This window comes from Camellia sinensis, chromosome 3 (genome assembly GCF_055761805.1).
Source record: "Camellia sinensis isolate YWXY chromosome 3, ASM5576180v1, whole genome shotgun sequence".
NCBI classification, from domain to species: Eukaryota; Viridiplantae; Streptophyta; class Magnoliopsida; order Ericales; family Theaceae; genus Camellia; species Camellia sinensis.
Window position 1 is genome coordinate 167,649,208 of NC_138963.1, and position 72,089 is coordinate 167,721,296.

Consider the following 72,089-nt stretch of genomic DNA (forward strand, 5'->3'; position numbering starts at 1 on the left):
CGATGTGATCGGTGCTGCCACTCCAAAAGGGTCGAATGGGCATGAGTTCATCCTAGTCGCAATAGATTATTTCACGAAGTGGGTTGAGGCCCAATCTTATGCGGTGTTGAATGCGTCGCACGTTGCAAAGTTTATTAGGAACAACATCATCTGTCGCTATAGGGTCCTGAACGAGATCATTTCAGATAACAGTTCCCACTTCAAGAAAGAAGTGATTGACTTGTTGGAGAAATATAACGTGGCTTTTCATAAGTCGTCCACATACCAACCACAAACCAATGGAGTAGTTGAGGCCGCCAACAAAAACATCAAACACATACTGCAGAAGATGGTGGAAACCTACCGGGACTGGCCAGATAAGCTGCCGTTCGCTCTGTGGGGCTACCAGACTTCAATTAGAACTTCTACTGAGGCGACTCCGTACTCATTGGTTTATGGGATGGGGGCAGTTCTACCTATTGAAATTGAGGTTCTGTCTTTGAGAGTGCTGGCTGAGTGTCAGATAGTTGAGGCAGATTGGCAGCAGAGCAGATTTGAAGAACTCATGCTCTTTGATGAGAGAAGACTGAAAGCACTGTACCATGTTCAAAGTTATCAGCGCAGAATTGCCAGGGTTTTCAACAAGAAAGTTAAGTCCAGGAATCTAAAAGAAGGAGATTTGGTGCTCAAGGATAACCGAGCTCCCATCCATGACCCTAGGGGCAAGTTCAGGCCCAATTGGACTGGTCCCTACATCATCAAGTCCATCTGGTCAGGTGGAGCTGTGGTTCTGATGGACCTAGATGGCCTAGAGTTCTCATAACCGATCAACATGGACAAGTTGAAGAAATATTACCCCTAAGAGGCTTGCTAGGCCGAAAACCCGAAAGGGCGACCTAGGCAAAAGTTAGAGCATAGAAAATTAGAAAATATAAAAACTAAGCTAGCAAGGTTGAAAACCTACAAAGGGTGGCTTTGGGGAGAGTGAAAATACTCGAGTGAACCCAAGCCTGAACTATGTAAGGATTGATTCCTATCTTTGGGATACGTAGGCAACTTCATCCTGAAGTTCAGCCATAAACTTTCCCCGATCAACTTTGTCCATTTGATCACCTTAGCCATCTTTGTCTATTCAGCATTCAAGAGTTCGGTTATGATCTTCAGTGCAGCGCTTTTCAGACTAGGGGCAACTTTCCGTTGCCATGAAGTGCTGCGGTACTATTCAGACTAGGGGCAACTGTCCAGTTGCTAGGATTTGAGGTTGTGCATCTCAGGGACAAATTTCAGGCATGTCCAGTTCTGATCCATATCGAAAATGACTTTGAAAAGTTTTGATAAAAGTTGACTATGTTCAAATTAATCTTTTTACAACTTAGACCATTTTTGGACCAAAGCGGAAAATTTTCAGTACCCACAACCTTCAATTTCATTGATTTCAATACAGAGTTTTCCTGCTCTTGCATACAAATTGAAGTTGCTTTTTTATTATTACATTCATAAATAAAACTTGAAAGTTCTAATAGAGCAATAAATCCAGGGCATAGATGAGTCAGGTGCTCCTGCGCCCCCTCCCAGAGCTGGTCGAAGCCTATGATGCCAAGCTGGGTCCAATCTGTGCCTCTTTATTGAGCAAATCTATGCACTTATCAGACAAAATGCAACTGAAAGTGGGAGCGGGGGCTAGCTGTGCACCTTGGACCGGGAATGTAGCCGGGTACTCTATCCCCTCTGGTGGACAAGTTTGATCATAATCGAACTGGCGCCGGATCCGGAATGGAAAATAGAAGACACAAAGTGTCATGCCAATCAATTGAATCCTAGGTTGACGGGTCATGCTGTAGCTCATCACCGGTAGGTTGAGCCAAGGGCACCGCCAAGCAATGCGGTCTGCGGACAAGCTGCACATCCAATCAAACCACCATCCCTCATCAAGGGCATCAACTAGGCGTTGCCGAAGGAAGTAGCCGCGAGCTGAGTATGCTGGGCAAGAGTCCACAACCTGCAACTTGTCCATCAACCACACCTGGGAAGGGATGAAAAACGAGAGAATAAAGAATAAAGAGATGTACGATGTGAGAAAAGTGAGAAAAGGGTTTTGTGAGAAAAATCGAGCTTGAGGGCCGAGTAACGTAAGCCATACAAATGTGAGATTGGTTAGGAAACATTACTTGCAGCAGTAGTGGACTCCCCACAAATTTGGTTGTCTCTCGGCAATAAAAGGCATCCAAGCCCATCAACGTCTCAGCCAGAGTCATGGCAATGCAGCCCTTGCCCTCCTTCAAGCCTTGGGCAACCTCAATCAACCGGACGTTAGATCCTCCGGAGCCCGAGGCAAACAAGAAATGGGATAGCGTGCACAAACAAAGAGCATGTCGTCGGAAGCCTTGCCAATGATGGTCACTGCGGTCACCGGCATCAGAAAACTGGCAAATTAAACTCAGAACATCCAACGCCCTGTCACAAATCAAAGAGCGAGTGTCGGGTATTGAAAGCCCACACATTTGTCCTAAGGCTTGGGTGTGGCCGAAGCGAAGTTGGGGCAAGATTTCCTCGTCGCACTTAGACTCCATTAAAGCTTGGAAATCTTCGAAGGTAGGACATACCTCTTGCCCGCTAAAGCTAAAAACATGTGTTATCGGATTGCAAAACCTTGCCACGACGTGAAGAAACAAAAAGTGCAACGGAGTGCGACTCAGAGTAAATAGTGCATTTATGCCGAAACCCTGGAAGTTCAGCTTTTCCGAGCCATCCAAGTTGGCAATCCGTGCTGTGAGATTTTGGGCAAGAAACTCTTCCATTTGGAGCAAATCAGTGTGAAATTGAGAAAAACTACGAAGCTGAAGCCTTTTGTAGGGGATAAGGTTGAGTGGAGGACAGATGTTAGCATTCTGCTGGTCTCTGTCATTTATGGCCGGCCAGCCAAATATAGCACCGACCGACCACCAATTTTGGCCGATTGATCAGATCTGCTGGCTGATGGCCATTTCATGAGGCCGAAGGATTTCCCTGGTGGCCGGTGGTCTTCCTTCTTGTCCCCTAAGCTGTTTATATGATTGAACATGCTGAGAATTTGGGGAATGCCACCACTTCCAATGCCCTCCGATGATGATTTTTGCGACGTCACGCCTATTTGCTTATCGAGTTGTTGTAAATGTGCTTATCAAGTTGTATTTCACTCTCTTTAAGTCTTTGATTTGCTTATCGAGTTGTTCTCGCACTTGGTTAGCTCATCGAGTTCTTTGTTGTTACTTATCGAGTTATTTTGTCTTTGGTCAGCTCACTACCTGATTATTACGATGCAAGCGCTTAATTTTCAAACGAATGTCAATTTCATTCACATTGTTATGTGATGCCACGCGATGCGATGCATAGAACGTACAAATGTAACACCTTTTTGAACAAAATGGCTGTTTCATTTCCATCATGAATTTTTGCAAAGAGTACACAGTTTTGAAAAAAAAAGAAAAGTAAAAACTTGCCTGAGGTAGTGCAATGTGCTTGAACTACCAGTAAAAAGAAAAGTAAAGCAAAAGGGAGAGCAAGGTAGCAGAGTGTTTGGATTAACACCGGTGGCCTCCGCTTATGATAGATGCACCTCCCGCGCCTTTGTTTGGGTCAATTATACGGTTTGGCACCTTCATTACTCGAGATAGTGCAAGAAAGTGCACTTTGGAATGTTAACTGGTCTTCGTGTCGACCTCGAGCCATGTCTCCTGTGTGTGATGTTCGGTGCGTGCAAGAAGCATCCTTTCCCGTATCCTTTTGTACTTTACGGAGTCCGCAAATCGCTTTAAACATGTTGTATTACATTGCTTTGGTATGACTAGGATTAGCACGCTCGTTACGCGTCCTGTTTTCAACAAATGTCTCATCTTGATTTGGTTGCATCTTAACAGATGCGAGTAGCATGCCTTCACTATACTTACGCTGTACATGCATTCGAATTCCTGCTATACACATTGCTTGCATTATTGCATGCTTTACTTACATGTGTATATGTATTCTCAGGTGGTTACACATTGTATACGTTTTGCGTGCACATTACTTACATGTGTTCATACCTTGCTCATCATACACATTGCATGCGTTGTCGCGTTATGCTTTACTTACATGTGTTCAAGTTCATTTTATACACATTGCATGCGTTGTCGCGTTATGCCTTACTTACATGTGTTCAAATTCCTCATCATACACATTGCATGCGTTGTCGCGTTATGCTTTACTTACATGTGTTCAAGTTCCTTTTTACTTACATGTGTTCAAGTTCCTTTTTATACACATTGCATTCGTTGTCGCGTTATGCTTTACTTACATGTGTTCAAGTTCTTTTTATACACATTGCATGCATACGTGCATTACTTTACTTACATGTGGTCAAGTTTTTTTATACACATTGCATGCGTTGTCGCGTTATGCTTTACTTACATGTGTTCTAGTTCTTTTTATACACATTGAATGCATACGTGCATTGCTTTACTTACACGTGTTCAAGTTTTTCTTATACACATTGCATGCGTTATCGCATTAGGCTTTACTTACATGTGTTCAAGTTCTTCTTATACACATTGCATGCGTTGTCGCGTTATGCTTTACTTACATGTGTTCAAGTTTCTATACACATTGCATGCGTTGTCGCGTTATGCTTTACTTACATGTGTTCAAGTTTCTATACACATTGCATGCATTGTCACGTTATGCCTTACTTACATGTGTTCAAGTTTCTATACACATTGCATGCGTACGCGCATTGCTTTACTTACATGTGTTCAAATTCCTCATCATACACATTGTATACGTTGTCGCGTATACTTTACTTACATGTGTCTACATCTTCACACATTGTGCATGTTGTCACGTGTTCTTTACTTACATGTGTTTGTGCCTCCATAACATTGTTATGCTTCTCACTCTGCTTGCGTTGTCACGCACTTTCAATTGCATTGCTATGCATACTGCTAACGATATCATACCTGTTAAGTTTTATTACTCTTTCAGGCCCGATATTGTATGTACGGTTCATTTGAAGCTGGTGCAACCAGACGAACCGCACAGGTATTGTATTCTCTGCGTGAAACATAGCGAGAATTACATAATTCTCTTACATCCTTTCTACATTATAATTTAGTTGGATTTGTGTTTGATTGCTTAAAACTGTTGCATGATATGCTTCGTTACAGCTTTCTTTGCATGATCATAAGTTATGTTTGGCTTCTTGCATTGTCAGTTGCATTTTTCCCCTGCCCTCGGGCGCATATCTTATCGGTAGCTTGTATGTTTGTCTAAGTCTTCGGCCTTGTCAAAAATGGGTTGTCTCTGGGCTTTGACACACACTCCCGTCATTGTTATGACTTTCGAGTTCTGTCAAAGAGGGGCAACTGTAGACACCCCATTTTTGACCGTCCTCAAGACTTGGACGTCATCGCTTGAACACTCGGTGATCATCCATGTTCGTGTTTGTTTTGAGTTCCCGGAGGTCTTGGCTACGCGCCTTGTCTCAGGATCTCTCGACTTGCTTGTTCTGTGCTTGGTTTTACACCAAGGACTTGTTTATTTTTGCACTTAAGGGTAGAGAGTAGCTTGCTAGCTACCCCTGATACCCACCGGCCATGGTTTGAGGCCACCAGCCGTGTTTTGAGGCTACCGGCCATTAGTGAAATAGTCCATTGGCCGGTCGACATTTTGTGTGGCCGGCCGACCACCTGTTTGGCCGATGGCCTCCTTTTCTGGCCTGTACCACCTTTTTGCCTTTTTCAGGCATGGTGCATGCCAGCTGTGCCAGCTGGAATGCACAGACCCTACCCCCACACACGTGTGTGGCTGTTTTGGCCCCTTTGCACCCTTTTTGATCCAAACTTCTTCTAGAAGATTGCACCCTTTGCTCAAGCTTCTTGAGGAAGCTTGACCCTTTGTCTTAACTTCCTCAAGAAGCTTGGACCTTTGGGATAGCTTCTCTTAGAAGCTTGGTCCCTTTGACCCTTTCACTTAGCTTCTCTAAGAAGCTTCAAGCCTTTGCCTTGTCTATATAAGGAGACCAACCCTCTCCTTGTTTGAGGTTCAGCAAAACCAGAGCAAAATACATATATATATATATATCTGATATACATCTTCTCTCTCTCTATATCTCCCTCTCTCTCTCTTCATTTGTGTGTGTTTGAGGGCTTAAAAGGGTGATTTGTTCTTACTTTTGCACTAAAACACACACCATTACACCATACTTCGACTTTGGGAGGGGTTGAGGGTTTATTCTTGAGGTTTTGAGCTGGTTTTGATCAGAAGAAGGTGGCTGGACTTGCTGTTCTTGAGGTGTTCTTCAAGGATCACACTTTTGCTTTAGATTCTCCAATCTTGTACTAGCTTTTGACCTGCTTTGCATATTGATTTGAGCTTCGTGTATAACTGAAAAAAGTCTTGTATTTCATGCTTAAGAAACTTCATTGAGGTCATTTTGTTGTTTGGGGTCGATCTCCCCCTCTTAGGCCTTGTTTGGCCCTTTTTGTACTCTCTTTGTTAAGCTTTGGGGACTTTTGTGTATTGGCCTTCTCACCACTAAAATCCAGTGGATTTTCAGTGGTAAAGAAGAGGTTTTGAGGTCTTTCATAGGGGAGGGACACCCCTTTCCCTTTGTCTCTCTTTTGTCCTTATTTTTGGCTCATAAGGGTAGCATGCATGATTAGTTGTTCTTGGCTTCATTTCAGAGTTTTTTGGGCGTTGTTGGGTCATATTATGCCTCTGTTTTTGGTCGGATTAATGGCCCCTTTCATGTTTAATATACTTGCTTTGCATTCCTCTCTTTGGCCTAGAAGTGCATCATGCATTTAACCTACCATGCTTTCATGTTTTGGCCTAACTTTGTGAAGTTCTTAGCCATATCTTACCATGCTTGAGGCCTGTTGGGTGCTATTTTGATCATATTTGCCATGTTTGGTATAGCCTCTTTGCATTTTGGCTTGTGAGCCTTGAGGGTGTGAGCCATGAGCATGCTTGAGTTGGGTTGTTTCAGTGGTTTGGAGTCATTTCCCATGCTATTTCAGTCCATAACCCATGCTCGTATGATTGCATTTATCATCCCTTTCATGCCTTGAAGAGTTGTTTTGTTGTGCCTTGAAATGAGCATTGTGCTTGCTTAAGTGTTTAAGTCTTTGGGGCTGCCATATCAATGGATTTTGGGGGCTCATTTTGCATGTTGAAACTCTGTTTTTGGTTGTTTAATTCGTACCATGTGTGGTCATGATAGTGGTGGTAGAATGCTTTTTTTTTTGTGCCTTAGTCTTAGGCTCATTGATGTGCATGTTTGTATGAACATTTGTCCACCATTTACACCATCTTTGGCTACTGTTTTAGGGTGTGGCTGAGGCCGCCCATTTCAGTCTAAGTCCATTCTCGTACATAGTTGTATGTTTGACTTGTTGCCTCTCGTTGCATGCTTGCATTGTACCATGTTTGCATCACATGTTAAATTGCATTGTATTGCTTCTTGCATAATTAGCACATTGCATGCTTGCATAATAGATTGCATTGCATTTGGCATGTTTTGCATCTTAGCCTCATGTTGCATTCTTGAGCCATGTTTGTATACATGCATTGCATTGCTTGGTTTGGGGTGTCAAACCAAGCATGAGGATTTAGAGTATTCGTACTCCAAGTGACGTAACACATCTCAATCCTCGGTCGCCGACGCCCTTGATCTCAATATGATAGGGTGTTGGCATTCATCTCTTTTGTTGCATGCATTTTACATTGAATGGCATGCATCAAAATGCATAATTAATGGCCCGAGGGCCGAGGGTCATGCTCCCTTGAGTCCATTGCATGATGGGGAGTGTAGCAATGCTCACATTTGCTTAAAAATTCCATGCCATACACTGCTTGCCCTCTGCTGCTGTCAACTGCAGGATTCTGCAGGAAGAAATAGCCGGCCGGCTACTTGGAGTGCCGACTGACCAAATACAATTAACCGGTGGCTCAACCAATGGTCGATGACCATTCCCTTTGGCCGGTGGTTTTCCCACTTGGTCGGTGATGCTCCGCAGTATTCAGAGAAGCATCCTTGGGACTTGTGTAAATTTTTAGAGGAGCAGGGTAGTGTAAACAGAGGCAACAGTGCTATGGCAGCGAGTTTCCGAGCGGGACGAGTCAAGCATGCTTCATTCGCGCATTCCGTGGCAGAGCTGCGGCAGTCTCTTTAGCTTCACATTTGAATTATTTTTGTGATTAATTTGTTGATTAATTAAGAGGGTCTATAATAATTAATTAGCTAGGATAGTTGATTCATTATTTTGGACCCTCCGAGCGGGGGCAATTGTGTAATAAGTGTGTGTGAGTGTGTGTATGTCTTCTAACCCACTTCTTTCTTCCCTTTTATTTACTAGCTTTTGATGGTTAGTATTAGGACATATTTAAATTAGCATATCTTATGTTATGCATGCGTGCATTCATACATTTGTCTTGCATGCACCGGGCTTGGCGCATCATACTAACTGCATTCGTGTTTCAATTCCAAATTGAATACGTGTTAGTTGTAGCATTTCACATGTCATTTTAGAATAGTCGAGCCTATTGTATTCGCATTCTTACATGTGTTGCATTAGGCATTTCTGTATACTTAGGATCATGCATGGATTTCTAACATAGCTTTTGTTTTGGCTTGGAGTACTTGGTAAGCTTTTACACTTTAGCATCCTTGCATGCGTGTGAGTGTTGCCATGACAGCATGATTACCATGAGGATATTTGTTTATGTGATATAACTGTTTGAATGCCTGTGGATGGAGATTGAATTACCTGAATTAGAATAATGCATTAAAACCGTGAGTTTTAAGCCCACTTGATAGTGGCAAAAACCATCTTTTCTAAAGCCCACTTGAGGGTGGCAAAACCTGCATTTAGGCCTACTTATGAGTAGCAAACTGCTTTAAAAAACAAATATGAAATGTTTTGTTCTAACTCAGGCGATTCAGTCTATACTTGTATGCTGTGCGCATCACATAGTACATCTAGGCTAATAACCGGAATAAGAACGCATAATGTTTTCAAAACAAGATATCATGATTAGTAGAGGCCGATCTTCGGATCGGGCGAGAGGGGGTGCTCATAGCTGACCTTCCCTAATCGTACGCAAGTTCCCGAGCCGAGGCAACTCTGGTGATGACAGACACGTGGCCTTAGGCAAACGAGTCAGGGTTTCCTAAATTCTCCCAGAATAAAATATTTAGGTGGTGACTCTGTATCTGGCAAAGCAGTCCATGTTTGGCACTTCTTTACAAAAATCTTTTTTTTCAAAACGATTTGTTGGATTTGGACTCTTTGGTTCAGATTAAGAACCGTGACAATTAGAGTCCGAACTGTAGTGAGCCCAAAATGAACAGAACGGGACTCATCTTCCTGGGGCGTTCGGGGACGTCTACACTTAGATATTGATTGGGTCTACGAGTTTCTAAGCACTTGATCACTGCTATTTCTAACTGAAACTCTGGCAATGTCGCAAGACGGTCACTATCTAGAAAGGCAGTTCGTTTGTGTTTATGTGATTAGGTGCATATGTGGAGTAAATTAGTTATTGTCCACTGTATTAGGACGTGAGTGAATTAGTTTCGGTACATTTGTTAATGTGCTAATCTGTTGTGTTACCTTTATGATGTCAGGATGTGGATGTAGTGGTGGTAGGTGTGGTAGGCCTAGGTGACAAGAAGTGCCATTATCGGATGATATTCTGGTGCAAGAGGAGGGGGTTGGCCAAGCCAACATGGTTGAGCCAGCAGGTTAGCAAGCCATAGGCATTTTGGACAGTGAAATGGCTGGAGCTTTGAGGGAATCCATGGACATTCTCAGGGCTGAGAATCAAGTCCAGGTCCATGTTGCTGACACATGGTCGTCTTTCTTGAAGAGGGAGTTCTTCTGGTCAAATCCGGATGAGTTTTTGGGAGATCCGAAAGAGCCACTAAACATGGATGAGTGGCTTGAGCATATGTTAAAGATGTTCGAGATGCTTGGCATCGAGGACGATGGTTTGAGGGTGACCTTAGCATCCTTCCAGCTGAAGGGAGATGTGGGTCAATAGTGGAAGTGTGTGCGAGGGCGCATTGGAATGACTTGGGAGGCCTTTGTCAAAGTCTTCCAAGATAAGTTTTTGCCTCACACAACTAGGGAGAAGTTGAGAGATCAATTTTTGAAGCTCAAGTAACTGAATACACCTGTAGCCAAGTTTAAAGCTGCTTTTACTAGCCTCTTTAGATTTTCATCGGAACTTGTGGCGATAGAGGAACATCATTTTATTGAGTTCGAGAAAAGTTTGAGGACTGGGCTCCTTTTCAAGGTGGTCAGGTCTATGATTAGGTTGCCTTGTGGAGGCGGCGGCTCATCTTAAGACCATGATCCAGGTGGAGGATGAGCAAATAAGGGGCTTCAAGTAGAGGAGTCAAGAGGTCCAAGGGGAGACTCGTGACAACAATGGCAAAGGGGTTCCATCCCATAGCAGTCCCAAGTAGTACAGTTCAAATCCACTTTTTTTGTACTGAGTTCTAGTTTAGGGAAAGGTAGTCAGGGTGAGATCACTTGTTTTAAGTGTGGTCAGTTGGGCCACAAGTCTTCAGTAAGCCCGCAGAGCGGAGGAGGACAACATTCGGCATCATCTTCGTTTCGTCCTTAGAGCCAGAGTTAAGGGAGAGGGTAGCCACCTACCTGTTATCAGTGTGGGCAGTCAGGGCACTTGAGAAGGTTTTTCACTCAGGCAGGTGGCACATCTACTACATTTGGTTCGAGGCAGACACTGAGCTATTAGCCTACCCTCTCAGCATAGGGCTCGAGGGCCACTCAGGGAGTCTCTTCGACTCAATTAGTGTATCAGTGCTATGCTCTGAGGGGTGAGCAGGTAGAGCATAGACCCATAAGGCATGTGTATGTTGTTACCCCGCTAGATCAGTTGCCAGAACCTTTTGGTATAAGAGGTAACTTTTTGTTGTTCAATTCTATTGCCAATGTGTTGATTGATACTGGTGCATCTCATTCCTTTATTTCATCTGCATTCACATTAGTTTTGGGGTTAGAAGTGACTCAGCTGGTATCTCTGCTTAGGGTAGAGTCACTGGTTGGGGGTAAGGTTGTTTTGGATCGGAGATGTCGCGATTGTGAGATAGAGGTTGTCAGTCGCCGACTTCTTTTTACTTTTGTATTATTAGACAAGTCGAGTTTCGATGTCATTTTAGGCATGGATTGGTTATCTTTGTATTGTGCTGTTATAGATTGTTACCGTTAGAGGGTTATGGTGTGCACCTCGAGTGGTGACAATTTTTATTTTCGAGGGGACCAAGCTGATAGAGTTTTATTGCCAGTATATGACCCATGTGGTCGGGGCGAGCTTAATTGTCTTTTTGCAACTTTCTTGGGTAGTGAGAGTGATGTGGTCCTAGTTGAATTGCCTAGGGTGGTTTGTAAATACTCAAATGTCTTTTCCGAATATCTTACTAATTTGCCATCCCACCGAGAGATTGAGTTCTCCATTGACTTAGTGCCCGGTACGACACTGATTTTCATGGCACCGTATAGATTTGCACCTGTTGAGTTGTATGAGTTGAAGATTCAACTCCAAGAATTGTTAGATAAGAGCTTCATTTTCCCTAGTACATTGCCTTGGGGAGCATCGACTTTATTTGCTAAGAAGAAGGATGGCACATTGCGACTGTGCATCGATTACTAGAAATTGAATCGGGTAATTGTCAAGAACAAGTACCCATTACCACGTATATATGATTTGTTTGACCAGTTGAAGGGGTTTTGTTGCTTTTCTAAGATCAACTTGAGATCGGGTTATCATCAATTGAGGGTGAATGAGGAGGATGTTCAAAAAATGGTATTTTCGTACGCGGTATGGCCACTATGAGTTCTTAGTGATGCCTTTTGGGCTAACCAATGCACTGGCCTCGTTTTTGGATTTGATGATTCAAATCTTTCGTGAGTTCTTAGACCATTTCGTGGTTGTCTTTGTTGACAGCATCTTAATCTACTCAACCTTCAAGAAGGAACACAAAAGAACACTTGCGGATTGTACTTGAGTTGTTTAGAGCACACTGTCTATATACAAGTTTAGTAAGTCTGAGTTTTGGCTAAAAGAAGTTAAGTTCTTAGGCTATGTGGTATCTGGGGAAGGGGTAACTGTAGATTCTTCTAAGATAGAGGTAGTGCAAGATTGGAACAACCTAAGAATGCTTTTGAGATTTGGGGTTTCTTGGGCTTAGCTGGGTATTATCGATGTTTTGTGAAAGACTTCTCTAGATTGACCTCACTATTAACTAGATTAACGATGACAGGGGTTAAATTTACATGGAGTGAGACTTGTGAAAAGTTGTTTCAAGAGCTTAAGGTTAGACTCACCACTGCTCTAGTATTGATTATTCCAGAGAGGAGTTTGGGTTATTCAGTTTATTGTAATTTGTCTTGAGAAGGTTTGGGTTATGCATTGATGCAAGGGGGGAAAGTGGCAGTGTACAGTTCACAACAGTTGAAAACACATGAGAAAAATTATTCTACTACTCACGACCTAGAGCTAACAACGGTGATTTTTGCCTTACAAATCTAGAGACATTATTTATATGGTGAGAGATTTGAAGTGTTTTCCGATCACAAAAGTTTGAAATACCTATTTTCATAGAAGGATCTGAATTTGAGACAGAGGAGGTGGATAGAGTTTATGGACGATTATGATTTCGAGTGACACTATCATCTGAGGAAAGCCAATGTAGTGGCTGACGTCTTGAGTATGAAATTCGTAAGTAGTGTAGCTAGTATTGCCATCTTGGAATGAGAGATGTTGGATGCTATTGGCGAGTTTCACTTGCTTCTTGACGAGTCCACTAAGTTGGCCGTTTTGTTTACTATAGTTGCACAACCTACACTAGTGAGCCAAGTTATAGAAGCACAGCGGAGTGATCACGAAGTAGAGGCCATTTGAGGGAGATATCAAGTGGAAAAGTAGAGAAGGGTTTGAATGTGTATTTTGACTCGAGTGTGAGGTTTTTAGGTCGTCTTTTTGTGCTAGAATCTTTTAGGAAGGAGGCACTCTGAGAGTTTCACCATTCATGCCTTGTGGTACACTCGAGAGGCACAAAGATGTACTATGACCTTAGCCGCCAGTTTTGGTGGAGGGGGATGAAGAGAGACGTAGCCTTATTTGTTTTGAGATACCTTACTTGTAAATAAGTGAAGGCCAAGCATCAATGACTAGCGGGTTTGTTGTAACTCTTACTTATAGCCGAGTGAAAATGGGAGCATGTCACGATGACTTTTTTTGTGGGTCTTCTGAGGGCTCAACGGGTTAATGATGCCATGTGAGTGATAGTCAGCTGGTTAATTAAATATGCACACTTTGTACCTATGTGCATGATTGACTTGGTAGATTGTCTTGCCGACCTTTATGTTAAGGACATAATTTGATTTCATGGGGTCCTTGTGATTATCATTTCAGATAGAGATCTGCGTTTCACAGCTCGGTTGTGGTAGAGTCTACAAAATGCCTTGGGCACTAGATTGACGTTTAGCACGTCTTATCATCCTCAGACTGACGGGTAGTTTGAGTGAACCATTTAGATCTTGGAGGACATGCTTCGAGGTTGTGTTCTTGATTTTAAGGGGTCGTCGAAGAGGGATCTACCTTTGGTGGAGCTTGCCTATAATAACAGCTTTTAGGTAACCATGTAGATCTCCAATGTATTGGGCTAAGGTGGGTGACGCACATATGTTAGGTCTTGAATTAGTCCGAGAAACAACGGAGAAGATCACACTTATTTGTAAGAGGTTGGTTTCAGCTCAGAGTCGCCAGAAGAGCTATGTAGACCGTAGGAGGAGACTTTTATCTTTTGAGGTAGAAGATCATGTATTCCTGAAAATATCACCGAGATGGGGTATAATGAGATTTGGGAAGAATTGGAAGTTGTCTCCTAGATTTATTCGCCTTTTGAGATTTTAGAGGTTGTCTCCTAGAAGTTGTCTCCTAGAATTGGAAGTTGTCTCCTAACTTTTTGCAAAACAAAAAAAAAAAAAAACGCATCCAAACAAAATATCACAACCAACCCTATAATCATTTCACTTTTTCTCTCACAAACATCACATCCAACCACAAAAAAACCCAATTATCTTCCCAAACACAATTTTTTTTTTCTCCAATAATATCTTATAACTAAAAAAACCTACAAAAAAACTCACTTCCCAAACACCCACATTGTATATGTTTTGGAAAGTTAAATTGTAATATTTGATGTTGAAAAACTCTGTTTATCCTTGTTACAAGTATGAATGATCCATGATTTGATTTACAACTGGTGATTGTTGGTTTGAGTTTAATTTCGGGGACAAAATTCCCTAAGGGGGAGAGATTATAACGGTTCCGGTTTAGGCCCAACCCATTTCTTACTTTTTAATAAGGGAATCCATGTCTTTAACTATTGTTCATCTCATTTTTTTTATAGCATTCATCGTTTATGTCACGCCCCACTTTTTATTACTCGAAGTATTACCAATTTCATTTACTTAATTCCTTTCAGAGATAACATGCGGAAATAAACTCGTATATTCAATTCGTAGAAGTGAATAACATTGCTCTCATTCGTATGCAAGTAAATACAACATGAGTGTAATAAATAAATTGCCCTTGGGCTTACATCATTAACGAATCAAGAAGAAGGGTGCAACCCTTTTACACATATGGCATTCTGCCAATACAAGAGAGGCCCTGTGGCCAACAAATAAGAAGATCCAAATCTTGCAGCACATTCAGCTCAATACCTGAAAAAGATTCAACAATGTGGGATGAACATATAGTCCAGTAGGGATCTCAACATGGCCCTCAACAATAACAACTTACAGATAGCTATGATCATGAATACCCAATCTCATACTAGAATAGTAATGTGACAATTTATACAAAATATACATAAGTATGAACTTTTCTTGAAAACAACCATTTCAATCAACGCCATAGGCGATTCAATTTTCTTTTCTTTTCATTAACCCCCGTTCCTAATCTTTCATAACATTAACAATACCTAAGGAAATAAATTCACTAAGCCCACCACTCTCTTCTATTTTCCAAACATGCACAGATATGCCTTTTCAAAACATATATCTCTTTAAACTATCCGTTCGCCTTCATACTTTCCAAAAGACAAAAAATAACATTTCGACTTCTTCCCGATACAATCAAATCTATATATGCACCGTTATAAAAAGGGAGATAACAACTCACCAACATGTATAAGATAAACCAATGAGGCAACTCGGCCTTCCAAAACCATAACCAACACAATCCATGATATTCCCAGACACACTGAAACATCAACAACAAAACTTTGCTCTACTAGCTATATGTGTAGTAAGCCAAAGACACACCTCTTACAACACATGCCAGTTTACCAGGCGCTAGCTGGAAGGGTATGGTGCCTTAGATTCTCAGCGCAGTCAGTTCTCCAGGCGCTAGCTGGAAGGTCACGGTACCTCTGATTCTTAGCGCAAGGTATAACACCACCAACCAAAACATAACAGGGCATAACTAACATGTATAACACATATACATAAACCATCAAGATACAAGCAATGTGTTAAAGTATATGAACACATAACTACCTCCTCCCGAGCAAGTATACATATATAATGTATCTCAACACTTCATCACATACGATGTTCCTTCAACAATGATATAATGCATACACGACAATTCAACACAACCATGTCATCCTCCACCGATGACCAAGGACGAAACCTCTAGATGCAAGTATTTGTACATCTATTAGAGACTCAATTACTATGAGACCACAAACCCAACAATAAAATTAACATGGTAGTTAAAGATACAACCCCCCCAACGTGTGTGTATTTAACACTCAAGAAACAACAATCCAATTTTTATACTTATATCAAAGATACTTTTCTCATTTCATAAAAAAAATTCCATTTCCTTTCGTTTTCACCAAAACCAACTCCATCCCTTTTGTTTCCACAAAACCAATTCCATTCCTTTTGTTTTACAAAACCAATTTCATTGATAATAAAGCCATAACTCACATTAGTCCACTACATTCATTCCAAAACCACTCCAAAGCCAAAGTTAACCCCTTAGGCATTAACACCTTCACCCAACTCACATTAACAATAGAGATTTACAACATAGGTTAAATACCCTCCATTTTAATTTACCAAATCAAAATATAATTTAGGGTTTTTTCTTTTTTCAACTATAACATGCTAATTTACACTTCAATTAGCCCAAAGTGACCATCAATGATAAAATAACCATTTTTAAACAACCAATACTAGGTTCCTTCTCATTATTTCAAACAAATCCAACGCGGATATGATTTTCATGCAATACAAAACTACCACATGTCTATCTATAGACGAAGTATTGAAAAAGAACAAGGAAATCCCTACCTCAAATGTAGAACCCAAGGAGAAGAAGAGCTAAACTCGAAAGTGCTCCAAATACCAAATTTCTCGGATCAAAATGTAGCCCTCAATGATCAACACACTTTTTGTAAAGGCCAAAGGGTAGGAGAATACTCTAACTAGATCAATCCCTAGAGAGAAGGTGGTTTCTAGAGAGAGGAGCTCTCAAAATATCTTTTTAGAAAGTAAGAGAGAGGGAGAGAATGTAAAAAGTGATTTTAAAATGCCCAGCTGCCAACTGATATACGACATTCCTGCTCGAGCCGAGAACACAATGCTCGAGCGTCAAGAACAAAAAACTAGGTACGCTCGAGCGCAAGAAGGCCCGCTCGAGCGTCAAGACACAAGAATAAAGTACATCCGCTCGAGCTCGAAAACCAATCCACTTGAGCGTAGATTTCCCCTTCCCAGAACTTACACCAAAAAGTACTACCCGCTCGAGCACCAGAGTACCCGCTCGAGCGCGACCGCTCGAGCGTAAAGAAACCCACTCGAGCATAAAAATCACACCTGCAGAAGTTTTGCAGGGACACGAAATACTGGGAGTGTGCAATATCTGCTCGAGCGCAACAAGGCCTGTTTGAGCGGAACGACCAAAAACCTGGCAACAAGATTTTAGACCAAGGTTCAACCCATCTGTTCGAAACATGCCCAACACATCCTAAAACTCAAACAAATGGAATCAAAGGACGACAACAAGATAGATACAACAACCAACTCCACGGAACTGAGTCCGGAATACAACTGAACAGAAAAGGGACAACCGGGGTCACTATACAACACAACCCCAAACTCTAAAACAAAGAGTAAGGGATAGAAATGAGGATAAGACAACAACAGATCTACGGAACCAAGTCCGGATTACAGTTCAACAACAGCAGAAAAAATCGGGATTGCTATAACCTCCTCCCCTTAAAGAATTTCGTCCCCGAAATTAAGGATATGCCAAAACACAAGGCCAACTGATCGCACAATACCAACACCCGAGTACTAGGAGTGGAACTATTCTCCCTACAGACCTTCGATTCACTCTTACCGAGGAAGAGACTAACCAAGGGAACATGTTCCAAACGACAACACTGTAGGCACAAAAGCTACAACAAAACCAAACCTTCCCCGAAATAGTTTACCAACATCTGACTAGCGCGTCAAGCTAAGTCACTACTTAACAACCATAATTTCCGAAAAAAGGGTAAGCAAAGCAAATCTTTTGCATTAATATAAGGAAAACATTTTCTTGTTCATGAGACATTTCTCAAAGGTAGCCAAATTTTCAATGTTGACATTCCGAAATAAACCTTGCATTTTCTATGCAAAAATCAAAAGTTTTGTAAACATTTTTCACAAATACGGTGTTATCCAAAACATATAATCATCCACAGTTTACTTGCCAAAAAGATTTATTTGGAATTCCTCAAAACCCTTGAATTAAATCAATTTCTCAACAACGCCTTTAGGTGGCCCAACCACTAGTAAAATTTTGTTTTCCATTTCTTTCCAAAGAAAAACACTATCAACAACCATCACTCACACAATGAGGCCAAAACCAACACAAAACATAACATTTCTATAATGATAGTTAATAGAAATAACGGCAGTGCTATCAACACACAAGGTGTAAGAAATTCATGATTTTACAATTTCATTCCACCTTCCTTTACTTAACCAATTTAAAATCATATACATGGCTCAGAACCTAGCCAACAATTAAAGGAGACCACATCTCACATCAACAATACCTCCTTAATATACAAATGATACACATTTTGGTGCTGTATTAATGTAACATAGAAACACTTCTATGCTCCACAATTGACAACAATATACATTTTAGTGCTATATCAAATCAAACAAATCCGGTTTAGAAATCATCTTCTCCCACACAATACAATGTATATAAGCAATTATCATATACACGTTCAATCAATCAATACAAAACTTGATGTATTATTCCAACCGTCAGATGCATTAACATAACATGTTCGATTAGTTTCAGTTTTCCCTAATCAACATACAGATACTATTCCTGCTAACCCGAGATACAAATCTCACATTCTCTCGAACATTCTCACATAACTTATCAATAAAACACAACTCTTGAAACCATCCCATCAGTCATATTCACCCACGTGTTCTTGATCTCAACAACCAATCTCTAACAGTGAACGAGGCCCACAGGCCGTCACCAGACTATCTGAACATACGGTACCAAGTATGCAACAACATCAGGATCATTGATCCCATTAACAACTTCTCAATAGAAAAAGAGGATTCGAGATTCCAAACATACTCCCCAATACATGAGGGTTAAACAAACAACAATATGCATACATATGCGATACACAAAAAAAAAAAAAAATAGGGCCTCAGCATCCAACAATACACCGGTCAATAACAAAATCATTCACATGATACACCACCGACCAATAACACAAAAATCCCCCTCCAGGGTAATACCATAGGGCTAACTAATAAGTCGCCCCTCTCGAGGCTCCCGTAGCCTGGCCTGCCCGTTTCTGGTATTGATAGCGCCCTTGACTGGACGGGTACAACTGAGTCTGACTGGGTCTTGAGCCACCCGAAGAATTTACACGCAAAGGACAAAAACGTCTACCATGGCCCAACTGACCACAAACAAAACAACCACCAGACCCCCTACTCTGAGACTGGTTTGAAACCTACACCTCTCCGGACCTCCCAACAGATGAGTCCGAAACCCCTGGCAAAGGAAAGGAATTAGCCCCTGACTGAGCATGTTTCCGCCTCCACCCCTTACTGAGCCTAGAGCGCTTAGGAATCATAGGACTTACCGAGATGGTCTCTTCCCTATCCCGACCATCACCCACAACCATGGCCTCCACATGGGCCGCTGCCTCGACTAAATTATAATAATCCTTCCAAAAGGATCCAGCTACCTTCTCCCGAATATCGAAACACAACTGCCTTTTAAACTCATAACAACGACGCTCCTCTGTTGCCACCAACTCTGGAGCAAACCTCGACAAACTAGTAAACCGCACCTCAAACTGTGCCACAGGAGTATCATCCTGACGCAACTCCAAAAACTGATCCCTCAACCTTTCCCGAGCAGAAGGAGGGAAATACTTGGCCCAAAAGGCCTTGGTAAAAGCAACACACGTGCTACCTACGGTATTCTTAGCATACTTCCACCAATAACTCGCATCGCCCTTCAATTGAAAAGTCGCCAAAGAAACCCTCAACTCCTCCTCTTCGACTCTGAGCATATCAAGAGTCTTGGTAATCTGCTCCAACCAACTCTCTGCCTCCAATGGTTTAGCCTCCCCCACGAACTCTGGTGGGCCAGAGCGGGAAAACTCCTTAGTAAGCTTGAGAGCATGCCCGCTGCCGCCCTCCGTGCGAGCTAGGGCGTCTTGCACTGCTCTCACAATCTCACGTGCGACATCTTTGCCGACAGCCGATGCTGCAACGACGGGTGCTAAAGGAATTACTGTGCCCCTACCGACACTCCTACTACTCAACCGTCCTCTACTTCCTCGTGTAGACATCCTATAAAGCACAAAAGCAAATACCACGCTTAGTACACAACACAATAGCCTTCTCCGAGGCACACACCACTACTATTAAGTCACATGACTCACTCAGTCACAAAATATACTTCTCTATTGCAGATAATCATCTAAACATGTAAACACATAATCGAATCAAGTCCACAAAGATAGCCACTCATCCCGGAACTCTCAAGGAATTCCTATCAGAAACCACGTTGATCAGGCGTGTTTCCAAAAGAACTTCAAAGCAAGTTCACCGGCTATGAATACTATCCGAGAGACTAAATCCCATGCTCACGAAAATGCAACACATAAGTCCTAACTTTCATGATATCTATATGCAACGTCCTCACTATACGTAGTAAACCCACCGTGGTAAAAACTACTTCCCACGAGCCCAAAGTATTCAAACCCGGCTTGCTCTGATACCAAGTTGTCATCCCCTACTTTTTATTACTCGAAGTATTACCCATTTCATTTACTTAATTCCATTTCAGAGATAACATGCGGAAATAAACTCGTATATTCAATTCGTAGAAGTGAATAACATTGCTCTCATTCGTACGCAAGTAAATACAGCATGAGTGTAATAAATAAATTGCCCTTGGGCTTACATCATTAACGAATCAAGAAGAAGGGTGCAACCCTTTTACACATATGGCATTCCGCCAATACAAGAGAGGCCCCGTGGCCAACAAATAAGAGGATCCAAATCTTGCAGCACATTCAGCTCAATACTTGAAAAAGATTTAACAATATGGGATGAACATATAGTCCAGTAGGGATCTCAACATGGCCCTCAACAATAACAACTTACAGATAGCTATGATCATGAATACCCAATCTCATACTAGAATAGTAATGTGACAGTTTATACAAAATATACATAAGTATGAACTTTTCTTGAAAACAACTATTTCAATCAACGCCATAGGCGATTCAATTTTCTTTTCTTTTCATTAACCCCCGTTCCCAATCTTTCATAACATTAACAATACCTTAGGAAATAAATTCACTAAGCCCACCACTCTCTTCCATTTTCCAAACATGCACAGATATGCCTTTTCAAAACATATATCTCTTTAAACTATCCGTTCGCCTTCATACTTTCCAAAAGACAAAAAATAACATTTCGAATTTTTCCCGATACAATCAAATCTATATATGCACCGTTATAAAAAGGGAGATAACAACTCACCAACATGCATAAGATAAACCAATGAGGCAACTCGGCCTTCCAAAACCGTAACCAACACAATCCATGATATTCCCAGACAAACTGAAACATCAACAACAAAACTTTGCTCTACTAGCTATATGCGTAGTAAGCCAAAGACACACCTCTTACAACACATGCCAGTTTACCAGGCGCTAGCTGGAAGGGTATGGTGCCTTAGATTCTCAGCGCAGTCAGTTCTCCAGGCGCTAGCTGGAAGGTCACGGTACCTCTGATTCTTAGCGCAAGGTATAACACCACCAACCAAAACATAACAGGGCATAACTAACATGTATAACACATATACATAAACCATCAAGATACAAGCAATGTGTTAAAGTATACGAACACACAACTACCTCCTCCCGAGCAAGTATACATATATAATGTATCTTAACACTTCATCACATACGATGTTCCTTCAACAATGATATAATGCATACACGACAATTCAACACAACCATGTCATCCTCCACCGAGGACCAAGGACAAAACCTCTAGATGCAAGTATTTGTACATCTATTAGAGACTCAATTACTATGAGACCACAAACCCAACAATAACATTAACACGGTAGTTAAAGATACAACCCCCCCACATGTGTGTATTTAACACTCAAGAAACAACAATCCAATTTTTATACTTATATCAAAGATACTTTTCTCATTTCATAAAACAAATTCCATTCCCTTTCGTTTTCACGAAAACCAACTCTAGATCCAACCTGATAATGTTTTGAATCCGAGTTTCATTTGTCTTATTTAGATATTCATACCGTGTTTCTCCTATTTTTCATTGAGTTGGTTGTTGGAGTGTTTTGATTGTGTTTGGAACAGGTTGGTTGCTAGTTGGTCGCTAGTTGGTCCAAATTGTTGTTGTCCAGAATTTGGCCTCTTTGCTTGAGCGAAGCTTCTTGTGTTCGAGCAAGCTTTGTGAGCTCTCAGTACTTTTGCAGGCTTGCAGAGATACTGGGGAGGTAATGTTCTTCGCTCAAGTGAGACTTTTTGTGCTCGAGCATGTAGACACCTCATTTTTGATCGTCCTCAAGACTTGGACGTCATCGTTTGTACACTCGATGATTGTGACTATTTGTGCTCATTTTGGTGCCCGAAGTCCTCGGCGAAATGCCCTGTCTTTGAGCCTTCAAACCCCATCCATTTTGTGCCCTGTTTTGGACCAAAATCTTCAAGCATGCAACTCTTGGTGGCTGGCGGCCACCAATTGATCCTGCCGGCCACCAATTGAGGCTGTCGGCCACCCAAGTGGCCTGTCGGCCAACACTGGTAGCCGGTCGGCCACATTAGTGGCCTGTCGGCCATTGATGCCTTTTTGTAGATATTTTCTTGATAACTGTTCCAGTTGTTGGCACAATGGATTTGATCACCATACACGTGTATGGACTGATATAACTCAGCTTAAGGCTTTTTTTTTTATAAATATGGGACCTTCTCCCCCATTTTGAGAGGTTAGAAATTTTGGAGCAAAATTCTCCCTCTTGCAATTTTGTATACATTTGCTCACAAATCCTATACTTTTGCATACACTTCCTTGACCAAAGTTGCTTCTCATTGGACTGAGGTTACATGAGACCCTCTTTGAGCTCTAGAAGGTGGTTGTGGCTTGTTTTGTTGCCTAATTTGTTCCTTGGCTTCAAGAGGTATAACACTAGCTTTGTTAGCTTGTTTTACATACTTGCTTTGCCATCTTCTTCTATTGTTTTTGGGTAGTTTTGGGACTGATGTTGAACTGTAAAAAACTCTGTTTTTGTGGCCTAAAGGTTGTGGTTTGAGGCCATTTTTAGTTAGGGGGTGGTTCACCCTTTTTACTTCTTTGTTTGTAAAGTTTGTATCTTTGTTCACCACTTTCAAACCAATTTTTTGGGCCTTCAAACCAAGTTTGGAGGGGTTAGCCTCCTCTCCTTGTGTCTTGTTTGCATGCCTAGTTAGCTTCATATGTTAGCATATTTTTCTAGCTTAACTTAGCTCTAGTCCAGCATGTTTTAGCCTCTGAAATAGCCTACTTTAGCTCTGTTTTGGGCTGGTTAGTTCATTTGAGTCTTGTTTTGCATGGTTGTAGTGTAATAGTCTTCACAAGTTGGTGTTTTAGGGTCTTAGACACGTCTTGTTTGAGTTGATAGCATCTTTTGGTGTTGTTTTTCACTCCATTTCAACACCATAAACTCTGCAACCTCCCTCTTTGCTTCACTCTTTCATTTGCTTTTGAGAGTTGTTTCAAACTTGGGATCCTTTAAGCTTGAGATTGAGGTCATGCTTAATGGTTTAATCCTTTTTGAGGGTTCATGATCAACGACTCGATCTCTCTCTTGTCTTACATTATCCCTTGGTTGATACTTCTTTCATCTCAGAGGACACTCACCAATGGACAAATTGATTAAAGAATGATTTGGTAACTAAAATGTGTAAACAAAATTGACAAGTAAAAGTGACAAGATAAGCATTCCTTTGTGTTGCATTGCATATGTTCAAATCAGACGTTAATTTGAACACAAGGGAAATGGGACATTTCATACTCAAAAGTGATAAAATGTGCCACTCTCCTAGGTCTCCGTTGGCCTTGATCATGCATGATTGGGTGATGGAATTTGAGTCTTGTTTTTTATTCATTGAACTTGTACAAATTGGTCCCTTAGCCATCATGCATGGAAATTGCTTGATTGATGGTTTGAGGGCCAAATGTATCACTGTTTTGAGCTTATTTTGATAAGGAAAGGTACACAGTACATACAACCTGTGAGAATACCCTCTTTTTGCCTTGTTTGCTCTCTGTTACAACATGGGATTGTGCATCACCAGTGGCCGGCCGACCACTGTTATTGGCCGGCAAGCCATTACTGTTAGACGACAACCTTTCAATGGTGGCTGGTCGGCCACCACTTCTGGCCTGCCGGCCGTTAATGAATTTTGGGCAGTATGCTTATAAGGCATGGCAGAGTTGACCTGGAGAAGGAAATAGTGCAAAAGTTATGCAAACAGAGGCTTTTAAGGATAGACAGCGAATGTTCTTCGGGTGAAAATGGCCGAGCATGCATGCATCTCTCGTTTCCTGAGGCCATTTAGTTAATTTGCTTAGTTAATTAGTTGTAGCTAATTCATGCAAATGTTGTAATTATTTAAGTAGATTAGTTAATTAGCTCATGTTGTGTAATTAATTAATTAAATAGCTTAGTCTAATTCATTAATTAGTTAAGTGTGTTGTAATAATTAATTAGCTTAGAATAGTTAGTTAATTTATTTCAAGTGTTGTAATAATTAGTTAAGTAGTGTAGGTTAGCTAGTTTCATTCGGACCCTCCTTCACGAGGGCATAATGTCGCAATAAGTGTGCGTGCATGCGTATATGTCTTCCAACCCCACCTCTTTCTCCCTTTAATTTACCCACTTTTGATGGTTAGATTAGGGACATGTTTCAATTAGCATATCTTATGATTGTATCCATTCATTTGTATTGCATGCACCGAGGCTCGGCTCATCATTCAAATTGCATTGCCATTTTAATGTCTTATTTGAATACGTGTTTAAACTGCATGTTATCAAATTGCTTCATATGCCATATTAGTAGCCAAGCCTATTAAATTGCATATTGCATGTGTTGCATTAGGCATCTTGTTTAGTTAGGAATCATGCATAGTTTTCTAACTCATATCTTCTTGGCTTGGAGTACTAGGTGAGTTTTACGCTTTAGCATATTTGCATAAGTGTGAATGTTGCCATGATTAGAATGCTTGCCATGAGGCTAAGTACTTACTTGCTAAACTGCATGAATGCCTGTGGATGAAGGTCTATTGTTTGAATTTGAACGATTCAACAAATGTAAGTTTTAAGCCCACTTTGTTGAGTGGCAAATCATGTTTTAAGCCCACTTGAGGTGGCAAATTCAAACTATTTTCACAAACAAACATGAGTTGAATTGTTCCAAATTGAGGAAACTAGTCTATACTTGCTTGTGCGCATAATAACCGGAACAAGAGCACATAATGTACATAAAAATCATATCATGATTAGTAGAGACCGATCTTTGATCGGGCAAGCGGGGGTGCTCAATTCATGACCTTCCCCTCTTGTACCTAAGTTCCCGAGCCGAGACAACTTTGGTGATGATGGACACGTGGCCTTTGGCACGAGTCATAGGTTTCCTAAATTTCTCCAAAAATAAAATATTTAGGTGGCGACTCTGTATCTAGCAAAGCAGTCCAATTTTGGCATTTTTTGATTCAAAATTAATTTTCCAAAACGATTTGCCAGATTTGGACTCTTTGGTGATTATCATTTTCACATTGCATTTGGGAGATTAGATTCAGAACTGCGAGGGTTCGAACTGTAGGGCTTTCTTTTCAAGCTTCCGAAAGGGGGCGTTAAAAAAACTGAGCTACAGAGCGATAATTTTTTGTGTGTAAAACTTCTGAGAGCGTGTATTTTGCGCCTGAACGGAACAACTTATCGTGTCTAGTCGCTTGAGTAACAACTCTTGCGCCTAAGTGAACTGTGCGTATATTAATTCGTAAACGGGTCATTTTATATCACTTTTTCATCTCTCTCTTTCTCTCTGTAAAACATTTCAAAATCATTAGTTGAGGCTCTCTCTCTCTAAAACTCACATTCTCTTTACAAATACACCAAGATCTACCCATTTCTCCACTCTACTCCCTTTGTTAAAAAGGTAGAGCTCACTTAGAGTTTCGTTTTCATCCGAATAGAGTTGGGTTTCGACTTCATTCGAGTTTCATCCATGTGTATCTTGTCTTCTAGCTTTGAGTTTGGGATTCTCTACACTCTTTTATGATTTTTAACTTAGCTATTTGTTTTTATAAAACAATCTTGTGATTTTGGAGGATTTTGAACAAACATAGGGTTTTGGTTTAAAATCAAAAGAGGGGTTTTCAAATGAATGTATTGAAAATGGTTGTGGGGTTGGAAATGAGGTCAATTTGCGATCAAACTATTGATTTTGATACTTGGAATGGATTTTGGAAGAAAAAGGAGTTTTTATCCTAAATGGCTCAAATATTTATTTTGTATGAATAAATGGAATTGATGTTGAAAATGTGAAACTGGTTCGATATTGATATAGATGGTGGAGTTTGATATGTATTATCACTCACCTTGAAATTTGGGAAGTTTATCTATTTTGGAGATTTTATATCTGTTTAGAAATATCTATTTTGGGCTATCGGTGGAGGATAGTTATGATTATTATAGAAATTGCATGAGGATTAGGTGAATTGAAACTAATTTCTCATCCATGTGCGTTGAACATTGTTACTCATTTAATACATTGCAAATGTATAGGAATTTGAGAAAAAATGGGTGAACGTTGGAAAGAAGTGTGTATCACCAAATTAAGTTGGCCTGTGTGTCTAGGGTGTCGATTCTTGCTGACAAAATATCTGTAAAATGGCAATAGTAGTGCTTCTATAGGCTACGTTTACATGGGTGCCATTTGACAGTTTCTTGCGGATGAAATATCTGTATAAGGTTGTACCGGTTTGAGATTTCCTCCTTGTTTTCTATTGTAAAGGACACGAATTGAGAATTATGATATGAATTGATCATGGCATGGTCTTTAGGAAAGAAACGTAAAATGTTTTGACATGGGCATTACATGTGGATAAAACCTTATATCTTTGTTAAGACTCATCTATTGTGTTGGATTATTTCTATTGGGTTTTGGCTCACCCTATATGGGAAAACCATTTTCAGGTGTTGGTGAGATGCCCACGGTAGTAGCTCAGGAGGATTGGAGCAAAGGCTTCATTTTGTTTACTTGTTATTATTTTGTGCAAGCCTAGGGCTTTATATGTATTGGATTTGAATCCATTTTAATGTAACCAAGTATAGTCTTGGAAAGCTGTACCCTTTAGGGCATTTCTACTATCTGTTTAACTTATATTTCATAGTTTTGTTGTTAACACATGCTATAGATTCAAGGGTTGGATTTATGAATGTATATTCGTATGTGTCACCCTTTTGTACAACTAAATCTTATGTAATACAAGGACCCTGTACTCTGATTTATATTGTTATTTACTTATTGTCATGGATGGTTTTTTGTATTTGTTTCAGGGTGTTACATTTTTTATTGTTTCTAGTTGAGTTTGATTATTTGAGAGTTATGGTTGTGTTTGAAATAGGTTTGGAGTTAGTTTTTGAAAAGAGTTGTTGCCCAGATTTTTGTCTGTTCGCTTGAGTGGTCTTTCTTGCGCTTGAGCAGTCTTTTATAGTTTACAAAACTTCTGGAAGTGTGGTATCTGTGCTTAAGTAGTTTTTGTTACTCAAGCGGTCTTTTGTAGGTCTGAACTTCTGGAAGGAGATTATTCTACACTTGAGCGGTGTTTTTGGTCTCTCGAGCGGTGTCACTTATTGTGTCTGATGCTCGAGCAGTGTTTTGGTCGTTCAAGTGATTTGCGTATATATCAGTATGAGAAAAGGATATTGAGTCACTTTTTCATTCGTCTCTACTCTCAACTTATTGATTTCTACACCCTAGCCCTTTGGAGAACAAGGTAGAGGGCTTCATTTTAATCGGAGGAGTTATTGTTTTTGACTCCACCCAACCTCAACTCTTGTTCTCTTTTGTTGTTTACATTGAGGTAGGGATTTTTTCAACTTATAGTATGATTTTTACCTTAGTTATTTGTCTATTGGTAGAATATAGTGATTTGGGGATTTTAGTTTAAACCTAGGGTTGATTTTGAATTGAAAAGAGGGGTTTTCTAAATGATTTCTTGAGAAAGGTTATGGGGATGTATTATTGGTTGAGATATGTTAAAAGGGTCAATTTTTGTACCTAAAATTGATTTTTTAAAAGTAAAGGGGGTTTGTTCTAAAATCATGGACATTGGTTATGAAAGAGAATGAAAATGATTTTATGTTTTGTGAAAAATGGAATAATGTATATGTTGATGATGATGGTAGAGTTAAATATGAATATCACTCCCATTTTGAAAATGATGAGATTATATCTTTTGTTGAAAATTATCTGTTGTATAGAAATATCTGTTTTGGGCTATCGGTGGAAGATAGCTTTGATTGTTGTAGAAATTACATGAGGAATAGTTGAATTGAAACTAATCAGTCATATATCTTACATTGATCATTGTTGTATACTTAAACATTGAAATGTTTCGTTTTGAGAAAAATGAGTGAATACCTTGATAAATTTGGCTAGAGAGTGTGGTTGTGGTTGTTATATTGGCCTGTGCCCTTGGTGAAAGTCTAGAAACTCATGCAGTTAGGTGCCGATCCTTTTGGTTAGTACCGGTAAAATGGCTTTAGTAATGCTTGTATAGCCTATTGGCAGACATGTACCTAAAGATTTCCAGTGTTTTGCATCCATTGCCCTATTTTCTTTTATAAAACGATTATTTTCATGAGTTGATATATAATCAAGAATTGCATTGTCTTGAGATGAAAAATATAAAAATGTTTGACAAATGGCATGCATGTGCATTCACCTTATGACTTCGTTAAGATTCATATATTGTGTTAAAGTATCTCTACTGGGCTTTGGCTTACCTTATGTGGAAAACAACTTTTAGGTGCTGATAATATGCCTCTACCAAGGACATAGAGCTTGGGAGGACTTGGAGCTAAGGGCTTCCTTTTGTAATTTGATGTGATTATTTTTATACAAGCCTTGGACTTTAATTGTATTGAGTTGAACTCATTTTGATGTAGCTAAGCATTGCCTTGAAAAGATATAGCCATTAGAGCATATAATTACTTGAATTTTTCTTTTATTTTAATTCGTGTATCCATGTTATATGTATAGATTCAGGATTTAGGATTTATGAATATATATCTCATATGTCATCTTTTTTATTATCAAGTTTATAAATGAAATATAAGATATGATGTTCTTGATCATATAACGATTTTGGTTTAAACCCAACCTGTTTATTTTCTTGTATCCTAGTTTTCTTACCTTGATGATTGTTTATGTCTTTTTCCATCTTGTTCCTTGTTGAGTTTGGCTATTGGAGTGTCTTGGTTAGGTTTGAAACAGGTTGGGAGTTAGTCTTTTCAAAACCGTGTTGCCCAGATTTTTGCTTGTTCACTCGAGTAAACTTTCTTGTGCTCAAGCGAGCTTTGAGGACTTTCAGTACTTTTGCAAGTCTACAAAACTACTAGGATTATGGCATTCTTCACTAGAGCGGTGTTTCTTGCGTTCAAGCAGTCTTTTGGAACTCTTAGTACTTGTGCAGGCCTACAAAAGTACTGGGAGGGTGGTGTTCTTCGCTTGAGCGGTCACCTTGTTCACTCGAGCGATCTCACTTGTTGTGTCTAGTTGCTCGAGCGACCATTCGTGTGCTTGAGCGGCCTACACGTATATCAGGTTGTAAAGATCAATTTTTAAATCATTTTTTCACTTTTATCTCTCTCTAAATCTTAGATATTCTCTCTCTCTCTCTAGTTCTTGAACATTTGGCCCAAATACACCTTGATCTAGTGATTTCTTCACCCTAGATCCTTTGTTAAAAAGGTATAGCACGCCGAGGGCTTTGTTTTAATCGGAGAAGTTCGTGTTTGCGGCTCTGTTGAGTTCTACCTCTCCTCCTTTTGAATCTTCTTCTTTGAGGTAAGGATTATTTTGACATTTTTTTTTATGATTTTTAACTTAGTTATTTGTCTTTTAAAAAGAATAATGTGATTTGGCGATTTTTGGTTAAAATCTAGGGTTTTGGCTTGAAATCAAAAGAGGGTTTTCAAAATGAGTTCTTGTATATGATTGTGGCCTTGTAAAAATGGTTGGGTTGTGATAAATTGTGGATTTTATGCATGGAGATTGATTTTTAATAGAAAATGGGGTTTTTGTCCTAGATTGTGGGAATTTGATTTTTGTAAAGAAAATGTGGAATTGATATTGGTTTTCTTTTTGGAATTGACACAACAATGATGATGGTGGTGGAGTCATATATGATGGTGGTGGAGTCAGACATGAATTATCACTCCTAATTAAAAATGTGGAAAGTTTATCTGTGTTGAAATTTAATTATCTGTTTAGAGTTATCTGTTTTGGGCTATCGGTGGAGGATAGATATGATTGTTGTAGAAATTACATGAGAATTAGGTGAATTGAAACTAATTTTCTCATCCATTGCACTGAGCATTGTAACACATTTAACACATTGAAAATGGTTATCGTTTTGAGAAAAAGAGGTGAATACCTTGGTGAATTTGGGTAGGAGTGTAGTTGTGGTATTATGTTGGCCTGTGTGTCCTTAGTAAAAGTCTAGAAAACAGCGTGGATATGTGTTGAGTCTTCCGGTTATTACCAGTAAAAATGACAAATTGGTAGTGCTTGTAGAAACGTCCTATAGATTCCCAGTGTTGTATCCATCGCCTGTTTTCTGTTGTAAAGAAATAATTTCATGAATTGTGATATAAACTTGGCATGGCATGGTTTTGGAAAGAGATATAAAATGTTTTGCCACGAGCATTGCTATGTATTCCCCTTATAACTCTATTAAAATTCATACATTATGTTAGAGTATCTTTACTGGGCTTTGGTTCACCCTATGTGGAAAACCATTTTCAGGTGCTGATGATATGCCTTCGCTAAGGCAATAGCTTGGGAGGACTTGGAGCCTAGAGTTTCTATTTTTGGTTGTTGTTGTATTTATTTTGTACAAGTCTAGGGCTTTATTTGTATTGAGTTTAAACTCACTTTTGTTGTAACCAAGTACCATCTTGGAAAATTATAGCCAATAGGGCACTACCATGTCTGTTTACTCTTATTTCATATCTTTTACTGATGACACATACTATAGATTTAGGGTTAGGACTTGTGAATGTATTACTGCATGTGTTACATTTTGTAAAAAGACGAAACCTTATAAATGAGAGAAGATTATATTCACACATCTGTTGTTATTTAATATCTGTTGTAGGATGATCTTATAGTAATATTTTTTAGGCGTTACAGATCAAATGTAAGGAATGTTATGAGATGGGTTATTGTTATTATTTCGAGGCGTTACAAAAAATCAATTTGTCAAACCAAAATAAATACAATTCTCAAAATTGATTCTAGTTTGAAGCCAATTATGGAATCGAATATGTAGACAACACATTCCATTGAGTGTAGTCCTAAAATTAACAGTGATGCTAAGTAGTCCAACTTTTTAGTGACCCAACCTTGTCCAATTGATGTGGCGACGTTGTGGATTTTTTTATTTATTTATAGGATACTAAACCTAGTTATTGTTGATAATATATGATTTCTTGAGATATTTTATCAACTCTTCTTCTAGTAAATTTTATATCTTTAGCAACACTAGTATTTTGTAAATTTTGTTAAAAAACTATGACATTGTTGATAGTTTGCAATTAGTATTAGTAATTGATTACGATCTAATAATAGATCTTGAACATATAAGTAGTGATAAAAACTCAAAAAAGGAAAAACTTATTATTTCTTATAAGATGTTTTGATTTTAGGTCTACTATGTTTCCAAAATAAGAATAATGTCTAAAGACTTTGACTGTTACCTAAACGTAGTTGGCATAGGGCTCTGACGTTGGGAAGTTTCTAGTTTATAGAGGTCGCTAATCTCAACATTTCCTTCTTTAGATCAGGCTCATCACATATCTGTTTCGTTTCTCACCCCAAACCATAACTTCAAAAGCTGCTCTTTGATTATGTCGGAGACCTATTATCAATATCTTGAACACACTCTTTTCTAAAAATAAAATTTCTTTTTATTTATTGAACAAAAATTTACAAAGAAAGGGGTGCTTGTAAACTGTTAGATTGCTAGAGTATTGTTTGCTCTAAAAATGCGTGAGAACCAGACTTCTTTCTTAGTTTCAAGTTTACTCTCAGTAATCTTTGTCCTTTCTTGCTTTCCTTTAAGGCCTTTAGATAGGCACCTTGTGGATTTCAAGTTTGGACTTCAACCTAATCTATAAACATAACATATTTTACATATTATATTTTATTGTTACTAGAAGACAAGCAAAAGACAAGCAAACAGGTGGTGTGGTCACATGATGATCACATATTATTTATGAACAAGAGACACTTGGTGGTATAGTCACATGGAGGTGTAACCTTCAGCCTATGATTTTGCCAAACTGCCCATGATTTTGTCAATCCATAACATTCTCTAGATTTCATACTCCCTCATCACCCATGACATCACGAAGATCATTATTTTCATCATATTCTTTAAACATTTCATCCCATCCTTCTAGATGTTGCTCCATTAGATATTTTTCCAAAAAATTACATTATCTTTTTGATAAATATGTTCGAGAATCTACCTATTCCAAGTAATCGTATATTGATTCATAAGGCAATCCTAGAATAATAATTTTTTTCTGCCAAAGATGGTGTTACTACAAAGGTGGTCCTTCTATAATGGACTAATTTAAACCCAACCCTTGCTACTTCTATAGTTTCATGAAATATTATGAAAAACCCTCTTGCCCATGCTTTTGTTGGATCTATTATAACAGGTACTTCCCAATCTTTAAACCAATCACATTTGTAGGGGATCACGTCATTTTTGTCTTTGACTTTTACTAGGTAATGAACTACATTTAAACATTCATCCTTTATCTCCATTGGGACAGTTGTAAATGTGATGGGTGTCATGTTTGGATATTCTTTATAGACTTCATAGATTCTCTTGAATATGAATTGTTGGAATTTGGTGAGCTGAGAGAATATGGTACTCCATGGGTGAGATGGAGTGTCGAATGTATTGACTATTCCCAATTTTCACAGTTGAACTAGAGAATCTTTTGGGCTGATGACCTTGTATGGATCGAATGAAACCTTTAACATTCTATAACTGTATAAGGCTATCCGTCCGTTGAAGTAGCACCACTGAGTTTTCAGATAGGTGACACTTTCTTCATACCATTTCAAAAATAATTTAACGAAAGTACATTTTCTTGTTTTATCTTGGATGTCATAGGGGAGTTGAAGAAACAAATATAATACTTCTAATCCTTAAAAGGTTTTGGCAACTAAATAGGTTGTCCTAATGAGCTCGTTCACGGAATGGCTGTTCTCTACTGCCTGCATTTTTTTGATAATTTCAGTGCTGTCTTGTGTCACCAAATCCGGCACTTCTTGAGTCTCTGCCAGGAATGTTTCCTTCTCTGGCGATGTGAGTCTTGTGGATGTGGATGACATCTGCAAGTTCTTGAGTTAGAGTATCTGCTAAACTATTTTTATTACCATTAATATGTTCTATTTCAAAGGTAAATTGTTTTAACTAGAGTTGCCATCGTAAAAGACTCTCGTATGCCTACATGTTAGATAAATTTTTATTTACAAAACCTAGTAAGCCTTTGCAATAAGTTCTTCTTAAAAAAAGGTTTTGGAGCTAAAAATATTAAAAAAATTTCTATTCTTTTTATATGGCTAATAATTCTCTTTCCATGGTGGGATAATTACATTTACCTTGATTAAAATTTCCACTACAATACCTACATAATTGATTTTTTTATTTTTATTTTAAATTTTTAATACCGCACTCCAATGATTGTTACTTGCATCCATTTCTAGTAGTGGCTCATCATTTTCATTAGGAAGAGTTAGGGTAGGCAAATCTTTACATTTTTCTTTTAAGAATTTTACTAAAGTAGAGTTGACTAAGTTTTAAGTCTAAATCTTATCTTATTTTATTTTATTTTATTTTTTTTAAAGATTTTCTTATTTTGACTAAGTCTTTTATAAAATATGAGGCATAAGTTAAACATCCTAATAAGCTTTCAAATTGTTTTTGATTCGTGATTTTATCAGGAAATTTATTATTTTTTTTTCGAGAACATGACTTTGCATTTTCATTGACGCTGTCTTGATTTCAAGTCCTAAAAATTCTATTTCCTTTTGTACATACACATATTTTTTTTCACTTAACACTATTCCACGTTCTTCACATTTTTCTGTTATTATTTTGATATTTATTCTATGTTGTTCTATAGTTTTAGAGAAAAGTAAAATGTCATCTATATATACAAGACAAATATTATTTAGTTGCTTAAAGACGCTATCCATTTTCCTTTAAAATATTTGAGGTGCATTTTTTTTTATAACCCAAATGGCATTACCAGCCATTCATAATGTCCTTGTGACACACTAAAGGCTGTTAGTGGTTTACTTTCTTTATCCATTTTGATTTGGCAGTATCCACTTTTATAGTCCATTTTGGAGAACCAGGAGGCACACTGTATTTTGTTAAAAAAGACTTACTTATTTAGAATAAAATAACCATTTATTTTCTTATTATCATTTAATTTTTTTTGTAATTTATTATTCTAGCTTTTCCTCTTTTAATCTCGACATGGTGTCTAACTATAAAAGCTAGACTACTATGTGGACTATTACTATCTCTGATTAGACCTTTTCATTTGAGATCTTGTTTCTCTTTTATGAATTCTTCTATATCATTATAAGTATATTTTACTCTAATTATTTTATTAAGATTAATTATGTCTAATTTATATTTTTATCTTTGTGCCAAAATTTTAAGGGATTGTCACTATATAGATTTTTACATCTTTCGTGTTGTTCTTTTTGAATTTCTTCATGAATACTTAATGCCATTTCGCGCTTGGTTGGAGAAATTACCTCCTCACTACGCTTGTTGGGGATGAAGTCAATGTTGTGATGTGTAACAGTGGTTTTTAGTTTTAAGACTTCAACTGGTTTATTATTATTTGTAAAGATAACAGAGTGTAACGTTTGAGTACAAGGGTTATATAATCTTTGCAAGTTATTTCCTATGATTACATTATGTGATGATTGATCGGTTGCCCAAAGTTTATGAATGATAAAGGTGATGAAATTAATTTCTATAATTAAGTTTTGTATGGCGTCATTATGTACAATCATACTATTATTAGTTATTCGAACTATTAATGGTGGATTTTTCCTTTTCCACATATACTCGGGAAAGAGTTTTCTTTTCCCAAAGCATACCGAGCATCCACTATCTAAGTAAACACATAGTTTGTAAGTATTAAATCCTTCTATGCGTATTTTTATAGGTATATATGTATGATTTAACATTAGTATATGATATTGACATTTTATTTTCTTCATTCTTTTTGTTGTATCTTTTTACAAATGTGTCATATTCTTTTTGTGCCTCTTCTTCATCGTCTTTTGTCCAAGCCATAAGATCTTCCTCATTTTCATATACTGGCATACTTGTAGTTCTATATCCTATTATTCTTTTACTAACTGAATTCCTACCGAATTGTATACTAGAATTATTTATAGAGTGTCTTCTTGATGATATACTTACATTATCCATTTTATTATTATTTTTTATCATGTTAGGAGTTTTTATTTTAATATTTCCATTATTATTGATTTTAATTATATTTTTTCTTTTTGCAATATTTTTAGGGTTATTGAAACTTGCTATCTATCGATTATCTAGCTTAATCTCATTCAGTGTGTTTGGTTTGAGTTTTCTGAATTAAGTTTTTTAAAAATTGAGTTTTTTGGTTATTGTATTTTTAGTGAATATTTTTAAAATTTTAAACATTTTTTTTTTACTTTTTTAGATGTACCTTACTTAGATATATCTAAAAAGTAAAAAATTTGTCTAAAAATATTTTAAAAAATTAATAAATACATAGAAATACAAAAAATATACTGAATTCTTGTATTTTTTTTTTGTATTTTTGGTATTTAGTGAATTTTTAAAAGATTTTTTTTTACATTTTTTTTTACTTTTTAGGTGTATTTATGTTAGGTGTGTCTAAAAAGTAAAAAAATTGCTTAAAATATTAAAAACAAATTAGTAAAAATAAAAAAATACGAAAAATAAGAAAGTAAAATTTTCTGAAAAGTGTTTTTGGAAAAATGGAACCAAGCATACTAATTAGGATTTGGAATGTCCCGAAATAAATACAATAAAACCACCCACAATATTGTAGCTCGACTTTTTCGAGCCCTCTTTCGGAAGTTTGAAAGCAGCCCTATAGTTTAGACTCCCGCGGTTCTGAATCTAATCTCACAAGTGCAATGTGAAATTGATAAACACCAAAGAGTCCAAATCTGGCAAATCATTTGAAAAATTGATTTTGAATAAAAAATGCCAAAATCGGATTGCTTTGCCAGATACGAGTTGCTACCTAAATATTTTATTTTAGGAAAATTTAAAAAACCCATGACTTGTGCCAAAGGCCACATGTCCGTCATCACCAAGATTGTCTCAGCTTGGGAACTTAGGTACAAGAGGGAAAGGTCATGAATTGAGCACCCCCGCTCGCCCGATCAAAGATCGGCCTCTACTAATCATGATATGATTTTTATGTATATTATATACTCTTGTTCCGATTATTAGGCTAGCATTACTATGTGATGTGCGCACAAAAAGTATAGACTAGTTTGCCCGAATTGGAACAATTCAATTTCATGTTTGTTTTTCGAAAAGAGTTTGATTTTGCCACTTCACAAAGTGGGCTTAAAGTTTGCGAATTTGCCATTTTAACAAAGTGGGCTTAAACACACATTCATTGAATCATTCCAATTCAAGCAATAAGCCTTCATCAACTAGCACTTAAACAGTTATAGCAAGTAAGCACTTAGCCTCATGGCAAGCATGCTAGTCATGGAAATCATTCACATTCATGCAAGTATGCTAAAGCACTAAAAACTCACTTAGTAGTCTAAGCCAAGAAAAAAAAACTAGTTAGAAAAATGCATGTTCCTAACTATGCCAAATGTCTAATGCAACATATGCAATAGGCAACTAATAGGCTCGGCTACTAATGTGGCATATGGATCAATTAAATTACATAACATACGGTCTAAGCACGTATTCAAAGAAGTGTTTAAACAACAATGCAGTTTGAATGATGCGCCGAGCCTTGGCGCATGTAATATAAGATGAATGGATGCAAACATGAAGTATGCTAAACAAAACGTGATGTCCCTAAACTAACCATTAAAAGTAGATAAATAAAAGGGAGAAAGACGTGGGGTTAAAAGACATACGCATTATTACATTACGCTCTCTCGAAGGAGAGTTTGAATGAATAAACTAAGCTAACTAGCTAACTAAGCTAAGCTAATTAGGCTAAGGCTAGTTAAGCTAACTATTACAAACCAAAATGAATACCTAGTTAAATTAATTAACTAATTATTACAACAACAAATAAACTAACTAGCTAGTCTAACTAACTAAAATAATTACATCATAACTAGTTAACTACTTGACTAATTTAAAGAATTACAACAACACAATTAAACTAAGCAATTAATTACTCCGCCTCGGGAAATGAGAAATGTGCATGCGCATGCTCGGATTCTACCCGACAAGACCACCGTTTTGCTCCCGAATGCCTCTGTTTGCACAGTTGAACATTTCCAGAACAAATTTGCTCCACCTTACCAACACTCTGTTGAGATTTGCATCAGTGGCTAGCGGCCACTGGTAAAGGTTGCCGGCCACCTGCTGGCCATGAAAGTGGCCTGCCGGCCATCAAAGCTGGTCTGCCGACCATGGAAAGTGGCCTGCCGGCCACTGATGCACAGGTTCATCTTGCTGCAACAGAGGACAAACAGAGCATATACAGGGTATTTTCAAGGATTGTTTGCACAACTCACCTCTCCTTTTCATGAACAAATCCAAGGAGTGATGAACTTAAGCCACAAACCATAAACCACAAACCAACAACTCAAGCAATTTCATTGCATGATGGCTTGTGACTCAAGATGTGCAAGCTTAATAAATGCAAAATAAGACACAAACCTCCTCCCATTCATGAAAGATCAAGGGAAGAAGCTGACCTTGGAGACTTGGATCATTTCATCACTAGCAAGTATGAAATGGTCCAAGTTCCATGTGTTCAATTAACGTCCGATTGAACACATCCAAATATTATCTTGCTCACTTTTAGTCCCAAGTTTTAGTTACTCATTTTACTTTACCAACCATTCTTTAATCCAATTAAGTCCATTGGATGAATTAAAGTCCTCAAATGGAGAGAGGGCTCAAAACACATGTTGCTTTAGGTATGAAAGAAGCATCATACCGTTGGTAATGAACTCCCTAAGGGATTAAACCATTAAGTATGAAACCTCAATTTCATACTTGGGCAAACAAGTGATTTGAAACCACTTTCAAAGAAAAATTAAAAGCCAAGAAAGGAGGGAGGTTGTAGAGATTATGTTTGCTGAAGTTAAGTGAGAAAAACACTAAGACAATGCAATCAACTCAAACAAGTGTGTCTAAAGGCCTAAAACACCAAGCTTGTGAGGACACTTACACTAGAAGCATGCAAAACAAGACTCAAATGACTTAACCAACCCAAAATAGAGTTAAAACAGTCCAAATTAGAGGTTAAAACATGCTGGAATTGAGCTACAACAAGCTAGAAAAATAAGCTAACACATAGAGCTATCTAGGCTAGCAAACAAGACACAAGAAGAGGAGGCTTACCCCTCCAAATTTGGAGTTCAAAACATGATTTTGGCCACCGAAAAAGCTCTAAAAATCAGTGTTTAAAAGCTTGGAAAAAGATATTAAAAGGGTGGGAAACATAAGTGGAAAGGCCTTACAAACAAGGTACAAAGAAGGGTGAACCACCCCCTACCTTTAAATGGCCTACAACCACAAATTTCATCCCACAAAGACAAAGTTTTTATAGCCCAATAACAACCCAAAATCAGTTGGAAAAAGATAGAAAAACAAGTATGCAAAACAAGCTAAAAAGGTAGGTATTATACCTCTTGAAGAAAAGAGTAATTCCAAGCTACAAAACCAAGCAAGTACATCATCTAGAGCTCAAACCAAGCTCAACAACACCTCAGCTCAAAGAAGAGAAGATTGGTTAAGGGTGTATAGGTGAAGGTTTAAGAATTAGAGGCTAAAGTGTAGAGAAATGCTAGAGAGAGAGAATTATAGAGAGAGAAAAATTTTTGAGTTCAAAATTTTTTAACCTTACTACAAGAGAGAGGGGATCCCTATATATAGAAAACATGAAATTTCCTCAAAGAGATCCAGCCTTGCACGTGGGTGAAGATGGGTGCATCTGTGCAAACAGCTGGCACAACTGGCATAAAATATCTGCAAAACACAATGATGGACAGTCGGCCATCAGTGGTGGCCAGCAAGCCACATCAGTGGTCGGTAGCCTAAAAGTGATGGTTGGCGGCCTCTAGGGATGGTCGGCAGGCCACCAAAAGTTGCAGGCTTGAAGGACACAGGCTTGGTCTAAAATTGAGACAAAAAGGATGCAGGGTTTGAAAGGCTCAAAGTTGTGGCATTCCGCTAAGGACTTTGAGCACTTGGTGAGCAAATAAACTCATCATCGGGAGTGCATGCAAGGACGTCTAAGTCGTAAGGGCCATCAAAAATAGGGTGCCTATAGTTGCCTCTCTTTGACAGAACTCAGAGTCATGAAATGACGTGAGTGAATGTCAAAGCCCAGAGACGACCCATTTTGACAAGGCTGTAAGACTCAGACAAACAATCAAGATAGAAATAAATGGTTGCTTCTGCAGGCTGCCTACGTATCCCTTTGCAAGGAATCAAACTAGCATAGTTCTGGGGAAAGATGCAAATGATATGCACAATGCAACTTTGAAAGTTAGATTCACATGCTTCGCAAAGCCGACTATTTTGAAAACTCATGATCATGCAAGATGATGTGATAAGCAATAATGAATGCGATAAGCATGAATGATTACAATAAGCAAGATGACAACACATGAATAAGCAACTTCAAGCTTAAAGAAGATAAAACCACACTCTAACCACGCCAAAGCAAGAGACGAGAAAAGAAGACACCGTCCAGGGTTGCATTTCACGCATCTTGAGAAATGAGAAAACCATTCTAGGTTATGTTTCACATGTATCGAGGAACAAAGGAACCGCTCAGGGTCGCGTTTCACACGTCCCAAGAAACTGAAGGACTAAAATCGCTCAGGGTCGTGTTTCATACGTTCCGAGATAAACAACCGCTTAGGGCCGCGCCTCGCACGTCCTGAGAAACAACCACTTGGGTGCGTACTTTGTACATCCCGGGGTAAAACCCGCCTAGGGCCACGTTTCACGCGTCTTGAGAAACAACCACTCGGGTGCATACTTCATACGTCCCGAGGTAAAATCCGCCCAGGGTCACGTTTCACGTGTTCTGAGAAACAACCACTCAGGCACGTACTTTGTATGTCCCGGGGTAAAACCCATCCAGGGTTGCGTTTCACGCATCCTGAGAAATAACCACTCAGGCGTGTACTTCGTACGTCCCAAGGAAAAATAACAGAGGGATGTGTGATAGATGCACGAAGTGAACAAGTGCGATAGATGCACAAAGTGAACAAGTGTGATAGATGCACAAAGTAAAGGAGTGTGATAAATGTACAAAGTGAACAAGTGTGATAGATGCACAAAGTGAATGAGTGCAATAGATGCACAAAGTCAACAAGTACGATAGAAGCACAAAGTGCATGAGTGCGATAGATGCACAAGTGACGAACATCATGCACCGAAAACACAGTTTTGAGCTTTTGTAGAGACAATCTGAACCAAACAGTGAACTATCCCTACACTTCTTGGAAACCAAGGACACAAAACAACATCAAGACTCCAAGGGAGGCCACCGGCCGGCCACGGGAGGAGGCCACCGGCCATGTGCTGGCCACTGGTGACCCTTGTCGGCCACCAATGAGCCTTGCCGGCCACTTGCCGGCCAACGATGGCAGCTCGGGGGCAATTTTGACCTTTTGGCTCAGGTCTTTATATGCACACCTCCACATTTCTTTTCCTCACTTCTCTAGGGCTGAAATTGCTCTCCCTTTCTCTCTAGGTGCTCCTTCTCTCTAGATCCACCCTTTCTACGCGTTTTCCAACGCCCTACGCGAAGTTAATTCGCTAAACCCTCTTTGTTTCCTCCATTTTGAACTGATTGAAATTTGATTTTGAAGTCTTTTTCTTGGAGTCTCAGCACTTGAGGCTTGTTGCCCTCGAGTTTCTTTCGGGTTCTGTGCACTTTTCTCAGTTTTGACTTTTTCTTCTATTTTCTCTCTCCTAGGGTTGACTTTTTCCAAGTTTACCATCTTTTTGGCATTTTCTTCACTTTTTCACCTACTTCGCACCCATTTTCAGATGGCAGATGAGTCACCACATGACAGGGCTCCTCTGGAGACTCCCACAGTAGTTCTACCTATTCCTGAGGTAGTAGAGCCAGCAACTGACCTTGAGGTAGAGTTCGAGCTTGGGGCCGAGCCAGAATCTCAACCGTTGAGGGTACGACCTTTCGATTCAGAGAGCTATCATCCCTAGACACATATCTTGCTTGCCGGAAACATCAGACGCTTCACTGAGTTTACTCACGGTACATTGGAGGACCTCCTACTGAGGGAGCTAGCTTCTCATCTGTCAGCCATTGCCGTTGAGGTATGAACTCTGTTTTTATGTATTGCTGCCTTTCTTTACTTGCATTTCTTGCATTGCCTTTTATTTGACTATACTATCATCACTGTTTTATCTAATCCATCTGTTCTTTATCTGTTGCATCTATTCTTTGTCACAGGGCCAGTCTCGAGCCTTTAGAGGGTACGGTGCTACGACCGCCTGAGACTGGTACGACGAGCTCCCCACTGGAGTTCGCAACATCATAGACGAGGCTGGCTTTGGCCTAACGTGGGTCATCAAGAGCCGTCCTCTCTTGGGAGAGCTCGTGGAGAGGTGACAGGACACCACCAACTCCTTCCACTTTTCTACTATAGTGGAGGTGACGATGACTCCCTATGACTTCGCCATAATCATCGGCTTAGACGTAGGGGGTGATCTGATCCCCTTCAATATAGACATGGAGGAATGAGAGGCGGCCTGGTTTGAGTTATTGGGGGCGCATCCACCCATATATCGGACAGACATAGTCAGATACACTTAGCTCGTCGAGCGATTCAGAGAGAGCGAGCCCGAGACAGTAAAGGAGATAGAGTAGTACGCCAGGGGCTTCTTGATGTTTGTCTTCAGTACCACCTTGTTTTTGAACAGGTGGAACATCGTAGGCCTATATTTGCTGAGCGCCCTGGTGATCCTTCCTCCGGTTTGCTTCTACGATTGGGGCAGAGCTGGCCTTGCCACCTTATATGGCTACATGAGCTCGACCTCCCATCTGAGAGGTGACTTGATCGAAGGCTACTGGCAAGCCTGGGAGGTACGTATCTCAGTTCCCTTTTAACACTTTACATTTGCTGCTTTATATCTATTCAGCACCTGTGCTTTTTGCTTTGTACTTTCTGCATCTGCTGATACTGTATTGATCACATATCACTGCATTTTCTCTACAGCTATGGGTTTATGCATATTTTTCGACTCACACCTCAGAGCGTGTAGAGGAGCTTCCATTGGCAATCCCCTACTCACGAAGATATGATGGTCGCCTCAAGCGTAGGACCGGCGAACCCTTCACATTCTTCAGGCATTACTTCGACATGGTAGCTGCCCATAAGATAACTCGAAACATAGTCATTTTTGCTTTAAAACTGTTCTGATTCATATTTAGCAACTAATAGTAACTAATCATCTGTATAACCTCTATTTGCAGATCATGTGGTAGCCATGGGCCATGATGCCGGCCGGGATTCAAGACCAGTATGCCAGGGCCTGGGCCACCTCCCCCTACCGCATTCTACTTGAGGGCCCAGTCTACTGGGTCTGGTTCTTGGGTGAGCAGTTCGTGCACCAGATTGTGGGATTGCCTGACTCGATCATTCCGATGGCTCCACCAGAGTCCATGCGATCAACAAATGGCCTATTTGTTGAGGAGGTCATCCAGTTTATGGTAGGCCTGGATGTCGACTACTTCTGAGTATAGGGTGACTATGCAGCCTTCATCCAGATACATTTGATGCCATCCCTGACTGGTGCTTGTGGAGGAGAGGAGGCGAGAGCTCCTGCTGCGCGAGAGGCGCCTAGAGTGACCTGGACGACTAGGGCCCGTGGTAGAGGGGCTTTCCAGGCAAGGCAGAGGACCGATTGGCCAGAGCTTCCTACCACACTGACATGTTGGCGGTATACCGGCGGTGCTTACCAGGTCCCGATTGAGCCTACTGCTGCTGGGCACGAGCTTGTTGGGGTTTGAGGCCCGACTTAGGTATGAACCACACTTTATGTTTCGCACTCCACATTTCATTTCAGATATGTTTACTACGAACACTAATCATTCAAATACATTTGTAGGCATCCATCGAGTACACATGAGGCGCTCTCGAGCTAATAGCCTCGTTGATGGGGATGGTATAGAGGAGGGAGATGTTGCTTGGTCTGTACGATATCCCGATAAGTTTTTCAGTTTGCACTCCAGGCATCAAATTTCCAATGACACACTGACGCTGATATTTCAACTGAAAACTTTCCAAACTGCATTGATACACTGCATCTGACGCACTACACTCACACATTGTATTCATACGCTGTATCTAATTTCTTCGTACACACATTCCGCATACTATGTTTGCATCTGATACACATACTGTAACTGATATGTGACAATTGTCTTTTCAGATCCTACTAATACCGATGGCACCAACGGCAGCTGCAACACTAGTAGTCCCTCCTCTAGCAGCAGGGGAGAGAGAGAGACAGCTCCAGCACGCGGTCGAGGTAGAGCTAGGGGCTCCCGAGACGGAAGTGGTCCTTCAGAGCCCATTTTGAGTGATGATGATGCTGAGACGAGCGACTCTGAGAAGGTAGTGAGTCAACATTCAGAGTCATCTAAGAGTGGAGACGATACTGGCTCGGGTTTCGAGAGTGGAGGTGACGCCGAGGTGAGCTCTAAGGCAGAGAGCAGAGATGACACCGGTTTAGGCTTTGGTTTAGATTCAGACAGTGGCGCTGATGGAGATAGTGCCCCAAAGTCTTCTCCTTCGGGGAAGAGGACGAAGAGGGCCTCTCGAGTCTGAGGGGGCTGATGCTGAGTTTTTGTATTTTTGCTTAGTTTCTTTTTGTTTATAACATTATCATATTGTATAGCTTCAAACGGGTTTCATTTTTCGTTAAAACTTGCACTCCTCTTTTGTAAAAACCATGATAGGAATAAAAATAGTTTTTATGAAAAAGTGTTGTTGTTTGCATCATGAGCACCACATGGCATGGAATGGACATAGAAACGAATTGGCCAAGATAACACTCTTGATTGAAATAAAATCTTAATCAGGTAATGAACCGACCAACAACTAAAATACAAAAGCAATATACAACTCGATAAACAAAACAACATACAACTTTTATAAAGCAAAAACAACACAACAACAACTTAAATACAAATAACAAACTTGCTAAAACTGATAAGACTCAAAACAAGACCTTAAAACACTCAAAAATCAAAACAAAACAAGTGCTTTCAGCATTGCCCAACACAAGTGGACAACAGGTCGGTGTGAGAGACTACTAGCCACAAATAGGGGTTGCCGGCCACATATCGACCATGAGAGGTGGCCGGGCCACCAATGCGGCTTGCCAGCTACCTGCCGGCCATTAATGTGAAGGACCTCCAGATTGTTGACACTTGGCTTGCACTCACTGCCTTATCTTCTACAAAAGGTTGAGCTTCGTGCTTTCTTTATTTCAGCTGTAAATTTTTCCCAAATGGAGCCATTTTTCGCCCAAAAACTCTCAGATTGCATTGCGACTTTAGATGGCTCGGAAAAGGTGAATTTCTGGGGTTTTGGCATAAATGCCTTTTCCTACTGAGCCATGCTCCGCTTTATTTTCCATTTCTTCATGCCGTGGCTAGCTGCTAGAACCCAATTACACATGTCTTTAGCTTCGGGGGATAAGAGATATGATCAACAATCGAAGAATTTTTAGGTGGTAATGGAATCCCAGCGCGATGAGGAAATTATACCTCAGCCCCCTTTTGGCCACATCCAAGCTTTGGGACGGATATGTGGGCTCACTCTATATGAGGCTCGATCTTTGGTTCACAACGGAGAGCAGGATATTCCCAACCTGATTCATCGATTTTCGGACGTTGGTGACTGAGGTAACCTTCTTTGGCAGGGTTTTCGGCAACACGCCCTTTGCTTATGTATGTTGGCTTATTTCCTTCTTGGCCCTAGTTTCAGCGGATCTAGCATTCGGCTAATTGAAGTGGCCCAAGGTCTGAAAGAGGGCAAGAGTTGCATTGGCTTGGTACTGGCCGAAACTGTGATGGGTTTAGACCCTTTCCATCGATGGGAGACTAGCAAATTCGTAGGGAGTCCACTACTTCTTCAGGCAATGTTTCCCACCCCTTCTCATATGTATTTCTCACGTCACTCAGCACTCATGGTCTGTTTTTCTCTCAAAGCCCTTTTCTCACTTTTCTCTCAACATACATCTCTCTATTATTTAATCTCTTTTTTCTTTCATCCCTTCCCAGGTGTGGCTAATGGACAAACTGAAGGTAATAGACTCTTGCCCTACATACTCAGCTCGAGCATACTTCTTCCGCCAACAGTTAGTGGATTTTCCCAACGAGGGATGGTGGTGCCACTGGATGTGCAAAAGGTCTACTGTTGACATTGCTTGGCGTTGTCTCTGGCTTAACCTGACCGAAATGAGTCACAACATGACTTGGTAACCTGGTATAAAGCTGATCGGCCTTACACACTTTGTATTCTACTTCTCTTTCTGGTTCAAACGTCAATTTGAGCATGATCAGACTCGCCCAGAGGAGCGGGTAGAGTACCCTGTTTCATTTACCATCCGAGGTTTACATTTGGCTAGGTACCTCACTGCTTGGATGACAAGAGAGCTTGTGGCCCATGCCCTTAGTTTCAGCTGTGCCCTTTCTGGCGAATGCCTGGCTTGAGTCGGGGATAAGGCACAAACCGGGCCCACTTTGGCATCAGAAGCTTCTACAAGCACGAGTGGGGGACGTAGGAGCACCTGACTCATCTATGCCCCTAGTTTATTACTTTGATCTTTCTTTTCAAGTTTTTTTTCAATGTAATAAAAGCAACTTTGATTTGTATCGAGAGTTAGAGAACTTCATATTGAAATCAATGAAATTAAAGTTGTGAGCACTGAAAGTTTTTCTTTTGGCCCAAAAAATGGTCCAAGTTATAAAAGGTAAATTTTAAACAAAATCAACTTTTATTAAAGCTTTTCAAAACCATTTTTGAAAAGGATCACCAGTTGACACACACGGAATCAATCCTTGAGATGTACAACCCTGAATCCAAAGATCACAGATTGCCCCTTGATTGAATAACACTGTTAAGCACTGTAACCAGCTCTTCTTCTAGAGTAGAGATCACAATCGAACTTTTAGGTAAAGAAAAGACAAAGATGACCTGATTAGACACATGGACAGGACAGTTGAGTTGGAGGTGTTTACGGCCGAACTTCAGGATGAAGTTGCCTACATATCCTGAAGATGGGAATCAGGCCTTACGTAGTTCGGTTCGGGTTCACTCGAGTATTAATACTCTCCTTTTGTGCTCTAACTTTTGTCAAGGCCACCCTTTAGGGTTTTTAACCTTGCGAGCTCAGTTTTTCTTTGTTTCTAATTTTTTTGTGCTCTAACTTTTGCCTAGGTCACCCTTCCGGGTTTTTGGTCTAGCGAGCCTCTCAGGGATAGTATTTCTTTAACTTTTCCATGTTGATCGGTTGGGAAAATTCTAGGCCATCCAAGTCTATGAGAATAACCGCTCCACCTGACCAGATAGTTTCGATGATGTAAGGACCAGTCCAATTGGGTCTGAACTTGCCCCTAGCTTCATGCATGGGAGCTCGGTTGTCTTTCAGCATCAAATCCCCCTCTTTGAGATTCTGGGACTTAACCTTCTTGTTAAAAGCCCTAGCAATCCTGTGTTGATAACCTTGAACATAATGCAATGCTTTCAACCTTCTCTTATCAAACAACATCAGTTCTTCAAACTTGCTTTGTTGACAATTCGCCTCTATTATTTGACACTCAGCCATAACTTGCAGGGATGGGACTGCTATTTTGATTGGCAGAACAACTTCCATCCCATAGACAAGAGAACAAGGAGTTGTCCGTGTAGACGTCCGGATTGAAGTTCTATAGCCCCAGAGTGCGAATGACAATTTATCTGGCTAGTCCTTATAGGTCTCAACCATCTTCTACAGAATATGCTTGATGTTCTTGTTGGCGGCCTCAACAGCTTTGTTGGTTTGTAGCCTGTATGTAGATGACTTATGGAAAGCCACATTGTATTTCTGTAACAAGTCTATCACTTCTTTCTTGAAATGAGAGCCATTATCTGAAATGATCTCATTTGGGACTCTATAATAGCAAATGATGTTGTTTCGGATGAACTTAGCTACATGCGCTACTTTCAACATTGCATAGGACTGAGCTTCTACCCACTTTATGAAGTAATCAATTGCCACCAGAATGTATTCATGCCCATTCGACCCTTTTGGTGTGACCGCGTCGATGACATCAATTCCCTAAACTAAGAAAGGCCATGGTGAAGTCATGTTGTACAGCTTCGACGGCGGGATATTCATGTGATTAGCATGAATTTGGCATTTGTGGCATCGCTGAACAAAACTAATACAATCCTCCTCCATAGTGGACCAGTAGTAACCTTGCCTGAGAATCTTCCGGGCTAACATTACTCCGTTCATGTGCGCTCATACTCCCCTCCATGAATGGCCTCCATCAGGCGCTTTGATTCCTCTACTTCAACACACAACTTGCGCATTCCCAGATGACCTCTCTTGTACAGTTTACCTCTACAGATGATAAATTGAACGTCCATCCACCGTATTGCCCTCTTATCTTTGGCATTTGCCCCTAGTGGCTAAACCTCCTTTTCCAAGAAATTCTAGATATTGTAGTACTGTAGACACCCCATTTTTAACAAACTTTTAAGACTTGGATGATCTTGCAGGTACATTCGGTGGTGAGTCTGATTGCACACCGAGTGCTTAAAGTCCGCAACGGAACGCCACAGGTTTGAGTTTTTCAAACCTTGCATCCTTTTTTGCCTCATCTTTGGACCATGCTTAGGTCCTTTCAGATTGAGGTTGGTGATGGCCTGCTGGCCAATTTTGAGGGTTGCCGGCCATGGCTTTTGGCCTACCGGCCATTGATGTGCCTAGCCAGCCATCAATGAAGCCTTGCCGGCCATCACTAATGGCCAACCGGCCAGAAGTGTTCCAGGAGATATTTTGTGATATTTTGTGCCAGCTGTTTGCATAGATTGATGCATCTTCTAACACGTGTGTGGCTAGATCTTTGTTAAGGGAATTTGCATTTTTTATATATATGACCCTTCTCTTGCATGTGGGGGGTGGGGTTGGAAAATTTTGAAGATAAAAATTCTCTCTCTCTCTCTCTTGTTATTTTGTGCCTTAAGTCTAGTTTCTCTACACTTTTGCACATTAACCCTAAACTAAACACTCTCACCTTGGAGCTGAGGTCTCTGGAGGTCCTTTTTGAGCTCTAGAAGAGAATTTTGGCTTGATTTAGCTTGTTTTGTTACTCTAAATTGCATCTTGTTTTCAAGAGGTATAACACTTGTATTTTAAGCTTCTTTTAAATACTTGTTTTACCATATTTACATGCTATTTTTGAGCTGGTTTTGACCTCCAAAAATCTCTGTTTTTTTGGTTTAAAAATGGTGGTTTAAGGCCTTTTTTGAGTAAGAGGTGGTTCACCCTTTTGCTACTTAGTTTGTTAAGCTTTTGTGCTTCTTTTCAAAGCTTTTAAATTAACTTTTTTTGGCCTTTTAACCACTGAATTTTAGAGGATTTTTAGTGGTAAAAACCATATTTTGAAGTCCAAAATTGGAGGGATTAGCCTCATCTCCCTGTGTCTTGTTTGCATGCCTATCTAGCCTCATGTATTAGCTTCATGTTTTCGTTTTTTGTGGCTCAAGTCCAGTATGTTTTTGCCTCTGTTTTGACCTGTTTTGGCTCTGTTTTGGGCTGGTCAATTCAGTTGCGGCTTGTATTGCATAGTTGTAGGATTAATTCCTTCACTAGCTCATTGTTTTAGGCCTTTAAACATGAGTTGCTTGAGTTGGTTGCATGTTATAGTGTCATTTTGAATGTAATTCCAACATACATAGCTCTGTCACATTCTTATTTGTTTCACTTTTTCAATTGTTTTTGAGAGTTGCTTCAAGTTTGAGATTCTTTAAGCTTGAGATAGAGTTTATGCTTAATGGTTTAATCCTCTTTGAAGGTTTATTATCAACGGCATGAACTCTCTCTTGCCTTACATCATCATTTTATTGACGCTTCTTTCTCTTTAGAGGACTCTCACCAATGGACTAAATCAACTAAAGAATGAGTTGGTAACTTAAAATGAGTAAACAAAAGTGATAAGTAAAACTTAAGCAAGATAAGCATATTGTGTTGCATTGCATGTGTTCAATCGGATGTTATATTGAACACAAGGAAGATTGAAGCATTTCATACTCAAACTGATGAAATGAGCCAATCTCCTTAGTCTCCATTACCCTTGATCACACATGATAGGGGGATGGTCTTGAGTCTTGTTTTTGTATACAATGAAATTGTATTTCTTGGTTCTTTGGCCATCATGCATTGAAAATGCTTGGTTGGTGGTTTTGGAGCCAAGAATACCACTTCTTGGAAATGTTTTGATGATAAGGAGTGGTACACAGTACACACAACCTGTGAAATTACTTCTTTCCTACTGTGTTGTGCTCTGTTGCAGAGGAATGAAGTTGTTCATCAGTGGCCGGCAGGCCATACACTGGTGGCCGACAGCCTTTCACTGATGGCTGACAGTGCCCTTTTATAGCAGGCACATGGCCGGCAGCCTCTATTAGTGGCTGACCAACCACTAATATACTCTCAGAATAGTGCCCTTTCAGCATATCAGAATTCAACTGTGCAAACAGAGGCAGTCAGCAGTAAAGTAGTAGCATTCCGGGTGGAAGTCGAGCGCGCGCATGTGCATTTGATGGATCTCAAGTTTAACTAGCTAGAACAACATGCCTATTATTATTTTTGAGCTAGTTTTGCACTTAATTAATTTGGTGTAATTAATTAGTGCAATATGTATTTGATTAGATTAGATTAGTTAATTGTTTGTTGTAATAATTAAGTAGCTTAGCTTAGCTATTTCTTTATTTTGATTTGTAATAATTAGCCTAATTAGTTTAATTAGCTTAGCTTATTCATTTGGACCCTCCTTCGCGAGGGCACAATGTCGTAATAAGTGTGCGTGCGTGTGTGCATGTCTTTTAACCTCGCATTTTTCTTCCTTTTAGTTAATCGTTTTCAATGGTTAGATTAGGGACATTTTCGATTAGCGTACCTTATGCTAGCAAGTTTGCATCCATTCATTTGTCTTGCATGTACCGAGACTCAGCGCATCATTCAAACTACATTACAATTTTAATACTTATTTGAATATGTGTTTAATCGCATGTTGTTCAAATTGTTTCATATGCCATATTAGTAGCCGAGCCTATTAATTGCATATTGCATGTGTTGCATTAGGCATCTTGTATAGTTAGGATCATGCATTTTTCTAACTAGTTTCTGTTTTGGCTTGGGGTACTCGATGAGTCTTTATGCTTTAGCATACTTGCATGAGTGTGAATATTGGCATGATTCGCATGCTTACCATGAGGCTATGTGCTTACTTGCTAAATTGCATGAACGCCTGTGGATGAAGGCTTGTTATTTGAATTGGAACGATTCAACGAATGTGAGCTTTAAGCCCACTTTGAGTGGCAAATCATGTTTTAAGCCCACTGTGTTTGGTGGCAAATCCGCATCTTTCAACCCAGTTGAGGGTGGCAAATTCAAACCATTTTCACATAATAAACATGGCTTGAAATGTTCCAATTCTTGCGAACTAGTCTATACTTGCTTGTGTGCATCACATAGTAATGTTAGCTAATAAATTGGAATAAGAACGCATAAGGTTTATAAAATGATAAATCATGGTTAGTAGAGGCCGATCTTTGATCGGACTAGTGGGAGTGCTCATTTTAGGACCTTCCTCTCTCATACCTAAGTTCCCGAGCCGAGGCAACTTTGGCGATGACGAACACATGGCCTTTGGCACGAGTCAGGGTTTCCTAAATTTGCCTAAAAATAAAATATTTAGGTAGCGACTTTGTATCTGGCAAAGCAGTCCAATTTTGACATTATTTGATTTAAAATCGATTTTCCCAAAAGGTTTGCCGGATTTGGACTCTTTGGTGATTATCAGTTTCACATTGCACTTTGTGAGACTAGATTTAGAACCACGGGAGTCCGAACTGTGAGGCCTTGTTTTCAAACCTTTTTTGAAAGGCGGGGTGCAGAAAAAGGCGAGTCCACAAGTACCAAGGGTTTTGATCTTGCGCTTCATCTATTGCGGCGATAGTCTCGTAGGTTGGCGTATATCTCTACTCAGTAATGATCGAATGCATCCGGACTCCAAGCGGGTTGTTTATCATAGAAGATAGAGTTGATAAGGTGTTAGCAAACCTGTTGTTCTCTCTTAATAGATGCATGAAAGTCAACTTTTCAAACCTAGGAATCAGAACATCTAGGGTCTGGTGATAGATCTTCATATTTTCTTCTTTGACCTTCCAGTCACCATTTGCTTGTGAAACAACTAGGTTTGAGTCCCCGATGACGTCCAATCTTTTTGCCCCTAGTTCTAGGGTGACTTCCAACCTTTTACTTCTTTATTAGATACCTTGAACCGGAGTTTGAGGGCTAAAGGTATATAGGAATTGTCGAGTGCTATCAGCAACACACCTATCCCATAACCGTACTGATTAGACGCTCCGTCAAAGTACATTGTCCAAATCTCTTCCTCAACTTGCAAAATGGCTTCATCTGGGAATAGGTATTCTACCGCTTCATCCCCTTCCACTAGGTGATCTGCCAAGAATTTTGCTACATCTCTTCCCTTGACCAATTTGCGAGTAACATACTTTAGATCAAATTCGGAGAGGAGAAGTAGCCAACGAGCTAGCCTACCTGTAAGTGCTGGTTTCTCAAAGAGATATTTGATGGGATCTAATCTCGAAACCATAATTACAGAGTGAGCTAACAAGTAGTGCCTTAATTTCCTGGTAGCCCATACCAAGGCTAAGCAAGCTTTCTCCAACGGGGTGTAACGGGTCTCATATTCCAACATTTTCTTGCTCAAATAATAGATGACTTCCTCTACCCTATCCTCAGATTCCTGAGCAAGCATGCATCCCATCGTTGTGTCCGTTATTGACAGATACAAAATTAAACGCTTCCCTGGCTTTAGCAGTGACAACACAGGTGGATTTTGGAGATACTGCTTGATCTGCTCAAAAGCGAATTGACATCGATCATCCCATTAGAATTTCTTTCCTTTCTTCAGGAGACCAAAAAATGGTTCACAAGTCAAGGTTAATTTAGAAATAAATCGTTTTATGAATTGCACTTTACCTAGAAAGCCTTGCACCTCTTTTTCAGTCCTTGGTGGTGGCATTTCTAGGATGGACTTGATTTTGGAAGGATCTGGCTCGATGCCTCTTTGTGTGATCAAGAAACCCATCATTTTCCCTGCTATTACACCAAAAGTCCACTTCTGTGGATTTAACCACCGTTTGTATTCTCTGATCCATTGAAAGAATTTCTTCAAGGCGGTGTAGTAGTGGCCCTTTCTTTCTTTGGACTTGACAATCATGTCGTCTACGTACACCTCGACCTCTTTGTGGATCATATCATGCAGAATTGTGGTTGTAGCCTTTTGATAGGTAGCCCCGGCATTCTTCAGACCAAATGGCATCACCCAATAGTAGTAGGTTCCCCATGGTGTAGTGAATGCAGTTTTCTCTCTGTCCTCAGGCGCCATCAGAATCTGGTTATACCCGGAAAATCCATCCATGAAGGAGAGCAATGCATGGCCCGTAGTGAAATCCACTAATTTATCGATGTGTGGCAAGGGAAAGTCGTTCTTTGGACTGGCCTTATTCAGATCTCTTAAGTCCACACACACCTGAATTCAGCCATCTTTCTTCGGCACTGGGACGATGTTGGCCAACCACGTTGGATACCTAGACATAAGCAAGAAGCCTGCCTCAATCTGTTTGGTAACTTCTTCCTTAATTTTCAAAGCCCAATCCAGGCATATTCTCCACAACTTCTGTTTGACGCGTTGGGCTTCGGGGTCGAGAGAGATCTAATGCTGTACAATCTCAGGATCGATTCCAAGCATGTCTTCACAGGACCACGCGAAAATATCTTTGAATTCTTTTAATAAAGTGACTAAGTGCTTGCGCTCTTCCAAAGACAACATGGACCTGATCTGGACCAGACGCGGATCCTTTTTAGTACCCACATTAAAAGCAATGATTTCATCAGCAAGGGATTTTGCAAACCTCTCCTCTTCTTGATTAATCAAAATTTTCAAAACCAGAGGAATTTCTTTCTCTTCGTTTTCATTAAAGTTTTGAAAATCCTGATCAATGCAATAAACAAGCGGCACAGAGAAATACTCAAAATCTACAGCAGCATTCTCATTCATAAAGTCCAGCTCATCCAGCTTTTCGGTTACAATTGACTCAAAAGAAAAAGAAAAGGATGACTTGGACAAGACTTTGGCATTCGGGTTATTACCCCCAGGAATACCGAACTCTAACTTAGAAGAATTGGAATATGATTCTGACTCTACAGACTCTGTGGAATCAGATTTTGGTTCACTACTTGACTCAGAACTACTAGACAGGTAGCCCTTTTCCAGCTGCCAAACGAGAGATGGTGCGTTAGATGCATCCAAAATGCTGTTAGAAGGGTTCACACTCGGTTGGTCCCCAATCATAGAGATGGTTAGGTTATCCTCCAAGCTCTTGAGTTGACTGGAGGATCTGAAAGGAGACATGCCAGTGCTGCTCGTACACCCAGTTCGCTACTATCCAAGCCCCTGTCCATGCTCTGTCCAGCTTCAGCAGTTAGTTCAACATTTTCCTTTATATCATTGTCTTACAGCTACAAGTCAAAAAAGATTTCAGAGCCAGGAACACGCTGCTTCTCAAAATTCAACCAGGGCTCAGGAAAGTCGCAAAATGGGAAGTCTTCAACCTCCCGAACAAAATGACCATTCAATGTTCCCTGGATTGGTCTGTGAATAAGCTTATAGTGCTTCCCGATCTACTTAGCTCTGGCTTTGCCTGCTATCTCTTCTCTTTTCCTGACCCAATCCTCTTTGGTGGCTGTATAGCCAAGACCAAAGGCATGTGGATTATGTGGCACATCGGCCAATGCTGTGACGCCTGTAGACACCCCATTTTTGACCGTCCTTAAGACTTGGACGTCATCGTTTGAACACTCGGTGATCATCCTTGTTCGTGTTCGTCTTGAGTTCCCGAAGGTCTCGGCTACGCGCCTTACCTCAGGATCTCTCGACTCGACTGTTTTGTGTCTGGTTTTGCACCAAGCACTTGTTGTTTTGCTTCTGAGGATGGGAAGTAGCTTGTAGGCCCTCCCCACACCTCACCGGCCATGGCTTGAGGCCACCGACCTTGTTTCCTTGCCACCGGCCATTGGTGATGGCCGGTCGGCACTATTGATGGTCTGTCGGCATTATGTTTGGTCGGCCGACCACTATTTTTGATCAATTGGCCACTTGTCCTGACCGAGACCTTTTCTTGATGGAGCTTGACCCTTTTGAACCTTTTTTTAGCTTCTCCAAGAAGCTTGAACCTTTTGATCCTTTTTAGCCTTCTCCAAGAAGCTTGACCCTTTTTAGCTTCTCCAAGAAGCTTGACCCTTTTTTAGTTTCTCCAAGAAGCTTGACCTTTTTTTTTAGCTTCTCCAAGAAGCTTGAACCTTTTGACCCTTTTTAGCTTCTCCAAGAAGCTTGACCCCTTTTTTAAAGCTTCTTGAAGAAGCTTGAACCTCTTGACCCCTTTGCCTAGCTTCTCTAAGAAGCTTGGCCCTTTTGATCCAAGCTTCTAAGAGAAGCTTGGCCTTTTTGCTCAAAGGTTCCAAGAGAAGCTTTGCCCCCTTGGTTTCTCTATATAAGGAGAGCCTCTCCTTCCATTTTAGGGGTTAGAAAATCTGATATATAAGATATATATATATCACTCTCTCTATATATCTCCCTCTCTCTCTACATTTGGGTGGGCTAAAGGGTCCAAAAGAGTCTAGTTCTTGGCCATTTGAACTACACCTCCTAGAAAAACACTTCCATCATCACTTGGAGGTTCTTGGGTCTTGTTTTCAGAGGTTGAGGGTTGCATTTTTGGGTCTAGAGGCTGCTGTCCCCTTTTGGCTACAAAGGTAACTCATTTTCCCTCTTTATTCTCCGTTTTTGCACAAGTTTTTAGCCTATCTTGCTTGCTGTTTTGAGCTTTGTGTATAACATATAAAAGTTCTATTTTTTTGTGTTTAAGATACTTCATTAAGGACACTTTGGTGTTTGGGGTCGTTTACCCCCTCTTAGGCCTTGTTTGGCCCCATTTTGTGCTATTTTTGGTGAGTTTCGGGACCACCTTGTTTGGGCCTCCTCACCACTGAAATCTTGAGGGATTTCAGTGGTGAGGATGGTGGTTTAAGGTCCTAAGAAGGAGAGGGTCATCCCCTCTCCTTGTTGTCTTGTTTGATGCCCTTTTTGGCCTTACAAAGGGGCCTATATTTGCACACTTCTTGAGCTTGGTTCAGGCATTTTTCAGTGGGTTTTAGGACCCCCATAAGCCATTTCCATAGTTTTTTTGGTCATATTGAATGTCTATCTTGCATGTGCTTAATAACTCCTTGCATGGCCCTCTAAAGTAACTCATCATTTTTGCATGCCATGGTTGCGTATCAGTGGTTATTTGGGCCTATTTTCACATGTTTTATTCACTAATTTTTGATGGTTTGGTGAGATTCCATGTGCATCATACACTTGCTTTGTATTCCTCTATTTTGCCTAGAAATGCATCTTGCCTTTGGACCACCATGCTTGCATATTTTGGCTTAGCTTTGTGAAGTTTTTGGTCATTTTTTAACATGCTTAAGGTCTGTCTTGGGTCTTTAGATTCACATTTTCCATGTTTAGTATAGCCCCTTTGCATTTTGGCTTGTTGGCCTTAAGTGTGTGAGTATGTAGCATACTTTATTTGCTTTGTTTTATTGGTTTGGAACCATTTGTAGCATCATTTCAGTCCCTTTGACATGCTTGTATGCTTGCCTTGGACACCTCTTTAATGCTTTGAAAGTTTGTGTAGCATGCTCCATGTTTTGGCATTTGTGCATGCCTTTAAATTTAGGTCATTTGGATGCCATCTAAGTGATCTTTAGGCCTTGTTTTAATATGCTAAAATTTTGTTTTTAGTCATTTAATTCATGCCATGTGTGGTTTCACTAAGTGTAGTTCAATACTTCTTTGGTGGGCCTTAGGAATTGGACCATATTTGCATGCATGTTTGCATGTCATTTAGCCCTTATTTCATAGCACTATGGCCACTGTTTTGGGCCTAATTAGAGCTGCCCAAATCATGTTTAAGTCCATCTCTTTGTTTGTTGCATGCTCTCCTTGTATATTGTAGCATATTGGTGAGTTGTTGCATGTTTGAAATCACATGATTGAATGAAGTCACATGTTGGCTTACATGCTTGAATGCCTACATTAGCCTTGCACACTTGTTAGTCGCATTGCTCTATGCCTTGCATTTCTTGCATGCTCATTTGCATTGCCGTATTGCATGCCTAGTTAACATGCTTAGGTTGCATTGCATTGGCATGCATGCTTGGCCTCTTGACTATCCATGATAGAGGTTAAGTCCCCATTGGTTTGATTGTTTGCATTGCATTTGACATGGAAATGCATAACTTGGCCTCTTGGGCCATCACGCATGGAAATGCGCGATTGATGGTCCGAGAACCAAGGAGCATGTCCCTTTGAGTCATTAACATGATAAGGGACATGATCAGTGCATATATGCCTTGAATTGTATTGCCATGCTCTGCCTTGCCCTCTGTTGCTGTCAATTGCAGATTTTGCAGGAACTTTCTGCCGACCGGCAGTGATAAGTGCCGACCGGCAATCCCCCCTCTGCCGATATCTTCACCAATGGCCGGTGATCACATGCCACTATCGGTGAGCATTCTACCCAGACGATGGCATTATTCAGTATCCAGAGAAGCAATCCTGAGGTTTTGGCAGCCTCCAGAGGAGTAAAGAAAGGAAAACAGAGGCAGCCTATGCATGGCGGTGCACTTCCGAGCAAGACCCGAGCACGCATTGCATTGGGTTCCCTTCCCGAGCCAGTTTACTATTTTTATTAGCTTAGTTAGTTTGTTAGCTAATTAGGCAATTTGTAATATTTAATTTGCTTGTAGGTTAATTAATTTGTATTATTCTTTTGGTCCCTCCGAGCGAGGGTGAATTTGTAATAAGTGTGGGTGCGTGTGTGCATGTCTTCCAACCCCCACTTCTTTCTCCCTTTTACTTACCTGCTTTTGATGGTTAGTATTAGGACATGTTTACTTTAGCATACCTTATGCTAGCATGCGTGCATCATTCATCAGTATTGCATGCACCAGGCTCGGCACATCATACTAACTGCATAAGTATTTCAAATCTAACTTGAATACATGCTACTTGTCCATTTTCACATGTCATTTATAGACTAGCCGAGCCTATTCTAACTGCATCCTATTTGTGTTGCATTAGACATTTGAAAATGAACTAGGATCATGCATGTTTGCTAACTAGTTTATTGTTTTGGCATAGAGTACGATGTAAGTATTTGCGCTTTAGCATCCTCGCATGTGTGTGAATGTTAACATAATAGCATGCTTACCATGTGGCTAGACGCTTATGTGTTATAAACTGTTTGAATGCCTGTGGGTGAAGGTTGGATTGTTTGAGTTGGAAAAACTCGTTGAAATCCGTATTTTAGCCTACTCGCGAGTAGCAAATTCCAAAACATTTTCCAAAATAAACGGATATGCAATGGTTATTTCCAAATTAGGCAATCTAGTCTATACTTGTTTGCTGTGCGCATAACATAGTGATTCTAGGCTAATAACCGGAATAAGAACACATAACGTTTTCAAAATCGGATATCATGGTTAGTAGAGGCCGGTCTTCGGACCGGGCGAAAGGGGGTGCTCATAGCTGACCTTCCCTGATCGTACCCAAGCTCCCGAGCCAAGATAACTTTGGTGATGACGGACATGTGGCCTTCGGCACTGAGTCAGGGTTTCCTAAATTCCCCCATAAAAAAATATTTAGGTGGCGACTCTGTATCTGGCAAAGCAGTCCATGTTTGGCACTTCTTTTCAAAAATCTGTTTCTCAAAACGATTTGCCAGATTTGGACTCTTTGGTTCAAGATGAAGAACCGTGACACAAATCGAGTCCGAACTGTAGCGAGGGCCCCTCACGGGCCCGTCTACAACGCCCTTCTAGCCAATTATTCCCAACCCCATTCTTGGCATATGTTGGAGCTTGTTCATGAAATAGATTGATTGGGTGCTGACATATAAGCCCTCATTTATTGCCAAGATGTTTTGTACCGCCTAGGCCTCAGCCAGGGTAAACCCTGAAAGGAAAACATCCTCCTCGCCATGAACAATTTCCAGCATAGGTGTAGTTACCTCTGGCGGAGGATGTATGGACAAATTCCCAAACAAAATAGACACCCCCTTCCCATGGGCCTATTTTAGCACTTGGTGGAGGGTAGAAGAGACAGCTTTCACCTGGTACAGTTAGGGCCTCCCTAGCAGTAGATTAAAAGTGGCCGACACATCCAGGACATGGAACTTAATATCCTATTGAGTTAGACCCATTTGAACTCTGATCTGTACCGTGCCCATAACCTCTCTACTCGTATTTTCGTACGCTCGAATCACTTGGGCTGTAAGCACGAAATTTGCTGGTTTGAGGCCGATGGCATAAGCTGTGCGTGACAGAAAGATGTTGATTACTGACCTAGTCTCGACTAACATCAATGGCACCCACTTTTCTCTGTACTCAACTGATATGTATAGAGATTTGTTACGTGCGGAGCCTTCTAGCAGTAGTTCTTTCTCGGAAAAGGTTAGGGTTGGACTGGCACCACCTGGAAAAATTAAACCCACATGCTGTTCAGGAGTGGTGTCAATGGACAATTTTGCTTTGTCCATCGCTGATAGTACAGCCTGTCGATGCACTCGAGAAGCCATAAGCAAACCCCAGATTGCAATATCAGCCTGAATTTTCTTTAGCTGTTTCAGCACCACCTCTTCTTCCAACTGTTTTTCCTTCTGCTTCTCAACCTCTTTATCTTTCCCGAAGGATTCAACTTGGTCCAAGTGGTGGCCGTTTGAAAAACCGCCCACTTCTCGTCATGTAGTCAATCTCTTCAGAGTACCACGTATTGTCTGGCAGGTCTTCACCTTAATCTTCATTGGTGTGAGCTAAAAGTAGATCGTCATCCTCTCACTATGCACCCCTGGCAGCCGACAAATAATTGTTTGGCTTTGTTTTGATCATTTCCTCATCACAAGTATCCCCCGTAGGGAGTTGAGCTTTTCCAGTTTCCTGTTTGTCTTGATCCCTTTCTTGCCCAAACCACTTCAACGGGACTTCCTATTCTGTATCTGCAGTACTCACGGTGCCCATTTCCTAAGCTAAATTCTTGATGTCAATGCTCTCCAGCAGTTTCCCCTTTTCGTTGGCCATTCCAGCCATTATAGCTATTCTTGCTTCCTTTTCTTCAGGTTTTAGTTCAGTTCCTTCCTCCTGGTCAAGTTCATCATTAAGCCACCTGGAGTTGTCCGTCAACCCATTCAGATTAAACTAGTTAATCTGCACGTCCCCCTGATCTTGTTCGTCATAGAACTGTAGATTGTCTAAGTCCTCCTCCAGTTCAGCTAGATCATCTAGTCCTTGACTTGGGCCATCCTCTCGAACTATATTGACCTCCACTGTTGTTGGCAATACCACTTCGGGCTTGGTTTGATCAACTGGCACAATGTAGTGGCATGGGTCATACTTCCCCTCAGTCAAATCCTCAGAGCACTCGGGCAGCAGACTCATACTCTCCTCTAAGGCCAACCTCCCTCTTTCTACCATTGTCACCACCACGGGTTCAGGTTAAAGTGTCATGCACAAATCTGTGCTTTCAGGAATGAACACGGCTGGTTTGGGTAGGTGGAAAGGGGTGATATATATGCTAGGGTCATAGGGGATGGCCAGTGTATGTATTAGATTTAGGTTCCAAGGTGGGGCAACTTGGTTGTGGGCCGGGAGAGGGTTGGTGTGGACTCACCTTTTTCTGTGCCCCTGCCTTTTGGAAAAGGGGTTAAAAGAAAGGCCTTCACAGTTCAGACTCTACCTGCGGTTCGGAATCTAGTCTCACAAAGTGCAATGTGAAACTGATAATCACCAAAGAGTTAAATCCAGCAAATCATTTTGGAAAATCGATTTTAAATCAAATAATGCAAAAAAAGGACTGCTTTGCCAGATTACAGAGTCGTCAGCTAAATATTTTATTTTGGAAAAATTTAGGAAACCTGACTCGTGCCAAAGGCCATGTGTCCGTCATCACCAAAGTTATCCTGGCTCGGGAACTTGGGTACTAGAGTGGAAGGTCCTAAAATAAGCACCCCCGTTCGCCCAATCAAAAATCGACCTCTACTAAACATGATATGTTCTTTTATAAACCTTACATGTTCTTGTTCCGGTTATTAGCTGTCTTTATTATGTGATGCGCACGTATACAAGTATAGACTAAATCGCAAGAATTGAAACATTTCAAGTCATGTTTGTTTTCGAAAATGGTTTAAATTTGCCACCCTCAAGTGAGCTTAAAACATGATTTGCCACTTCGCAAAGTGGGTTTAAAACATACATTTGTTGAACTGTTCCAATTCAAACAACAAAGCCTTTATCCATCGGCATTCATGCAGTTTAGCATTTATGCACATAGCCTCATGGCAAGCATGCGAAACATGGAAATATGGTAACCACACTCATGCAAGTATGCTAAAGCATAAAACTTACCGAGTACTTCAAGCCAAAACAAAAACTAGTTAGGAAAATTCTTGATCCTAACTATACAAGATGCCTAATGCAACACATGCAATAATGAAATAAAATAGGCTTGGCTACCTAATCATGGTATTTGCAACACTTTGATAGCATGCTTTGAAACAAGTATTCAAAGAAGTATTGAATTGATAATGCAGTTTGAATGATGCGCCAAGCCTCGGTGCATGCAGGACAAATGAATGGATACAAACATGCAAGCATAAGGTATGCTAATTGAAAATGTCCCTAATCTAACCATCGAAAGTGGTAAAATAAAAGGGAGAAAGACGTGAGGTTGGAAGACATGCACACACGCACACACACTTATTACAACATTATGCCCTCGCGAAGGAGGGTCTGAATGAATAGGCTAACCAACTACGCTAATTAAGCTAACTATTACAAAATGAAACTAATTAACTATTCTAGTTAACTAATTAACTATTCTAGTTAACTAATTATTACAAACCAAATTGAATAACTAGCTACGCTAAGCTAATTAAATATTACAAATTGGAATTGATTAACTAGTTACACTAACTAATTAAGCAAAGCAAGTAAATGGCCTCGAGGGGCGAGAGATGCATGCATGCTCAGCTTCTCTTCCTGAAAATACCACCGCCTTGCCTTTTGCAGCCTCTGTTTGCACTTGCTTGAACATTGAAAATTGTGCCAACTCCCAGAACACCTTTGCTTCATCTCAGGAACACACAGAGCAACCTTCTTTCACTGTGGCCGGTCGGACACAAATGGTGGCTGTCAGCTACCATTAGTGGCCGGTCGGCCACCTCTTCCCCGGACTTCTCTTTTTTTGCTACAACAGAGAGAAAACAGAGGCAAAGCAGTGTATTCTCAAGGAGTATGTGTACTATTACCCTCCTTATCGTTACACAAGGTCAAAGGAGTGTAATTCTTGGCTCCAAAACCATCAACCAAGCATTTTCAATGCATGATGGCCAAAGAACCAAGAAGTACAACTTCATTGTATGCAAAAACAAGACTCAAGACCATCACCTTATCATGTGTGATCAAAGGCAATGGAGACAAAGAGATTGGCTCATTTCATCACGTTGAGTATGAAATGCTCCAATCTTCCTTGTGTTCAATATAACGTCTGATTGAACACATGCAATGCAACACAAGATGCTTATCTTGCCTCTTTTACTTTGTTGCTTTTGTTAACTCATTTTAAGTTACCAACTCATTATTTAATTGATTTAGTCCATTGGTGAGAGTCTTCTAAAGAGAAAGAAGCGCCAACCAAAGGATGATGTAAGGCAAGAGAGAGTTCATGCTATTGGTTAGTAGAAACCCTAAAAAGAGGATTAAAATCATTAAGCACAAACTCTATCTCAAGCCTAAAACATCCCAAGCTTGAAACAACTCTCAAAAGCAATTGAAAGAGTGAAACAAATGAGAATATGACAGAGATTATGATGTTGAGATTACATGCAAAATAACACTACAACATGCAAGCAACTCAAGCACTTCGTGCTTAAAGGCCTAAAACACAAAACTAGTGAAGCCCTTTACACTACAACCATGCAATACAAGCCTCAAAGGACTTAACCAGCCCAAAATAGAGCTAAAATAAGTCAAAACAGTAGCAAAAACATGTTGAAATTAAGATAACACAAGCTAGAATAAGAGGCTAAAGCATAGGACAAGCTAAACTATCAAGCAAAATTGCACTACAAGCATATAAAACAAACCTCAATTGCTCCCACTAGCCTAAAACAGAGCTCAAACAGGCCAAAATAGAGCCTAAAACATGCTTGAATCAAGCTAAGTTAAGCTAGAAAATCAAGCTAACATGTGAAGCAACCTAGGCATGGAAGTAAGACATAAGGATGGGAGGCTAACCCCTCCTATTTTGGACTTCAAAATTTGATTTTTACCACTAAAATAACTCTGATTTTCAGTGGTTAAAAGGGCCAAAATTTTCGATTTAAAGGTGGTAAGAAATGGCACAAAAGGCATCACAAGCCAAAGAACAAAAAAGGGGAGACAACTCCCTAACTCACCAAGACTTAAACTACCATTTTCAAACCTCAAAAATAGAGTTTTTTTGTAGTTGAAAAACCAGGTCAAAATAGTACAAAAAGATAGTAACTCAAGTTCTGAAAGACATGTTTAAAAGGTAAGTCTTATACCTCATGAAGCATAAGACAATTTCAGGCACAAATTCAAGTTCCAAACCCTTTCTAAGGCTCCAAGAAGACCTCCCAGAACTTTAGCTCCAAGGTAGTCAAGATTGATCAAGGGTCTATGTGCAAAAGTGTGAAGAAAGCTAACTACAAAGCACAAAATAAGAAGAGAGAGAGAGAATTCTAGAGAGAGAGAGAGAATTTTGATCCAAATTGTCTAACCTCCCAAAATGAGGAAGAGACCGCCCTACATATAGAAAAATAAGCTTAGAGCTTGTATTCATCCCTTTATACACGTGTATGGAAATGCATTTCAGTGAACAACAGCTGGCACAACTGGCAAACAAATATTTGAAAAAGGAGAAAAATGGTTATCGGCCATCACTAGTGGCCGACCGGTCACCACTGATGGCCGATAGGCACAACCCGTGGCTGATAGACTGTGAGGATGTGTAGACACCCTATTTTTGACCGCCTTTAAGACTTGGACGCTACTGATCATTTACTTAGTGATGAAAGTTGTGCAGTGCAAGGGTTGATTTCTTCGACAAGGAGAGAGTCAAATCCCAACTTCATACCCCTTTTTTGGACTAAAATGATCTTGATCAAAATATTTTAGACCTCAAAATCCTCTCTTTCAAAACATTTTTGAAAGAAGTTCTTACGATGTTTCGATGCTCGCATTTCGTTAAATGTTGCGCTTTTCGGTAAACCAAGCAAGGACAAAGTGGAAATGAATGAAACAAATATGAAATCTTTGAAAAATATTTCAAAACACTTTGTTTAGGGGTTTGGATTTGAATAAAAGAGGAGAGGAGAGAAGAAACCAAGTTTGGGAGAAGTCCGGCATGAATCTGGGTAGGATCAAAACTGAACAGTCTTCACTCAAAGGAGCATAACCTTTTTCAAAGTTAGAATTTTGAGGTGAGGTTTTCACCATTGGAAAGAATACTTCCAGGGGTACAATTTAGTCTCAAGAATGACCTGTAAATGAGTCCAGATGAAGGAGATATGTTCGGTTGAATTCGGGCCCAAAAAGCAGATTTTCTGTCCAACCAGAGGTGGAAGTTTATGACCATGAATGGGATTTTTTGGCCATGTGCCGGAAATTAATGGCCAAAGCCGGCCCCCTACCATCCAATCGTGTCCTATGCCAGCCAACAATGGTCAAGTGCCAGCCATCAATGGTCATGTGCCGGCCATTGATGGCAGAAAGCAGTTTTGGCAGATATTTTGCTCCAGCTTGTTACAGCTGTCTTGAGATATTTTCGACCAAAAGCTTGTATTTTTCTATATATTGAAGCCTTATATCTCATATTCAAGGGTTAGAACAATTGAGGAAGAAGCTTGGGAGCCTCTCTCTCTACAATTCACTCTCTCTTGCCCTTTTTGTGCATGAAAGCTTAGATACACCATGCTTTTGCATACACATCCTTGATCAAACTTGATCACCATTGGGCTGAGGTCCATTGGAAATTATTTTTGGCTGCTAAAGGTTGGTTTTAGCTCAAGAAAAGTGGCTGTTTGTTGGCTGTTTGCTGCTGTGCTTCAAGGGTGAGCATCTCTCTCTTTTAAGCTTATTTTTGTACACAATCTTGGCCACCTTTGCATGATGATTTTGGCCTAGTTGTCAACTATAAAAACCTTTGTTTTTAAGTGTTTAAAATGATGGTTTGAAGCCCCTTTGAAGTTAGGGGTGGTCCTCCCTTCTTTGTTGCTTATTTGCTAAGTGTTGAGCCATCTTTTTGAGCATTTCAAACAACCTTTTTTGGGCCCTTTAACCACTGAATTCCAAAGTAATTTTAGTGGTAGAAAACTTGTTTTGAGGTCCCAAATAGGAGCCCCCCCCCCTTGCCTTGTTAGCATGTGTTGTTGGCCTACCAAATGAGCATGTGTTTCTATCCTCTTGAGGCTTAGCTTGAGCATGTTTTTGTGACTTTTTGGACCTCCTATAACTCTTTTTTGGCTGGTTTGGTCACCTCTTGCATGCGTCATACACTTGTAGTGTAATCCTACTTGTTAGCCTAACATGCTTCATGTCTTGGCCTATAATTCTAGCATGTATTGGCTCCACTTCAACACGTTTTTGGCCATTATCTAACATGCTCTAACTCTGATTTTGTTTGGTTGGGTCACCTCTTGCTTGGTTTTTGTACTTGTAGTGCAATCTCACTCATTAGCCTTGTATGCTTAGTGTTTTGGCTTATCATTCTAGCTTATTTTGGCTACACTCCATCATGTTTTTGGCATTTTTTTGACATGCTTTAGGACTATTTTGAGTGGTCTTGGCCTCTTTGAGCTTGCTTTGTACAGCTATGGCATAGTTGGCTTTGCTAGTCATGTGTTTTGAGACCTCTAGCATGCCCTATTTGTGATGTTTGTGCGATTTGGCATCATTTGGTATGTAATTTCAGAGCTTATATCTTTGCCATACTTCCACTTAAATCACTCTTTCAATGCTTTTGAGAAGTTGAGCATTATGTCTTGTTTGTGAGCCAATACTTGAACATATTTTTCTCGCTATCTATGCTACAAGTCCAGCATGTTTTTGCTGCTATTTCTACCTACCTTAGGTCTATTTGAATGGTTAAGGTCATTTGAGCATTGCTTAGTATGGTTGTAGTGCAAAGGGCCTTGACTAGCTTTGAGTTTTGGGGCCTTTAACATGTTGCGCATGCGATGTTTGCATGTTTAGGCATTATTTTATATATGATTTTAGAGCATATAGTGTAGGCACGCTCTCACATATTCCACTCCTTTATGGCTTTGAGAGTTGTGCCTTTATGCCTTGTTTATTGGCCAATACATGAGTATGCATTTCTTACTATTTGAGCTTCAATTTCAGCATGTTGTAGCCTTTGATTTAGCATGATTAAGCTCTATCCAGAGCTGGTTTGGTTGTTTGAGCATTATATTGCATGCCTCTAGTGATGTGTCCTTCACTAGCCTTAATGTTTTTGGCTCTTAACATGTTGTGCATGAGTTGTTTGCATGTTATAATCTTATTTTCTCATGCCAAGATAAGCATGTTGCATTCGCATTGCATTGTGTTCAATCGGACGCCATATTGAACACAAGGTGAGTTGGTCCATTTCATACTCAAAGTGATGAAAATGGGCCAATTCCCTTTGTCTCCGTTGCCTTTGATCTTTCATGATGAGGTGATAGTCCTAGAGTCTTGTTTGTCTTGCATTTATTGAAATACGTGCAAGTTGGATCTTTGGCCATCATGCATTGCATGCTTGATTGATGGTTTCGGATCCAATTGTGCCTCTCTCCCTTGATGTTTTGAGATGATAAGGAGCGGCACAGCGCATACATGCACTAGGGAGACTCTCCCTTTCCTCTGTTTTGTGCACTGTTGCAGTTTGGTGTCACAACACACAAGTGGCCGGTAGTGCCATACTGATGGCCGGCACCCTTGCATTGTTGGCTGGCAGATGGCCGACAACCACCTTTCATGGCTGGCAGGCCACTGGTGCACTCCCCAGCATGGATTTGGTAAGTTTCAGCAGCAAGTCCTTGAAGACACTCTTCAAACAGAGCCTCAAGAGAGCAAATCGGAAGGCTTTTCGGGGCGAGAAACAGAATGCGAGCATGCATGTTCAACGTCTTCAAACAGAGCTGAGGTAGCACAATTTGGTGTTTTTCTTATTAGTTAGCATTTCAATTTGTAATTTAATTAATTTGTTAATTAATTAAGTGTTTTAATAATTAAGTAGCTTAGTTTAGCTATTTCTTTATTGGTTTGTAATAATTAGTCTAATTAGATTATTAGATTAGTTGATTAGCTTAGCTTAGATTAGCTTAGCGTATTTGGACCCTTCGTCGAGAGGGCAAAATGTAGTAATAAGGGTGCGTGTGTGTGTGCATGTCTTCCAACCCCACTTCTTTCTCCATTTTACTTATCAGCTTTTGATGGTTAGTTTAGGACATATTTCAATTAGCATACCTTATGCTTTGCATGCGTGCATCATTCATTTGTCTTGCATGCATCGGGCTTGGCGCATCATTCAAATTGCATTGTATTTCAATACCTACTTGAATACGAGTTTCAAAGCATGCTATCAAGTGTTGCATTCATATGTCATCTTAGATAGCCGAGCCTATTTAGTTGCATTATTGCATGTGTTGCATTAGGCATCTTGTATAGTTAGGATCATGCATGATTTCTAACTAGTTTTCTGTTTTGGCTTGGAGTACATTGTAAGTGTTTACGCTTTAGCATACTTGCATGTGTATGAGTGTTGCCATGACAGCATGCTTACCATGGGGCTATGTGCTTATTTGATTAACTGCATGAATGCCTGTAGATGAAGGCTTCATTACTTGAATTGGAACAATTCATCAAAATGTGAGTTTTAAGCCCACTTGGAGTGGCAAATCATCATGTTTTAAGCCCATCTTGTTTGGTGGCAAATCAGAGTTTTGGCCTACTTGCGAGTAACATCTTCAAACCATTTTCGAAAAACAAACATGAGATGTTTTGTTCCAAATAGAGTGATTTAGTCTGTACTTGTGTGTTGTGCGCATCACATAGTAATTTAGCTAAATAACTGGAATAAGAACACGTGTTTTCAAAACAACATATCATGCTTAGCAGAGGCCGATCTTTGATCAGGCGAGCGGGGGTGCTCATTTCAGGAGCTTCCCCTCTTGTACCCAAATTCCTGAGCCGAGGCAACTTTGGTGATGACGGACACGTGGCCTTAGGCACGAGTCAGGGTTTCCTAAATTTCCCAAAATAAAATATTTAGGTGGTAACTCTGAAATCTTGCAAAGCAGTCCATGTTTGACACTTCTTGATTAAAATTGATTTTCCAAAACGATTTGCCGGATTTAGACTTTTTGGTGATTTATCAATCTTACATTGTACTTTGTGAGATTAGATTCATAACCGTGACAGGAGTTCGAACTGTAGTAGCTAGAACCCAATTCGCGCCCTCTCCGAAAGAGGGGCGTACGGAGGAAGTTCGGGCGTTCTACAGTTTCTGGCGACTCTGCTGGGGATTTAGAGAATTTGACTCAAAATCATGATATGTTGTTTTGTCTACACTTATGTGTTTCTTTGCATTGCATTTGCATTGGTGTGCATAAGTCACCGTGTTTTCCATCTGTTATTCCTGAACGGTTTGCCGGAGGCTTGCTTGGAAAAGCGTGCCATAAGGCTGGCCGGTTACGGGCACTGCCACGATGGGAACACAAACCTCGGTTTTACCGAGGCACCCTTTTGACCATTCGACCTAGTTGCATATCGGAAGCCATTGAGACTGTTCCAAACTAGGACAGGTTGCTTACCCGAATGTAGATTGTTTGAAACCGCATGTGTGCGTAGTGAACCCCTAGTTCCTGACGAAACTAGGATAGGGTAACCCTAACCTCTCATGGGGGTGTTTTGAGTGCTTTTGTGCAAGATGTGAACTCGTTGGGAATGTGTGACACAATCCTTAGAGAGTCTTAATATTGAGGAGGTTCCTTTCAAAACTTGAGGGTCATATTAGAATTAGAATTGGGTCAAAATTCAGGGGTTTGTGTTTGATATGGTGAAAATATACCAGAACCAGAACCCAGGAAAAAATTGTATCTTGCTTTGATTTGACCAGCATACTCGGTATTTTGATCTGATGGAGCATTTGTTTTCAATGCTAGGTTTGTCTAAGCCAGAGAAGGAGCAGTACCTACCTTAACCCATCATAATCTATTCAATCCCAGAAAAAAAACCCCACTCAGCAAAGGCCTAGTCCATCTGATCCGCCAAAAGTCAGCTCATAAAAGATCCAGCCAATGTCAAGAGGCCCACTCTGAAAAAGCCCAATCCAGTCAAACCTATCTAAACTAATCCGCTTCAGATACATCATGTATAACCTGGTCGAAATCCTTGTTGGTCAGCATTTAGGTTACACCTATCTAACTCAGTAGATCCATGATGACTTAGAGTCTGGAAGAAGTCGTGGCCACAATAGCAAGGTCCGGATCCCCGAGGAGGGGTGGCTCGAGCTCGAGTTTTTAGAGCCCTGGTGTAGCCTAACGAGAGGCTTTATCCCCTTGATGTTAATGATCTCAATCTGACCTCAGTAAAGATTGCTAATCTTGAGAAGCAATTTAAAAAGGCACAGGGACTTGATTCCATTCCGACATTGAGGATGGGTACACCGAGGCTGCCATACGGCTCCCAGACAGATTCAAAATGCCATACATTGATCGTTTCGATGGGTCTGGAGATCCTATGGTACACATTCGGCTTTTCTTGGACCTCTTGAAACTGGTAGGTCTGACTAAGCCTCAAAAGCTCTCTCTGTATGGGAGAACCCTGTCAGGTATAGCAGCCACTTGGTACGCCAAGTTAGAGGATACAGTGAAGCAGAACTGGGAAGAGTTGACTGAGGCATTTGTCAATCAGTACTCTTACAATACCCAACTTGAAGTGACCATTCAAGAGCTTGAAGCAACTCGTCAGAATCCTACAGAGTCTTTTGCAGAATTTGTTGTAAGGTGGAGAGCAAAGGTAGCACAGATGGCGGATCGCCCTTCTGAGAGGGACCAAGTGCGGATAGTCGTGCAGAACCTTGAGCCTAACTTTTTGCAGAAGTTAGTTGTTGTTCCACTATTCACCTTCAAAACTTTGCATGAATTAGGGGTGCAGATTGAGAGTGCGTTCAACAGTGGAATCATTCCCAGAACAAGTGAACTGATAAGGAAGGTGATTGCCGGGAGTACCAATGCTAGTAGTAGCACTATTCCCAAACCCATTGAAATTAATACAGTCACCACAGCCAACCCTTTTTCCAAACTAAGCCTACAAACAGCCAGCCCAGCTCAAGCTCAAGGCAGAACTTTTGCTCCTCTCTATATGAGCTTAACTAGCGCACTAAAACTCATGGTGGAAAAAGGGTATCTCAAACCCTTGATCCCCAACCACTTCCTGACCCACTCCCGGCTAGACATAATGCTACCAAATACTGTGTCTACCATCAACAGCGCGGTCATGGCACTAATCGTTGTTATTGCCTTCGTCATGAGGTTCAAAATCTCATCGACAACCAGATAATAGCTCCACCATATGACCGCACTGTTGCTACCAACCCACTTCCCGTCCATGACCAAACATTTCCTGCCCACCTTAATCTCATCTATACATTCTCACCTATCATCAACCCCAGCATATACCTCACTTCAGTCCATTTACCCAAGCCTGAGGTGTTCATTCCGGAAAATACTGATTTGTGTATGATGGATGCACCCAATCCGATCCGGGCATGCCAAGGGTGCCAGATGAGTGAACCTACTACTGCTGAGATGTTGGGAATGATTGAAGACCTTCAAGGAATAGTGGCAGATTTAACATTTGGGGTTTCCATTCTGTTACCAAGTTCCTCAATCTTGGGGTGAGCGGCAGTTGAAAAGGGCCAATCCGAAGCTATCCCAAGTTGGGTGGTGACATATCACAACGATTGGGCTCCGCTTTGACATAGCGACCAATCCCTTGGCCAAGCAGAAGCAAGTGGCAAGAACAAAGTTGAGACAAATATTGATCCTTATTGTAGACACCCCATTTTTGACCGTCCTCAAGACTTGGACGTCACCATTTGAACATTCGGTGATTATCCATGTTTGTGTTCGTTTGGAGTTCCCGGAGGTCTCGGCTCGCGCGCCTTGCCTCAGGATCTCCGAACTTGACTGTTTAGTATCTGGTTTCACACCAAACACTTGTGTTTTGCCTTTGAGAGGCAGGGTAGGGCTTGTAGACCATCCCCACCCACCACCGGCAGTGGCTAGAGGCCACCGGCTGGTTTTTGCTGCCACCGGCAATGTATATTGCCGGCCGGCACTATTTGTTGCCGGTTAGCACTTTTTAGTGCCGGTCGGCACTCTTTTTTGCCAAGATGGCATTTTTGGCCGGCCGACTACTGTGCATCTGCTTTTGCAGATATTTTAAGACAGCTGTCTTGCTTTTGGCTCCCCTCCATACACGTGTATGGAGGGATCTCTCTCTTGGAAGCTTGTCTTGTAAGCTTTACAAGACAAAAGCTTCTATATAGAGAGGGGTTGGTCTCTTGGCTTAAGAGGTTAGACACTTGAGATATTTTGAGAGCTTAGACAGCCATTGTTAGGGTTTGAGTTCTAGGGTTAGGGTTAGATACACACCCTATCTCTCTTTCCCTCTCTTTTGTGCTCTTGTGTGTGTTTTAGTCCATACTATTGCACACAAGCACCTAGTGTTTCACCTTCCTCTTTTAGCTGAGGTTCTAAAGGACTGATTTTGAAGTTTTGGTGTTGGATTCAAGCCAAGGAAGGCCATTGGAGCATCCTTGTTGAAGAAGGCTTCAAGGGTAAGAATCTCACTCCTTTATTCCCCATTTTTGCACCTTATTTCTACCTGTCTTAAATTCATTTTTGAGCTTGGTGTATAATACAAAAAAGTTCTGTTTTTAGACCCTCTTGATTGTTTATTAAGGGTGTTTTGTGATTTGAGGGTGTTTGACCCCTCTTAGGCCTTGAAAGGCCTTATTTTGTGCTATTTTGTGCTAGTTTCGGGACTTTGGTGTTTGGGCCTCTTCACCACTGAAATCTTGAGGGATTTCAGTGGTGGAGATGGTGCCTTGAAGTCTCTAAAAGGAGAGGGCCCCCCTCTCCTTGTTGTCCTTGAAAAGGGCATGTTTTGGCCTCTAAAAGGGAGCCTATGTTTGAGAGTGTGTTGAGCATGTAGAGGCTGTTTTTCACGCTTATATATCCATAATATAACATGATTTTAAATTGGTTTTGGTACTCCATGCATGCTTAGCATAGTTGCCATGTAATGCCTTGTGATCCCGTAACATGCCTTAGGTTGTGTGCCTTTGTTTCTAGCATGTTTTAGGCTTATATTTGTGAA